Source organism: Schistocerca piceifrons, chromosome 1 (genome assembly GCF_021461385.2).
Source record: "Schistocerca piceifrons isolate TAMUIC-IGC-003096 chromosome 1, iqSchPice1.1, whole genome shotgun sequence".
In the NCBI taxonomy this organism is placed as follows: domain Eukaryota; kingdom Metazoa; phylum Arthropoda; class Insecta; order Orthoptera; family Acrididae; genus Schistocerca; species Schistocerca piceifrons.
Genome location: NC_060138.1, coordinates 318440212 through 318512300, shown reverse-complemented (window position 1 = coordinate 318512300; position 72089 = coordinate 318440212). Strand labels below are relative to the sequence as shown.

Genomic DNA, 72089 nt, shown 5'->3' with positions numbered 1-72089 from the left:
TGTCGTGGGGATGTTACCCATTTCTCTATAAAATGTTTCCTGAGCGTTGGATTAGAAGGAGCGGTCCCATCACCTGGCACCCTCGGTCTCCCAATTTCACTCCTGTGAATTTTAGTGGGTGGGGGTTTATCAAGGACATTACTAACAGAACCAAGGTTAGAGAACTGGTAGATTTGAGACAACGCCGCAGTGGAAGCTATAATCCCTGGCATGTTTATAAACATGTGGCGAGAAGTGGAATACCGTTTCGCTATCCGTAGAGCTACAAACGGTGTCTCCATTGAGCTGTACCAACACGAATAAAACCGTTTGCCTTCCTGTGTACAGTTTGGGACAAATTAAGTTGTAAACCTTAATAGCTACTGAAATATGAACAAATGTTTCTGTGTGTCTCTAGCCCGGGCATCCTATACAAAAATGACACATTCCTTTATGACAGCTGACACGTGCGGAGACTCCTATCTCTTTGACGAAGGATTACATCAGACAATTTGCGGAGACAGGTTTGAGCGGAAAAGTTGCCTGTGGAGAATTACCTCTTTATCTAGAATCTGTAAGCCTTGTTGAAGGTCGGATCCTGCAGAAAAGCAGCTGAGAATTCCTCTATCCCTTCTAATTACTTGGCGTTTCCTTGTGCTAGCGCACACGCCGAAAGACAAAAGTAGCTTAAGGCACGCTATTCTCACAACTCCTGGAAGGCATAAGAGCAGCTCTTTCTTCCGCCAGACACTAACGTTTTCCCGTCTCTCTCGAAACATGAAAATTAATGTATCGTACACAAGAACTGGTGGCTTTCTCATGCAAATATAACTTGTACTATCCCGGTATGCACTCATCGCTCATCTGCTTCGGTTTCCGCAATAAATTCGTGCAACGCAAGCAGCTGTGTCGTCTTAGACGGTGCCTAAACCAATTCTGCGTTCCGCCTTTGTGGGACCATTCACTCCTGTCTGTAATTATGAAACTGATATTTTCAATGTATGCAGTGATTATTCTTTTCCAGTCCCTGTAGATATACAGCGTCCTACGGACGCTACGTTGCACATTGCACGATATTAACTTCTTATTTAATATTTTCATGAATACTCACTTACCTCATATTTCAGTTGAAGTAAGGAAGGCAGATCGGCAAGCCCACTATAATTCCTCGAAATCTACTGAGTGCTTCATACCTCCTGTACACATATCCGCTATTGTACTCCCCATAAACAGGAATCGTCACCAACTATTTACAGTATATGATCAAGTTTGCTACTCTCCTGAAGGATGTACTCCCTTTCGTGATTCATTATCACACTGCATTTTTCAAAGAGCTTGCTCAGTGACGGACAAGTGCGTAAAGATAAAATTTATATATATGTAATGGACAATATTTTTAAAAGTAGCGTCTTTCTCGAAGATAGGAAGTATTCTAATAATTTACAAAAAAATATATTGGAATTCAAACGAACAAATGTAAAATATGCCGGAATATATTTCACAAATGAATTTCATTAGTACAAATCGTTCAAATCGCGTGTAATCCGTGGTGTAATATTTGCTAGAATCGCAGAGATGGGTTAGTGCACATCTTTGGTTCGCTCTTTCAACTTGCCTGTGCGAAACGAAACAATGTTAGAACACCAACTGCGAATCAAACAATAGAAACATAAATCTTAATTGTTTCAAACTTTATACGGATGATAAGAAATTACTGAAATGTAAGTTATGCGAGAAAACGATAATATAACCTTCTAATTCAATAGAAGTTTCATCGTTTAGGTTCTGGCCTACGTGAATTTCAAAACGGTGCCGTCAGTTAACAAACGTCTCACTAAAAGGAATGTACACGGTTTCGTCTGTTATTTATTCGTGTGTTCGTGGGCGTTCTGTAGAAGTTTTTTTTTGTCTACAACTGACTAAACATGCTAACAACGCTCTCCCGGTTGGCTCATTCAATTTACGAGGTGTTGGACGTGTTTTAGGTAGCGCATGAAAAATAAGTAAAAGATAGATTGCTACTCACCGTAAAGATGTCACCTCGAGTTGCAGACAGGCACAAAGAAAAGACACTTAGACATTGCTTTCAGCAGAGGCCTTCTTCAGTAAAGGAAACATAAACATTCATTCACACAAGAGGAACGTCTTTGACGCCTACAGATAGAGACAGTGAATGATTACAATTCGAAATCAAGCTGAACTAAAAACAATCAGGCGTGACTAGGTGTATGGTGTTCTGGTAGGTACCTGAAACTGATACCAGTACTCATAACGTTCATTAAAAATCTGTACGCTTCGATTTAACAGGCAAGGTACAGCACGTAAATCGAGAACCACACAATTAAATGGAAAGTACCGATTGTAGATAAAAGTGCCCATGCTTCCTACAACACTGAAGAAATTTACTAGTAGCTGATCATTACTAATCTTGCCAATTTGGCACCATAAAATGTTCTGGGAACGTAGTCCCTTTGACAGCTTTTGTACACATCGCCAAGTAAAGAAGACTCCAGCCATAGCACCTGTGGCAAAATTTTTAGTATTTGAATAAACTTGTTTTCTAAAACGAATAATTTTTATTCGTAAAATTTACGTTGCTTTGAAATATTGCGTTATAATATAAAATGGGAAAAGCGATAAGTGCTATTTTAATAACTGCCGAGAACCGAGCAACAAACATACGGCATATGAACTGGTTACAGCGCTGCTTTAGACAATAATGTATCCCTTTACCATAAGATGATACGCGTGTACATGCGGTGTTAAGACTTCACTCTTATGGTCTATATGCTAATTTTTAACTGCCGTAATCGAAGCCGTATTACAGTATGGCACCTTCCCCTAGTCTATAAGTATTTTACGAAGTGCGGTATCAATGAAGTACAATGCACCATCTGATTTAAAAGATTAAAAATTGGAGGACCCACAACAAACTTGAGACATAATATGAGGAGAAAGCTTAGCAATTCATTCATAGTTAACGATAAAAATGGAAAGCAGCAGATCTGCTTGCTGTGCCTATATTATATGCCTTTATCTGTTTGTAGACCTTGAAAACGGAAAAAATTAGCACGAAAAATAGAGTTCTTCAACCTCAGTTTTCACCATTTAGCACTGATTGTTCATAAGGCCCAAATAGTTGTATGATCCTCGGTTACCATATAATTCATGAGCAGAGTTTCAAAAAATTAGAATCAATATGAGAATACTGCAGTTTCTTGTAGTATTCAAACAATTTTACGAGAAAAGCAAACTGGAATTTTTTCGACCGGAAATGTCGAAGAGCAAAGGCGGAAGTGCCGTCGGAACGAAACAAAATTTCGATGTAGACCTCCACGCGCTGTATGTCACAGGTCAGCCGGATCGTCTGAAATCAAAATAACGTTGATGTTAGCGAAGTATATAAGATTCTTTAGGAGTTGTACCTCGCTTAATTTATTTGGACCATAGGAAACAAAATGGCGGCCATTTGAAAAAAATCGGTTTTTTTTTCATCGATTTTTCGACTTCGTCGGCCAAGTAAAAATATTTATAGTTAATGGGTCGGAATAAAAGTGGTACAACTAGACAATTTAGTTAGCTTCGTCAGAAACAAAGAATCATGCCAATCAGTTGAGTAGATTTGAAGTTACCATACCGCGCGATAAAAAAAGTTATTTCGAGAAAAACGCGGTTGAAGTTTTGAATGTATAGAAATGCAATAGTATGCAACTTACGTTCAATCTGCTATTCCGGATCCATAAACTAGTCCTCTCTATTCCTCACAGAGGGCATTCTGCTGGATCTGGGTCATCCTGCGCTGCACCAGAGCCGTTCGTACGGCCGGTGACAAGCGGTTTTCGGCCTCTTGAATCCGACGGTCGTCCGAATGCTTGGTGAACTGCGTCGATTAGAGTCCCAGGATGACATCCATCGTTGTCATGGTTTTCAGAATTGCTGAATACCCTTCGTTGAAGCTGCTCACTGCCAGGAAAGTCACAGTCTACACAGTCTTCGCACCAGAATGCAAATGCTTGGGAGCTAACTTCCAAACACACGCGTTCAAACTTTCATTTGAATTTTGTGTGTTTCCTCCCAAGCACCGGTACAATAACTCGTCCTCCGAAAGAAGAAGTGAAAAAAAACTGGTGCGCGACAAACGCAGATTTCAGGCAGGTGCATTTTTTTTGTTCATCCGTGAATAAAAAACATTTCCGTTCCGTATTCGGTGGATTCTAAACACTTTTATGGATCCAAAAACGAAATTAAAAAAAAAATCGATTTTCTGAACCAAAAGAGAGTAAACCTCCCCTTAAACTGAAGTTGGAAAAAAAAAGATTTAACCAAAAACCAGTTGTTTCAGCGATAACCGCCATCCCTAGATCAACATTTTAATAGCTCTAGAGAATTTGATCGTCAAAGAGCGGCTACAACTGTGTGTGGCAAACCCGAAGAAACTTGTAGACTGTATTTCGGTGCATTGAAGTCATTACAAACGCTAGAAATGGTATTACACAACATTAAAGTGATTTCTTTTGTGATGTGAGTAATTTTTTGGCCGGTGTCCTCATCAGCCACGTTTTCTCTTACGTATCGCAGGACCGCCGCGGTCGACTTGCCTTCCGCCATCCGCAAATGGGACGGAACCGAGTCTGTGCGCAAGAGGGCGTGCGCGCGGCCGCCTCCCGTCAACTGTGTCGCGCTTTCAATGCTACCATTGTGTTGCATGATTATTGTATGCAAATAGGCGTGACAGACGCTCCGGACGATCTGATACAGGCGCACACACGTGCCCCTGGCGGGCCGCCGCTGATTCCTGCCGGCGCGGCGTCCTTAACCAGATAATTATCAGCACCGCCTGTTGACAGGTACATGCGCTGACGGTGTCAGACTACTGCTCTCTCCTTTACAGCTGTAGCGCGTGTACTAAATACAGCTCATTGTAGTATCACTGCGGTAAAGCGTCTGCGGATTTGCAGTCGGTGACTTGCTTCCGGAAGAAAAGGTTCTGCTCTTCAATATAAGAAACAAAATACGCAATTTTACGAGGAGCGTTTGAAAAGTCTGTGCAAAGTCCGAGAGATGGCGCCACCGGCGGGTATCGAGGTCATGTTTAGTTAGTAGCGTCTTTGGAAAGAACGCACACCAATTTTCAGCCATATTGGTCTATTTCTTTGTGCTTGGCATTCGTGTGAATCAAGGAAGTCGAGTGATTGTAAAAAAATGGACGAAAGAGGAATTCCTTTATGATAGGCAAAACGCACAGGAGACTAAAGAGAAGCTTGATAAACATTACGGTGACTCTGCTCCTTCGATTAGAACAGTTTATAAGTGGTTTCAAAATTTTCGGAGTGGCTATATGGACACAAGTGATGCTGAACGTTCGGGGCGCCCTGTGGAGGTTACGACTCCAGAAATCATTGATAAAATCAATGATATGGTGATGGATGACAGAAAAGTTAAGGTGCGTGAGATTGCTAGGGCTGTGGGCATCTCGAATGAACGGGTGCATAATATTTTGCATAAATATTTTGACATGAGAAAGCTATCCGCAAGATGGATTCCGCGATTGCTCACGCTTGACCAAAAACGGAATCATGTGAAGTGTTGCAAGAATAGTTTGCAGCTGTTCAGGAAGAATCCGCAGGACTTTCTAAGCGTCGTTTCGTCATTGTGGATGAAACATGGATACATTACTATACGCCTGAGACCAAACAACAACTAAACAATGGGTTATCAAGGGAGAATCTGGACCGAAAAAGGCGAAGACCATTCCTTCGGCCGGAAAGGTTATGGCGACTGTCTTTAGGGATTCGCACGGGATGATCCTGATCGGCTATCTGGAAAAGGGTAAAACTATTACAGGTGCATAATATTCAACGTTATTGGACCGTTTGAAAACCGAGCGGCAAGAAAAACTCCCGCTGTAAGACCGCAAAGAAGTCCTTTTCCACGACACTGTACCAGCACACACCTCAGCAGTTGTGGTCGCAAAATATTTGGAAATAGCATTCAAACTGATTTCACATCTCCCCTATTCTCCAGACTTGGCTCCCTCGGACTACTGTTTGTTCCCCAATTTGAAGAAATGGCTTGCGGGACAAAACTTTTATTCAAACGAGGAGGTGATTGCAGGAACTAATAGCTATTTTGCATACTTGGACAATTCGTATTATTGGGAAGGGATCAACAAATTAGAACAGCGTTGGACGAAGTGTATAAGTCTAAAAGGGGACTATGTCGAAAAATGAAAAAGTTTATCCCAAACACGTAAGTAGTTTTTTTTCCCCAGACTTTTCAAACGCCCTCGTAGTTACGAAGGAAATTCTGAGTCGGTGCTAAGAGAGGTAACAAGTGCAAAATACTATCAGAAAGCCACAAAAAAATTATAAATTTTCTCAAGACACGATCGCGAAACTTAGTAAGGTATTTAAACCTAAAAAAAAACAAATTTTCAACTATCACAGTACATAATCTTTGCGTGTCGAAGCTCGTTGGATAGTCTTGTTGACTGTGATGTCAAGTTCCATAACGATAGTAGCAAGAAATGAATTGTTGCATTTTAACCCACTAGAATACCATTTTCCACATACCAGCAATAAAAAATAAGATAGGATTTAGTTTTCTAACAATCATATGCGAGGGGTTTCCCTTAAGAAGTGTTTTCTCTTGCGTTTCGACAGATATCTGCAATTTCGTTTTTGCAGTGTGTAGCTGGAGCCAGCCCAAACAAATACTGCTTATCACTTCTTTCATGCGACGCCGAGTGTCGACGGAAATCGTCGGGTTGTTTCCCATTACAGCCGGCCGCTGTGACCGAACGTTCTAGGCGATTCAGTCCGGAACCGCGTTGCTGCTACGGTCGCAGCTTCGAATCCTGCCTCGGGCATGAATGTGTGTGATGTCCTTAGGTTTAAGTAGTTCTAAGTCTAGGGGACTGATGACCTCAGATGTTAAGTCCCATACTGCTCACAGCCATTAGAGCCATGTTTTTCGCATTACAAGGAAATCTATGTTTAAAGCGGAATTTTACGTGCCCATTCGACAGAGCGGCTCCAAAGAGGTCTAATGTGATATTTGTTTTATCGGTATGTATTAACAGAGACAGTAAAACACGAAGACTAACCAATACTCTAACAGCGACTAAGCAGCAGTCCTGCAAGTTAGTAATAGCGCGGGTTATGACGCACCAGTATGGAGATCTTAGCGACAGGTCACGGACATTCTGGTGGATTCTTGAAGACCTGCAATCTCCGCTTGCGCGTTAGTGGAAGCATAATCAGAAAATGGTTCAAATGGCTCTAAGCACTATGGGACTTAACATCTGAGGTCATCAGTCCCCTAGACTTAGAACTACATAAACCTAACTAACCTAAGGACATCACACACATCCATGCCCGAGGCAGGATTCGAACCTGCGACCGTAGGATCCGCGTGGTTCCTAACTGAAGCGCCCAGAAACGCTCGGTCACAGCGGCCGGCAAGGCATAACCTTGAAAGCCTTACTCACAGTTCTCGAAACTGCCGATCCAGCCCCTCAGCAGGTACACACGGTCGGATTTCTGCGACGGGCCTCGTTCAGCCAAGTCTGTCATTCTTCCTCCAGCCAGTGGCTCACGTACTGCTCCGGCAGAACGGCGCGCTGACGTCGGCTACCCAGCAAACTTTCTCACACGATTTTAAAGGAACTATTTGGTAAAAACTTGGGTTCTGCGTCAGTGCTAGTTTCGTATGTTAGCTTCATGATGAATTGCCCATCATATCGCTAACGGTCATAGTTATTGTGATACTTTAAATATAAGTAACACACTTGGTGAAATACAATAAGTTTGCAATGAAAGTAGAAGTCGCTATGAAATGGCGTTTAGTGCCTGTTAGATCATGTATTGCTGCGTGTGAAATGTAGCTAATATACTGAAATTTTCTTCACATTTGGGAGGAGGTCTCTAGCTATCACCATTCTCGGGAAAATTGCTATTATGCGCACTCATTTTCGATCGTCCGCCCGTTTGGCCGTGCGGTCTAACGCAAGGCTTTCCGGGCGGGACGGAGCGCCGGTCCCCGGCATGAATCCTCCTGGTGGATTTGTGTCGAGGTCCGGTGAACCGGCCAATCTGTGGATGGTTTTTAGGAGGTTTTCCATCTGCCTCGGCAAATGCGGGCTGGTTCCCCTTATTCCGCCTCAGCTAGACTATGTCGGCGATTGCTGCGCAAACAAGTTCTCCACGTACGCGTACACCACCATTACTCTACCACGCAAATATAGGGGCTACACTCGTCTGGGGAGGTCCACCGGGGACCGAATCGCACAATAACCCTGGGTTCGGTGTGGGGCGGCGGAGGGGTGAGGTGGACTGCGGTAGTCGTCGTGGGGTTGCGGACCACTGCGGCTGCGGCGGGGACGGAGCCTCTCCGTCGTTTCTAGGTCCATGGTTAATATAACATAACATAACATTTTCGATCGCGCGTACCAGCTATAAAGCCACGAGGAGCATACATATTTCTTTTCTGAAAAAAAAGTCAGTTTTATTCAGTATTTCAGTACATAATATTATTTCCCACTCTTTTGGCTACAAAATCGTTTTTTTCTTCTATATAATCTCCATTCAGTGCAACGGTCTTACGCCACCTAACTGAGAGGGCCTGTATGACGGTCTAGTACCACTCTGCAGATCGTCTGGTTAACATTTCAAATACATTAGTACTAACTAGAGCAGTATTTGAAATTGTAGTCTGTGGCACCTCACAGTCACACATACGGGTCGCTTGTGCACTCACGTTTACTGACAAGTTTTTGCTTCTCTATTAATTTTCATACACTCCTTGCTTACATGGTATCCAGTGTTACGTGTATACCCTTAATATTTCAAAAGCGTTCGCGTTATCGAAAGGGACTATATTTGACAGATGCAAAAGTGCAAATATTTTTTGTGATCATTTCTTATTACTGGTTTATCTATCGGGATATCGAAGCAACTACTCGTATATTTATGTAGCACTTTGTACCTGTTACATCATGTCTCCATAGCAGGAGATAATAGTACACTGATTATTGATAGAACATAGTCAGTATACATAGAGGCTTAAATTTACTTCGGTTAAATCATGCCTTGGCATAAGCACCACAAAAAATATACTAACATAGACATCACCCGAAAATTTGATTGAGAAACAGGGTGTAATAAATTATTACGTCTTATTACTGTGTACTTTCAGCCAAATGATAATAGAGGCGACATAAACCTCTGATTCACTGGCGTGAAAGCTTGACCAAACAAATTGATCGTTGCCGCTCTTACGGAAAATTGCGATTATAGACGCAAACGCGAGGAGAAACACGCTTTTCGGTTCTGTGGCTCTCCGGTCCGTGATTTCTGCGAGGCCGCCCACGGTCCAACGCTTGTACGCCGTTGCAAAAACCGGGAAAATGGCAGCAGTAGCGAAAACCGCGGAAAGCTTCGGTTGCTAAAACGTGCCTGAAAAATCTCTCGTAGTGTAAGATACATGGCGTCATCTACACTGTCTAACTTCTTGTCGGCTCTGATTATTGGTGCTGACTACTGATGCGATAATCAGAAGTTCGATTCTTGATTGCCAGCTTAGATTTTGTTGTGTTGGACGGGCCCCGTGTAGGACCACGTAAGCATGATGGGAATCTGCCCATTTTAAATAGGCATCGAAATCAGCGTGCAGTCCATAAGTATTCGGACACCTGGCTGAAAATGGCTTACAAGTTAGTGGTGCCCTCCATCGGTAATGCTGGAGTTAAGTATGGTGTTGGCTCAGCCTTAGCCTTGATGGGAGCTTCCTCTCTCGCAGGCATACGTTCAATCAGGTGCTTGAAGGTTTCTTATGGAATGGCAGCCTATTCTTCACGGAGTGCTGCACTGAGGAGAGGTATCGATGTTGATCGATGAGGCCGGGCACGAAGTCGGTGTTCCAAAACATCCCAAAGGTGTTCTATATGATTCAGGTCAGGACTGTGTGCAGGCCACTCCATTACAGGGATGTTATTGTCGTGCAACGACTCCGCCACAGGCCGTACATTATCAACAGGTGCTCGATCGTGTTGAAAGATGCAGTCGCCATCCCCGAATTGCTCTTCAACTGTGGGAAGCAAGAAGATGCTTAAAACATTAATGTAGGCCTGTGCTGTGGTAGTGCCATGCAAAACAACAACGGGTGCAAGGCCCCTCCATGAAAATCCCGACCACACCATAACAACACCGCCTCTGAATTTTACTGTCTTCACTACACGTTCACCGGGCATTCGCCATACCCGCACCATGCCATCGGATCGCCACATTGTGTACCGTGATTCGTCACTCCATACAACGTTTTTCCACTGTTCATTCGTCCAATGTTTACGCTTCTTACACCAAGCGAGGCGTCGTTTGGCATTTACCGGTGTGGTGTGTGGCTTATGAGCAGCCACTCGATCATGAAATCCAAGTTTTCTCACCTCCCGCCTAAGTCATAGTACTTGCAGTGGATCCTAATGCAGTTTGGAGGTCTGGATAGGTGCCTACCTATTACACATTACGATCCTCTTCAACTGTCGCCGGTCTCAGTCAGTCAACAGACGAGGTCGGCCTGTATGCTTTTGTGCTGTACGTGTACCTTCAAGTTTCCACTTCACTATCACATCAGAAACAGTGGACCTAGGGATATTTAGGAGTGTGGAAATCTCGCGTAGAGACGTATGACACAAGTGACACCCAATCACCTGACCACGTTCGAAGCCCGTGTATTCCGCGGAGCGCCCCTTTCTGCTCTCTCACGATGTCTAATGACTACTGAGGTCGCTGATTTGGAGTACCTGGCAGATGGCAGCAATATGCATCTAATATGGAAAACGTTTGTTTTAGGGGTGTCCAGATACTTTTGATCACATGGTGGATGTATAAATGAAGAAAGGGATGGTCAAATGATAGATTATAAAGGAATTCTAATCGGGGAGAGTGAACGATGACTTTTTCCTCTTTATGGAGACGAAACGTTCAGTGACAGTACCAAAGAAGTGCTTCTCCAATGCTTAGTGATATCATTTATGTAAATTGCCTGGTAATTCTTTACGGACTGAGACAATAATATACCAGTTTTCATATACATGTTTTATGTGCGAGTTTGACACATATAATCTTCAGTTAATCGTGATGAAATCATATGGTAATGACGTCTGAAATAAGGGCATTCTAGATGAGAAACTGCTAAAGACATGGCGTGTTGCACATCCACCACACACACACTGCTTGATCAGAAGTATCCGCAAACATATTAGCGGACAACAAAATGCGGTGTGTCCGCTCTTCGCCTTTATGACAGCTTCACCTCTGCTGACACTGTCAGTGAGGTATCTGAATGTCTGTGAAGGAATGACAGCGCATTCGTCCGCAAGAGAGAGGGTAGTGTGCTGCTGGACTCTAGAGTCTGATGCAAAATCGACATTCTAACTCATCCCAAGCGGGCTCGATTACGTACAGATTGGACTCTGGGTAGGGCAGTCGATTTAATGAATTTCATGGTCAGAAACCATTGCCTCGCGCTGCTTTATGGCACGTTTCGGTATTTTGCCAATATAAACAGTTATCCCGTCAGAACTGTTCTCCCTCTGCACACGGTACACATTGGTGTAAATGTTTTCATATGCTTACGCATTTAGCGTTTTCTTAAGCGCAATAACGAGACCACACCCAAACCACGAGAAACACCTCTACACCCTACCAACACCACCTCTCCATACTTCACCGATGGCACTACGCATGATGGCAAGTAACGCTCTCCAGCTGTTCGCCAAACCCAAACCTTTCCATGGGATTCCCATAGGGTGTATCATGAACCATCACTCCCAATCACTCGTTTCCAATCATCCACTGTCCAATGACGTCGCTCATCACACCTTCTCAAGCGTCGCGAAGCACTGACTATAGAAATGTGTGGCTTATTGAGGAGCCGCTCAACGAGTGTATCCCATTCTTTTTAGCTCCATACCCACAGTCACTTTGCTAGCTGGACTGCTAGTAGGACTTCGGAACTCACCAATGATTCCACGGGCAGGTTCCATCGGATTTGTTACAACCACCCTCTCTACATGAAGTTTGGTGTTCAACGCCGAATTGCATATGGGTGTCCTGATACTTTTGATCAGACAGTGCTAGTGACTGCTTCTAAACATAATTAGACTAAAGGAAATGAGAGATCTAATATTTCAAACGGTCCATATTCTCCAGGATAACTATTCTCCTACAAAGCGCAAGATTAGGTTTTAACATTCCAGCGACGGCTACGTCGTTTCTACGGAAACGTGCTCCTGATGATATAGTAAATGGCCCGCGTACTTTTTCAAGGGAACCATCCCGCTGTTTGCTTTAACTGATTTAGGGAAGCTACGGAAAACATAAGTCTGTATATATCCAGATGGAGATTCGTACCGCCTTACTCCTAGATTTGGGTCCAGTATATAATCACTGAGAGTTCAAACTGCGCCTTCATTTGGAGCCAGGACTATTCTCACAAACATTATAGTTTAATAATTGATGGTTTGTCCCAGGAAACAGTGATCGCCGTTGGTATAATGAATGGAAAAAAACACAGTATGGACTATTATTTTTTTATATTAATGATGATCGGTTTCTGACTAGCAGATCACTTTCAGTTCCAGTGCTGCAATGTGCAGTTTGATACCAGTGGGAAGAATGTAACACTCTTTATGTTACATTCTTGCACTAGAACTGAAGATGGGCTGCAAGTCAGATTGAAGCCGGCCACAATCAATTTTAAAAAAGTTGTTCGTACGATGTTTTCTTTATTATTGTTTAATGGTTTAAGAAAACTGACGTACTGGAAGGACATTTGAAGAAGTTAGACACAAGCAGAATCGACGCTAGGTTTGATCGACCAATGCATTTGTGGTAAGTCTCTCGCTTTCTAGTGTCGTTTTGTACATATTTGACCACTAACTGACTACAGAAGGAGGACGTTCTCTGACAATGCACCTTTTGCAGAGAAGAGAGGGAATACCTTTAATATTCGTAAAATTCAGAAGTTCTCTTTTTGTCCTTTGAATGTTATTTTACATCCTGGAGATCGCTTGTTTGTATGACTGTTTTAGTAAACGCTAATTTTTGTGTTATTGTTGCGTAGCCGTCTTGTAAAATGTCGTTCAGTATAAGGGCAGTCAAATGAAAACGAAGCAGATGGAAAAAAGTAAGTCAGGCATGCACCTCCTTTTCCGAAGAAAATCGACAGCCACGAATGTCTTTCTTCGGGGTTCCAAAAATATGCAAATACCTTGGGGAGAGATCTGGACAGATGGATGATCTTTAAGGATTTCCCGGGAAACTTCTGTGACGTAGTTGAAACAAACTTGGCAATACATAAGCGAGCATATCTGTCGAAGACAAATTTTTGGTGCCCTGAGAAAATTCATTCCTAGCCGTCGATTTGCTTCGGACCAAGAGGTGTACTCCAGGGCACAATCATGGTTTTGTAGACAACCGCAAACATTTTTTCATGGAGTCATTCACCGTCTTATAGTGCAGTGGGATAAATGTATTAACATTTGTGGCGATTACTTTTGTAAAAACAAACAGTTTACTTTTTTCATCTGTCTAGTTTTCGTTTGACGCTCCTTGTATATTCTGCCGAATAGTGATATCATCAGCCGGCCGCGGTGACCGATCGGTTCTAGGCGCTTCAGTCTGGAACCGCGCGACTGCTACGGTCGCAGGTTCGAATCCTGCCTCGGGAATGAATGTGTGTGATGCCCTTAGGTTAAGTTCTATGGGACTGATGACCTCAGATGTTAAGTCCCATAGTGCTCAGAGCCATTTGAACCATTTGAATGAGATCGTCTCATCTAACTAAACTTCTAAGAGCCTGAGACATTTCGCTAGCTTGTAAAAATGACGATTAATACCATGATCTAGAAATATATAAAGACAATCGAAGTATAACGTTGCTAAATAAGTGTTAAGAAAGTGTAGATTTTTTAAATTTATTAATGACATCACCCATACAGCTAGCCTCAGAACGATTTTTAGCATTTAAATGTTTAATAGCTTGATCCGTTGAAAATAGTAATCATCCGTTACATTCATTTACCTTGAAATCAAGTCAGTGTTCTAAGAAAATTAAAATACTTTCATTAATATGAAAGGAGGGTTGATAACATAAATTATGCCTATTCATGTGCTATATTATAATGGAAAAAAGTCGTACGTACAAACTGTAGAAAATAAATGTTGTCAGCATTTGTTATTGTTAAGAGATGAATGACTAGATGAAAAAGTTGCCACAGTCAACAGTCGTATACACTGAGAACGAACATAGACCATTCACGATTATAGGAACTCACAAGAGGGTCAACTGTGGTGATATCTCGTCCATCTACTCAAAACTGTATGTTTCTCGCCGTGCTTTTTCTGACCTATCAGACGCTCGCCACCCCTTGACGTTAGATTTGTTGAAGATGAGCAACTTGGCGGACGCGCAGCGAAATCTGTCAGTTAATTTATCCTTACGAGTGTGGTCTTATGCAAGCCTTATTAAAGCTACTGACGATATCTGCTGTAATTGTACGACTGCTGCCGGCGTAGTTGCGAAATGGCGCCTGTGGAAGAAAGGCCACATTCCAAACGGGCTGACGATTCAGCCACGGGTATTGTGTAAAAACCTGTCTACACCACGGCAATGTCATCTGTCGACCGTAGTGTTACAAAAGCAACGGACACTTGTCTTTGGCATTCTCTAGTGAGCAAATTTTGGAGGCACAAATACCGCACAGCATTTCCATGAAAAAGACTTCGAGTTCCAGACACTGGGCTCATGACTGAGAAGTGTGGGGTCGAATATCCTTCCAAACACTCCTATTTAAGTTTTCTGTGGTTTCTCTTAATCCCTTAGGGTGAGTACCAAAAAGATTGGGGACCGTGGATGATTTCATTTTCCTTTCCTGTCTGGCGCCAGCTTGTATTCTCTCTTTAATAGCCTCGATGTTAACGGAACTTAAACTCTAAGGTTACCTCCTCTCTTTCAATAGCTAAACGCATAGTGATGACATTATCAAAAAGTATGATGTCGTAATGACACGCATAATGGAGTCTAGGAAATGCGAATGCGGGACTTAGATGTATAGCAGTGAGTAAAAGTGCTACAGTTCGCCACAATTTCGTCATCTTATCTGTTCATTTTCCCGTTCGTAGTTCTGGGAGTAATTTATCTCCAGAAAGTAACATGCATTTCTTACGTAGGTTTTCATATTTGTCATGGTTTGTCATGCAACAGGAAACGCAGACAGAAATTTGTCTTCTGTCCTGGTGGAGATAAAAAACTATTACTCTTTATCAGAAAAACGTTAAATTGCATAACCAAGGTTTTCATTTGAAGGAAGGGTGATTTAAACAACATCCCGTCGATGACGTGGTCTTTAGAGAAGGAGAACAAGCCTGGACTGGTGAAGGCAGATGGAAGAACTCGGTGATGACCTTTCAAAGGGAGTTGAACCGTTATCGTCCTAAGTACGAGTTTTCGTTCGAAGAAACCGTGACAGCCTACAATGTATTTGCTCATTATTATACGGCTGAACGGGCACTGCGGTCTCACACTATCACAGATAAAATGAATGTATTTGTGTCCTCGGAATCTTTCGCGACAGCATGCCTGATCTGGATTTCAAAGAATATTTTTATAATACTTTTCAATACTCTTTAGCGGAGCATATAGAGACGCTATTTTCGAACATAGATTTATTCATAGAAGAAGAAAGGAACATGGATTAGGGTTTAACTTTAGTTTACCTACATGGCCCGACAGACCAAGGATAGGGAAAGCAATTATCCTGACATTTGGCTCAATATGGACAGGGAAACAACGAATAACATAAATCTGTGTGACATGATAGTGTATACGGAGAAATGTGGGTACTTAGCCTACCTAAACAAGACTTCTCACAAATTTATTCGTGTGTTCTGTTCTTAGACATCGCTTCATTGTCCTGGAGAAAACAAGCCATGTAATTATAGGTGTCTTGCTATTATTCTGACTGAGAAGCATAGCCAGAAATACACCGGGTTTCCACAGGCATGAATTTCTTACACTAGCATCCCCCCTCCCCCCCTCCAATAATCTTACATACAATTTAGCGTTTCCAGACGCCGAAGTTAGAAATGTCTTTCGCCTTTCAAGATGGCGACAAATGAAATTATTCGCACGGGAGTTGCGCAGCTTTCAACAGAAGAGCTTACAGTCACGTTGACGAACAAAAAGCGGGCCCAAAAATGTTGGATATGGAAATGGACGTCTCGTATTAATCATTTGGGAGCATACAATACACTAATAAGGGAGATATCTGCCGAGGACCATGTCTCGTTCGAAAATCATTTTCGATTGATTTCAATCAATTGTGCAATCTTTTTGGGGCGTATTTCTGGCTCTGTACAAAAGTGTGATACACGTATGCCAACTCGCCTTAAATTACGACTAACGTTAAATTTCTGACAACGGTAGTCACTGCAGTATGCGTATTGCATTCCAAAAAGCTTTGTATCTAATTTTTTATATTGCCTACAGTACGCTTAGGGTATACCGGGCGACAACCCGTCTCGTTTTTGTTATCCACAAGGATAGCAGCGCCCCAAGCGGCCAGCAAGCGACACTTCTGAAAGAAAAAAAAAGTGTGTGAATTGCTAAGGGACCAAACTGCTGAGGTCATCGAAATGTTCAAATGTGTGTGAAATCTTATGGGACTTAACTGCTAAGGTCATCATTGACTAAGCTTACACATTACTTAACCTAAATTATCCTAAGGCCAAACACACACACCCACGCCCGAGGGAGGACTCGAACCTCCGCCGGGACCAGCCGCACAGTCCACGACTGCAGCGCCTAAGACCGCTCGGCTAATCCCACGCGGCGCTGGGGTCAAGATCTCTAGACTTACACACTACTTAAACTAACTTATGCTAAGAGCAACACACACACCCATGCCCGAGGGAGGACTCGAACCTTCGGCGGGAGGGGACGCGGCCACTTCGCGTGGCGACGCTTCTGAATTCGATATCGGATGAATGGGAACACTACGGGTTACATTGATTCGTAACACAGTTTTAACAATATGGAGTGTATGTAGGGACATAAAAGTCGGCAATAACTAAAAACTGACTCAATATTTGCCATTAGTCATTTTCCCACTAAGGATCTTGGGAGGTACGAAACGGGGTATATCACGGGACAGTTTGTATACGACTCTCTTCTGACGTACACATAATTACTAAATAATGTCGTTTTCTAACAACAAAAATTGCTATTAAACACCAGGAGACCTGCCCTTTTGCAGAAAGACGTTCGTGTACTACCCAACAACGAGGAATTATGTTCGCTACACTTTCAGCCAAATCAGTGAATGTGGAACCTGTGTGGAATATAATACCACATTATTTTACATACCAAATAAGCCATCACTCCCGTAGCTTAACTGAAGACCACACAGACGTGACAGAAAATAGTCGAAAGCAACAAAACTGTTTTCCAACACAGTAGAAACCAATCCCACAATTGTTACTAAATCTGAGCCATAAACGTCAAGGATTCTCAACACATTCACTTTTGAAGGAAACTTAATTACATGTACAGAAATATTCGTGTCTTAGAAAGGCGAGAGAAGTGAAAAAAGGTTTGAAACATTAGACCCCGCCGGCCGCTGTGGCAGAGCGGTTCTAGGCGCTTCAGTCCTGAACCGCACTGCTGCTGAGGTCGCAGGTTCGAATCCTACCTCGGACATGGATATGTGTGATGTCCTTAGGTTAGTTTAAGTTTAAGTAGTTCTAAGTGTAGGGGACTGATGACCTCAGATGTTAAGTCCTATAGTGCTTGGAGCCATTTCGACCGTTAGACACCATGAAACTTTTTTTAAGTGCCAGGGAAAGTGCCTATCATAATACTCGTAACAACAGAAATATATGTTTCTCAGCCATGAAACAAGTGTTTACATTCTCTTGCTTTCAGCGGAGAAAGCAGCAAATATAAACACATTCGAAAGCATTTCTTCATGAATAAGTTGTTGCTTTTGTCATTGAATCGACGTGATTCACCTGTTTTTACATGTTTTTTCACGATAATTCATAATTGAATCGGTGTGATTCACCTGTTTTTACATGTGTGTCACGATAATTCATGTTCCTCGGTAATTTACTAACACACAGAACGCAAAAATATAACAACTGTTTTGTTAATTAAGTAGAAAATAACTAACAACGAACATTATCCTTACGACGCGTGTGATTATCTGATTTCTCACCGCTTGGAGCGCTAGAGTCGCACTAGCTGTCAAATGGTAACAACTTTCCCACCGGAGAGCGTCGTGACTGTATGTGTAAAGAGTGTGGGATGACAGTGTTTTCAGTATTCGATGTAAACCTCAAAATGATTTTATTGCTTGCTTCGGTAGTTTAGTAAAAAGAGCGAGTCAACAGGCCACATTCTGTTTCGTCTTTCAGTTGGCTGTCCTTTTGTAATCACGGAGTCCACTCTCTGAGGCACAGAACCTTCCATATGTTTTGGGGTGGTCCTCGACGGGCACCAGTAAAAAGACGACGGCGTCCGTAAAGCTGACTGACTGAACCCTCAACCAATGAATTAATCTGAGCGCAGCCTCCGGCTACGGCGCCCACTTAGCAGGCAGCTTATCGCCGACGGATCACGACCGAAATGAATCGGCCGCGCCTTTAATAAAGCGATAAACTCGGAATAGAAAAAACTGGTTTGGACCTCGGTGGCGGCGGCGACCTCGCGCGGCGCTCAGTGCTGCCAAGACAGAAAGTCCGTTTGCGTGGCCACAGGCGGGGGCAACGCGCCCGTTTCCCCACACAGTTACCCAACTAACTCAGCCCGCCACGTCGCTAGGGGACCCGCCAGCTGTTCGTTACACACCGCGACGCCCCGCTCCTCTCACCGCTGGCTGGTGTTGATCTCGCTTTACGAACGGATCTGTGAATCAACTGACCTTAAGTGACCCATGAAAATGTCGAAGTGGGGTATTCTTTCCTATCATTGGCGTAGTGTTACTACTTTTTCTTCAACTAACCGAGTGTAAAGACAGCTTCAGCAATATGCTGTTACGTCTGCGTTCTTATTTGTTCTTGATGTTGTAGTCTTCAGTCTAGTTGGACACATTTCTCCATGACAGTTTATCCTGGCCAAGCCTTTTCATTTCTACGTAGTAGTTTACGTTGAGGTGACCAGAACTCATGGTATAGCGATGTGCACATCTACAGTTAGCAGTAGCATCACGTACACAATATATAAAAGGGCAACGCGTTGACGGAGCTGTTATTTGCACTCAGGTGATTCATGTGGAAACGTTTCCGACCTGATTATGCCGCACGGCAGGAATTAACAAACTTTGAACGCGGGATGGTTAGTTGGAGCTAGACGCATGGGACATTCCATTTCGGAAATCGTTAGGGAATTCAGTATTCCGGGATCCACAATGTTAAGAGTTTACCGAGAATACCAGATTTCAGGCATTACCTATCATCACGAAGAACGTACTCGCCAACGGCCTTCATTTAACGACTGAGGGCAGCGGCGTTTGCGTGGAGTTGTCAGTGCTAACAGACAAGAAAAACTGCTTGACGTAACCGCAGAAATCGATGTGAAACGTACGACGAACGTATCCGTTGGAACAGTGCGACGAAATTCGACGTTAATTGGCTATGGCAGCAGACGACCGACGCGAGTGCCTTTGCTAACAGCACGACATAGCCTGCACCGCGACTCCTGCGCTCGTGACCAGTAGGTTGGATCCTGGACGACTCGACGACCGTGGCCTGATCACATGAGTCCAGATTTTAGTTGTTGGTGAGAGCTGATGGTAGGATTCAAGTGTGGCGCAGACCCCACAAAGCTGTGGACCTAAGTTGTCAACAACGCAGTCTGTAAGCTGGTGATGGTCTGATAATGGTGTGTGCTGTGTTAACATTGAATGGACTGCTACTTGGAGATGGTCTGCAGCCATTCTTGGACTTCACGTTCCCAAAGAAAGATGGAATTTTTACGGATGAAAATGCACCAGGTCACCGAGCCACAGTCGTTACCGATTGATTTGAAGAACGTTCAGGACAATTCAGGCGAATGATTTGGCCACACAGATCAACCGACATGAATCCTATCGAACATGTACGGGGCATAAAGCAGAGGTCAGTTCGTGCACAAAATCCTTTCACCATTATGGACGGCTATAGAGGCAGCATGGCTCAATATTTCTACAGGGGACTTCCAGCGACTTGTTCAGTCCACGCCACGATGAGTTGCTGCCGGGCAAAGGAAGTCCGACACGATATTAGGAGGTATCCCATGACTTTTTTCGCCTCAGTGTTTATTTGAACCTGCTTGCAGCCGTAAAGGCTTTGCTCTGCCGATACCTTTTTTAGCCTCCTCACCGCCCCCTACACACACACTCACACACACACACACACACACACACACACACACACTCACACACATATACGCACACGCACACTCACATGCACACACACACGCACACGCATACGAAACACGAACACGCACACGAAATACGAACACGCTCACGCACACGCACATACACACACACACACAAACACACACACACACACACACACACACACACACACACACACACAGACGCACGCGCGCGCGCGCGTGCGCACACGAAACACGAACACGGAACACGCACACGAACACGCACACGCACACGAACACGAACAAGCACATGCACACACACACGCGCACGAACATGCACACGAAACACGCACACGCACGCGCGCATGCACACACACACACACACACACACACACACACACACACACACACACACACAAACCCACTTCCCTCCATTGCGACGTTGGTAATTCCTTGATGCCTCAGGATGTGCCTGTCCTTTTAGTCAACTCGCGCCATAAATTTGTTTTCCCCTCAATCCCATTCACTATTCCTTCATTACAAAACTGTTGAGGCTTTCTGGACACTTGTTGACGTGTAGTAGTCCCATACCCAGAAAATTAGCGAAGAGAAATCGATGCATAAATGGATGGACGAATTTAAAATAGTAGATTGCTAAACAGCTTTGTCATCAGTGCACTTCCGCTAGATCACGGTCCTGTTATCTAGAAGCGAGCTCTAATGTTGATACTGAATTAGTGTTTCTGTCCTTTGTCTAAACCTCATCGGGCTGTTTCCTGTTCTCCAAAGTGTTGCCCTTTTCTAACTCTCCTCACTGAAGTTTTCAATCAGTTTTCGTATGCACTCCGTTAATGTTTTTATTGACACAATACAGTGACCGTGTGTTTCACTACAGCGAAATTCCAAGTAATCGCGTAACCATTTGCCAGATTGCCACTGTTATCATAGGTAAGAGTCTTCCAAGAATGAAAGCCACTTTATGGATAAATAAAGTTCAAATACCAGTCAGGGAACGAAAGTAGATACCAGTTTTAGAGACAGCACTGTTCAGTTACTGTTAGGTGGAGTGACATTGTTAAAGGAATCATTCCACCGTTTCTATTTTAACCATGCTAAGCTTTGATCGAAGTGGTTCTACGATTATTTGAATTCCGTTTCTTCTGCAAACTTATCCATTATCTTTGGCAGTACGGCATTTCACTCGATTAGGATTTGCTACCTCGAGATGACTGGGTGTGTGTGTTGTCCTCATAATTTTATCATCATTCATGAAAGTGGCAGATTGGACTGAGCAAAGGTTGGGAATTTATACGGGCGTTGATAACCGCGCAGTTGAGCGCCCCACAAACCAAAACATCATCATCATCCATTAGGATTTGTGATCTAACGCATGTCCAGCGAGTTACCAAGCGACACTATAAGGTAAACGTGTGATGTATGAAATATAGCCATTCAGGCATCAGGATTGTTTGTGTCCTACAGTCTACATTTTTTCAAACGGACTAATCTATAGGGTGCATCTCTGCCACAGAATTAGCATTTCAGATTAGCTAGTGGCTACAGTGATATATCTCAGGGACATGTCAACACTAATGTTAGTGGCTTAATTCTTAACAGAAAACTCAGCGGTATACCGCCTTACATCACAATCGTTGCTTTGTGATAACCAAGTACATACGAGATACCAGATTTCTAGGGGACTTCACTGCCGCATGACATCCATGAATTTGTCAATTAGTTTCAGCTTTGGAGACGTAACCAAGGAACAAATATTACGTGTAATTGCGATTGTTATGATCCAGAAGCAGCGTCGTCTTGTACTTTGATGTCACTTCAGCAGTTTACCTATTCTTGTCCGAGCTCGACAGCAGGTTTTAACTCTAACAAGTTATCAACTGCACGGTCCCACTATTAGTATCACTCCCAGTACCAGGAAAACCAGTTTTCAGGGACCTCTGTTACCACAACTTACTTTTGCGTGTCGCAAACCCTAACGAGCGAGTCCACCAAGATATGGTTACTAAAGATGATACTTAAATGGAGAGACCTCCGTGGTTATCGGGTGTGCGATTGCAAGAGAGTGCCCGTACGTGAAAGCCCCCTCTTCAGCCCGAAGGGAAAGTGACTGTACGTGCGGCAATAGCCTGAATATCGCTACGGGTCGTTGTGTAACATGATACTCCTCGCAGCCAAAGCTAAGGAAAACGAACAACCTTGAGGTGTATATAGCTTAATAGGTGACCGGCCTTTCAAAATAACATATTTTCAGCATAATTACTGAACTGTGCACACCAGATCTTCTGGGACTACTCTGATGAACCAGAAAATTGTTCCCACGACCCGCTGCGACACTAAGTGCCATCTGGTGACGTTGCAGACGTTTGATGCGGTAAGGGAAGTTTAAAGGTGGAGCAGAGAAGAAATGGGAATCATTTTAGTTGCGATACGAGCCGCAAATGGAGAAATGTACTAAGATAACCAACACTGAAAACGGCAGATTATTATGTATATGGCCCGGCGACTGGGAACGAGAATCTCGGAAGCAGCCACCCTGGTCGGCTGGCAGATGTTATGACAGAGTACAGTGCTGGTACAGGCACAAGTGTTTCGGAGAAAAACATACAGCGCATAATTTTGAATATGGGGCACCACAGTAGACGACTTCTATGTGCTCCCACGTTGAGCCAACGACTTCGTCAGTTACGGTTGCAGTTGGCGGCGGGATCACCAACATTAGACCGTGGTTGAGAGGAAAAGTGTGTTGCCGGATGAATCACGTTTTCTTGTTACAACAGGCCGGTCGATAGTTGTTCTAAACATGGATCACGCCTCAACACAAAGCGGATGGGAACAATATTCTGGTTTGGCGGACATTCATCTAGACTTCCATGTGACATGTAGTAGTAATCGAAAGAACCATGACGCCTGTGGACTACTTGAATCCCTTTGTGTTTGAGGTCTTCCACAAAGGTGACGTCATCTTCGATCAGTATAACTGTTCGTGTCACAATGCCAGAATCGCCCTACAGTGTTTTAAGGAAGACGATAGTGAACTCACGTTGATGTCTTGCCCGCCAAATTCCTCTGATGTGAACCCGAAGAAACACACCTGAGACGTATCGGCCACCAGCTCCGAGCCCACAAACCACCGGTTGGTAATTTACGGGAATTGCTTGACCTGTGCCTAGACACCTGGTGCCATATGCTTTAGAAAACCTACCTAGGACTTGTCGAATATATGCCGTGCAGAATAGCTGTTCTAGTGCGTTGCAGAGGCGGACCAACGCTATGCTTCGTCAGTGTACGTGAGCTCTGAGAGAGTCCAGAGAATGTGCCAAACTATCTGTGAACTGTTTGTGTTGTTGTTATTTGTATCAAATGCTCTGAGATCGTTTGGTTGTTGTATCGTGTTTGTGCGCAGGAAAACTTGTATCTGTGACGACCCTCAGGATTATTTCCGCTGGGACATGTTCGAAATGAGCATCGTCAGAACAAACAAGAGCATCGACCCAGAAAACAAAAATGTAATTTACTCTACTGGTCTAAGTGAAGGTAGGGTGTAAGCGCCCGAAACGGCTCATTGAGAAAATAAAAATGGCTGACGGAGATAATTGTTTTACGAACAGACTCAGGTTCTGATCTATAGACCGACATGGACTGGTGGAAGTGACGTCATGATGTTGTTGTGGTCTTCAGTTCGAAGACTGGTTTGATGCAGATCCCTTCGCTATTCTGTCCCGTGCAAGCCTCTTCATCTTCGAATAACTACTCAGCCTTCATGCTTCTGAACCCGCTTATTGTATTCATCTCTCTTCGTCTCAATTTTTACTTCCCATATTTTCCTTCAGTACTAAATTGGTGATCACTGGATGTTTCAGAACGTGTCCGATCAACGGATCGCTTCCTTCAGTTCAGTTGTACCACAAATTTCCTTACTGCCCAATAGTGTTCAGGCCCACATCAAAGTTAACATGATCTACCCATCTAATCTTCACAATTCTTTTGTAGCAACACATTTCAAAACCTTCTATCTTCTTGCTGTCTGAACTGTTCATCGTCCACGTCTTACTTCTATCGAAATCAAAACTAATGTTATCTTCGCCGTCTGAAGGTCACATCTTCAGATTTCAAAGTATAAAAATTTTGTGCTGCCCTAGTCTTGCCAGTATTTCGACGTTATTTGTACGGTTTTTTTTCCAACCTCCGGTAAGGGTCGCGAAATAGAAATCACAGTGAAAACGAAAAATGTGTCCAGCTACTTCTGTAATTGTCGCTCCAACTCTGATTCACACAGCGCTGTAGCAACTTTCCAGTACCATCTTCACGGAAGGCAATCGCCTGTGCTTTTCGCCAATTCCCTTCGCTGGTTTGAAGCTTAGTGTTTGTGCCAAAATCAGTCATAGCCAGTTTCTGTTAGCAAAGAAATGAAAATCGGATGGGACCAAGTCGGGCAGTATGGTTGGTGGTCAAACACTTGCCGTCGAAAACGCTTTAGGAGTGTCTTTGTTGCACATACAGTTCGTGGCTGAGGATTGTCGTAAAGACGGACAGGTTATGTGGGCTGCATGAAATCAGGCTGAACCCTACAGGATGCATTTCACACTTGGCGGGAGACACGTTGATCTAGGCACCTTTTTGTGCTCACAGGGTACTGATAACTAACAAGTGCGAAGTGACGCGTTTGACGGACATACTACACTGCGGAATAGAATTAAAGGATAACTTTTTTGGAACCGCATAACTGCCTCTCTTTGAGAGGAAAAAGTTTTAAACTTCGCTGAAAGGTGCCTACGACCTTTGACAGTAATAGTACAAAAAAGTTCACAACTCAGAGGTTGATGTGAGCTGTAAGGTGATTAATGACGTCATATTGGCAGTAAATTTCACCACAATTCTGGCAACGCCCCCGTGAACGTGTCACACGATGAGAATGTCGTCACAGGCCCTCTTACCCATATCTTACTCCTTCTTTTGGCGTCTCTGCGATGGAGGTCAGAATCTCGACACTCAGTGTCTTCCGATGGATGGCCAAGGAAAACGTTTCAGACGCACCACCGCTCAGAACCAACACGAAAAGGCTTCAGGGGGTGACATAAAGTGTGTCACCGATCGATGAAACCACGCCTTTCCCACACATTTCGGGGTCGGAAACGTCAGTTCAGAGCGCTATGACCAAGAGGACACCTTTTGACACTGGTTACGTGTCAGCCCTTGTCTAACAACATTGTGGGGCTGCATCCCCACTGAACATGATCGCATCCCTGTGGAGTGCAGCGCGACCGCAATTTTTGCTGACGTGCCAGGATGAGACCTTTCAAAACCATTCGACGAAATTTGAAGGTGATCAGAAGCAGTAAAGGGTACTTACGCTTTTTCAACCCTCTTGTTTTCCACCTTCTGTTGCCATAACTGGCGGAAGTGGGACACTAACATGTGCGTAAATAAAATGGCAAAGAGTCCTTTCGTTGGGCACGTTAGAAATTTACCTGTCCGAACTTTCGACACGAAACCAGCCTGGCGTCTGCTGTAGTGCCAGACGGTTAGGCAACCTCTTCGACACCGTTGGGTGCGGTTTGCCTAGTACGAGGGTCACTCCAAAAGAATTGCACACAATTTTTTTTTAAATCCATCTTTTATTCTACATGTCTGAAAGTTTTACAGTGTGTAGATACATCCTTTAGGAACAATATTTTCGTTTCTCCACATAATTTCCACCCCTCTCAATTGCCTTACGCCATCTTGGAACCAGCGCCTGTATACCCGCACGGTAAAATACTGGACCAACCTGTTGGAGCAACTGTTTGGCAGCGTGCACAAGGGAGTCGTCATCTTAGAACCTTGTTCCACCAAGAGAGTCTTTCAATTTCCCAAAGAGATGATAGTCACATGGAGCCAGGTCAAGACTGTAAGGCGGGTGTTTCAGTGTTGTCCGTCCGAGTTTTGTGATCGCTTCCATGGTTTTTTGACTGACATGTGGCCGTGCATTGTCGTGCAACAGCAAAACATCCTGCTTTTGCCGATGTGATCGAACACGACTCAGTCGAGCTTGAAGTTTCTTGAGTGTCGTCACATATGCATCAGAATTTATGGTGGTTCCACTTGGCATGATGTCCACAAGCAAGAGTCCTTCGGAATCGAAAAACATCGTAGCCATAACTTTTCCAGCAGAAGGTGTGGTTTTGAGTTTTTTTTTCTCGGGTGAATTTGCATGATGCCTTTCCATTGATTGCCTCTTCGTCTTTGGTGATAAATGATGGAGCCATGTTTCATTACAGGGTCACTATTCTTCCAAGAAATTCATCTCCACAATTCTCGTACTGTTCCAAATGTTCGCTGCATACAGTTTTTCTTGTTTCTTTGTGAGCAACTGTCAACATCCTGGGAGCCCACCTGGCACAAACCTTTTTTAACTCAACAGTTTCAGTAATCTGCAAACACTTCCTTCCCCTATCCCAACGTAGCGTGATTCGTTCACTGTGATGCGTCTGTCAGCAGTCACCAATTCGTTAACTCTCTCCACGTTGTCTGGAGAGTGTGTAGTATGAGGCCTGCCGCTGCGTGGACAATCCTTAATATTGCCGTGCCCGCTTCCATCACGTAAGCTGCTTGCCCACGGACTAACTGTACTGCGATCGACAGCAGCATCTACATACACCTTTTTCAACCTCTTGTGGATGTTTCCCGCTGTCTCGTTTCCACAGCACAGGAATTCTACGACAGGACGTTGCTTCTGAAGAACATCAAGTGTAGCAGACACCTTGAAGACATGCTGTGACGGCGCCACTCACGGGAACATGTTGAACTAAGTTTGAAAAGAAGGGGGAAGGTTGCATCTACTCACTGTAAAACTTTCACACATGCTGAATGAAAACTGTATTTTTACAAAAATGGTGTGCATTTCTTTTGGAGTGACCCTCGTATATTTGCGTAAAGTTCCTTCGGATTTCAACTGTAGTTTTAATTTCGCGACCCATTACCGGTTGAAAAAAAGTAGCCCCTATGTATATTAGGTTTTGGCTCCGGTTGACGTGGTGACGTGACGTGGCGTGTGGTGTTGCAGGCGAGAGGAGGAGTCGCGCGCCGGCGGCGATGCTGGACAGCAGCGGCCTGCTGACGCTGCACTACGGGCGGCACGGTGCGGGCGTGCTGGACGAGGTGCGCTCGTGGTGGGACGCGGGCCACGGCGCCGACCTGTCGCTGGTGTGCGACGGCGGGCACGCGCTGCCCGCGCACCGCCTCGTGCTGGCCGCCGCCTCGCCGCTGCTGCGCCGCGCGCTGCGCGACGCGCCGCCGCACTGCCCGGCCGCCGTCTCGCTGCCCGGCGTGCACGCGCGCACCGCCGCCCACCTGCTCACCTTCCTCTACACCGGGGAGGCCTGCGTGCAGGTTCGTACCAGCCTCACCAATTGCTGTCTGGCCTGTGAGAGAACAAGTCGCAGTCGCGGGAGTTCCATACGTTTCCGTCCTAGGCCCAACACTTTCCTCGAGATATCAGTGACCTTCCGATTTGCAAGTGACAAAGCCGTTAATTAGTTACTTATTAGCATATCCCGTGACTCATAGTAGCTTTCTCTCGCAATGATGCAGAACTATTCGGTTCACAATTCTAACACATTTTCTCTGTGAAAATGATAGCAACACACTACAGACTAACTTGCAAACTAATTGACGGAGTTGTCTCATTTTTGGTGAAAGTATAGCTTAAAGTCCAACTTAAAGATATCACTGTAGGTGTTCTACATGATCACCATTAACATCCACACACAAACGATGCCACCGAACTGCAGCACTAACTTCTGACTGCAACGTGTTCAGTCGGATATTTGCACATGAATGTACGATGGATTCTCGAATTTCATCCAATGTGCGTGGCTTTTGTCGATAAACGACGTCCTTTAGTGTTCCCCGCAGTTGAAAGTCCAGAGGAGTTAGGTCTGGGGAACGTGGTGGATATTCCACAGCACCTCTACGGCCTATCCCTAACACGATTTTGGTAGTGGGCTGGGGCACCATCTTGTTAAAGTAAACTCTTCCGTCTCCATGCAAGTCTTGGATGGTAGGTAAAATGGATGTCTGAAGCTTTTGAAGGTACACCTCACCAGTAACTGTGCTGTCAAAGAAGAATGGCCCAATCAAGCCCCGGTAAAACAACCCACACCACACATTTACTCCTGGCAAATTCACGGCTTTGCCTACATGGACGTTCGGATTTTCGGCGGCCCAGTAGATGCAATTGTGGCGATTTACTGTACCACTGAGTTTGAACTGTGACTCATCAGACCACACAATCATCTCTGCAAACTCTTCATCGTTGCGCACCATGTTAGTAAACCACCCGCAGTACTCCACTCTACGATCTGTGTCGTCCTCGTTCGTTGCCTGTAGCAATCGTGGAATGTAGCACTTCCACTTTGCTGTATTCAAAATTCGCCGAACACTTGAGCGACTCACTCCAGTTTCACGGGCACACTGTCTCACAGACTTCTGTGGTGAGCGAGTGAATTGTTGTAACACACGACAGGAGTTAGCGGGACTTGTTACTGTTACAGGTCGTCCAGATCGTTGTTTGTGTGCATCTTTAACACCGCCTTCGGCTTCAAATTTGTCTCGAATGCGACGAATCGTTAAACGTGTCGGTGGCTCTGTTTGATACTCATTTCGCCATTGCCGTTGAACCTCATTAATGTTTTCGTACTTATAATACCACTTCAAAACTGACTTCCTTTCGTCGAATGTAAGCCCTGCGCCAGCCATGTTTACTCGAGTAACTAGGTGCAACTAAGAACAAAACACTTTCTGGCGACTGTCATCTGACAAAACAAAACAACACAATACAACGCTTGTGTGGCGATTGCCGGAACTACAAACTATTACACTACCAAAGATGAAACAGTTCCGTCAATTAGTTCGCCAGTTATGGACTTTTAAACAGTGGATACATTTTTTTGGACCCCTCTGTATATACCTGAATGTCTTTTACATCAATGATTATGTCATTTTAGTTATTTTTGTAGAGCGATTTCCGTACCAGACTTACTACTACTACTACTACTGCTGCTGCCGCTAATACTTTTTTTTTTTGGTCATCAGTCTACTGACTGGTTTGATGCGGCCCGCCACAAATTCCTTTCCTGTGCCAACCTCTTCATCTCAGAGTAGCACTTGCAACCTACGTCCTCAATTATTTGCTTGACGTATTCCAATCTCTGTCTTCCTCTACAGTTTTTACCCTCTACAGCTCCCTCTAGTACCATGGAAGTCATTCCCTCATGTCTTAGCAGATGTCCTATCATCCTGTCCCTTCTCCTTATCAGTGTTTTCCACATATTCCTTTCCTCTCCGATTCTGCGTAGAACCTCCTCATTCCTTACCTTATCAGTCCACCCAATTTTCAACATTCGTCTATAGCACCACATCTCAAATGCTTCGATTCTCTTCTGTTCCGGTTTTCCCACAGTCCATGTTTCACTACCATACAATGCTGTACTCCAGACGTACATCCTCAGAAATTTCTTCCTCAAATTAAGGCCGGTATTTGATATTAGTAGACTTCTCTTGGCCAGAAATGCCTTTTTTGCCATAGCGAGTCTGCTTTTGATGTCCTCCTTGCTCCGTCCGTCATTGGTTATTTTACTGCTTAGGTAGCATAATTCCTTAACTTCATTGACTTCGTGACCATCAATCCTGATGTTAAGTTTCTCGCTGTTCTCATTTCTACTACCTCTCATTACCTTCGTCTTTCTCCGATTTACTCTCAAACCATACTGTGTACTCATTAGACTGTTCATTCCGTTCAGCAGATCATTTAATTCTTCTTCACTTTCACTCAGGACAGCAATGTCGTCAGCGAATCGTATCATTGATATCCTTTCACCTTGTATTTTAATTCCACTCCTGAACCTTTCTTTTATTTCCATCATTGCTTCCTCGATGTACATATTGAAGAGTAGGGGCGAAAGGCTACAGCCTTGTCTTACACCCTTCTTAATACGAACACTTCGTTCTTGATCGTCCACTCTTATTATTCTCTCTTGGTTGTTGTACATATTGTATATAACCCGTCTCTCCCTATAGCTTACCCCAACTTTTTTCAGAATCTCGAACAGCTTGCATCATTTTATATTGTCGAACGTTTTTTCCAGGTCGACAAATCCTATGAAAGTGTCTTGATTTTTCTTTAGCCTTGCTTCCATTATTAGCCGTAACGTCAGAATTGCCTCTCTCGTCCCTTTACTTTTCCTAAAGCCAAACTGATCGTCACCTATCGCATTCTCAATTTTCTTTTCCATTCTTCTGTATATTATTCTTGTAAGCAGCTTCGATGCATGAGCTGTTAAGCTGATTGTGCGATAATTCTCGCACTTGTCAGCTCTTGCCGTCTTCGGAATTGTGTGGATGATGCTTCTCCGAAAGTCAGATGGTATGTCACCAGACTCATATTCTACACACCAACGTGAATAGTCGTTTTGTTGCCACTTCCCCCAATGATTTTAGAAATTCTGATGGAATGTTATCTATCCCTCCTGCCTTATTTGACCGTAAGTCCTCCAAAGCTCTTTTAAATTCCGATTCTAATACTGGATCCCCTATCTCTTCTAAATCGACTCCTGTTTCTTCTTCTATCACGTCAGACAAATCTTCACCCTCATAGAGGCTTTCAATGTATTCTTTCCACCTATCTGCTCTCTCCTCTGCATTTAACAGTGGAATTCCCGTTGCACTCTTAATGTTACCACCGTTGCTTTTAATGTCACCAAAGGTTGTTTTGACTTTCCTGTATGCTGAGTCTGTCCTTCCGACAATCATATCTTTTTCGATGTTTTCACATTTTTCCTGCAGCCATTTCGTCTTAGCTTCCCTGCACTTCCTATTTATTTCATTCCTTAGCGACTTGTATTTCTGTATTCTTGATTTTCCCGGAACATGTTTGTACTTCCTCCTTTCATCAATCAACTGAAGTATATCTTCTGTTACCCATGGTTTCTTCGCAGCTACCTTCTTTGTACCTACGTTTTCCTTCCCAACTTCTGCGATGGCCCTTTTTAGAGATGTCCATTCCTCTTCAACTGTACTGCCTACTGCGCTATTCCTTATTGCTGTATCTATAGCGTTAGAGAACTTCAAACGTATCTCGTCATTCCTTAGTACTTCCGTATCCCACTTCTTTGCGTATTGATTCTTCCTGACTAATGTCTTGAACTTCAGCCTACTCTTCATCACTACTATATTGTGATCTGAGTCTATATCTGTTCCTGGGTACGCCTTACAATCCAGTATCTGATTTCGGAATCTCTGTGTGACCATGATGTAATCTAATTGAAATCTTCCCGTATCTCCCGGCCTTTTCCAAGTATACCTCCTCCTCTTGTGATTCTTGAACAGAGTATTCGCTATTACTAGCTGAAACTTGTTACAGAACTCAATTAGTCTTGCTCCTCTTTCATTCCTTGTCCCAAGCCCATATTCTCCTGTATCCTTTTCTTCTACTCCTTCCCCTACAACTGCATTCCAGTCGCCCATGACTATTAGATTTTCGTCCCCCTTTACATACTGCATTACCCTTTCAATATCTTCATACACTTTCTCTATCTGTTCATCTTCAGCTTGTGACGTCGGCATGTATACCTGAACTATCGTTGTCGGTGTTGGTCTGCTGTCGATTCTGATTAGAACAACCCGGTCACTGAGCTGTTCACAGTAACACATCCTCTGCCCTACCTTCCTATTCATAACGAATCCTACACCTGTTATACCATTTACTGCTGCTGTTGATATTACCCGATACTCATCTGACCAGAAATCCTTGTCTTCCTTCCACTTCACTTCACTGACCCCTACCATATCTAGATTGAGCCTTTGCATTTCCCTTTTCAGATTTTCTAGTTTCCCTACCACGTTCAAGCTTCTGACATTCCACGCCCCGACTCGTAGAACGTTATCCTTTCGTAGATTATTCAATCTTTTTCTCATGGTAACCTCCCCCCCCCCCCCCCGGAGATCCGAATGGGGGACTATTCCGGAATCTTTTGCCAATGGAGAGATCATCATGACACTTCTTCAATTACAGGCCACGTGTCCTGTGGATACACGTTACGTGTCTTTGATGCAGTGGTTTCCATTGCCTTCTGCATCCTCATGTCGTTGATCATTGCTGATTCTTCCGCCTTTAGGGGCAATTTCCCACCCCTAGGACAAGAGAGTACCCTGAACCTCTATCCGCTCCTCCGCCCTCTTTGACAAGGCCGTTGACAAATGAGGCTGACTTCTTATGCCGGAAGTCTTCGGCCGCCAATGCTGATTATTTATCAAAATTTCGGCAGTGGCGGGGATCTAACCCTGGACCGAAGACGTTTTGATTATGAATCAAAGACGCTACCCCTAGACCACGGGTACTACAGTACCGTTACGGCACTTCATCTGCTTTCTAATATAGGGAGGGCTGCACGGCTAATGGAATTCCACAAGTTTCTATACTACGTCGAATACTTTTTCCCATACTTCAGTGACTTTCCAGTTTCCAAGTAATATAGCCCTTACTTAGTTATTGTCATATTCAGTAGATCAAAGTCCATGAATCCATGTAATGTCCCAGGCGTCAGAATACTGCACACCTTTCTGCACAAATGTGAAGGGTGTGCGATCCAAATGCAGATTGGATTTCCGGTTACCTAACTGAGTGAAAGCTGCTAATTCTTCGGAATTAGATTATGTTGTTAACAATAAATGGCATTAAAGGAAATAAATCTTGAGATGCCAGTCTCAGAATTCCCAGACCTCAGCAGGGGTCGCCAAGAGGTCCGCGAATTTACACCAAATATTACTCGAACTGCCCGTTCCTGAGCCAAAAATACCCTTTGTGGAGGGGAAGAGTTACCTCAGAGTAAATGCCGTATGTGATAACCAATGAAAATGAACAAAGTTGACTAATTTTCATGTTGAACCATCGCCTTCTGCAGGTACTGCTCTAATGAGAAACAAAGCAGAATTCAGTTTTTGTACAAAATCCCGAACATAGTCTTCCCGTGTCAGTTTGCTATCTACGTGAACACCTAGAAATTTGAATTATTCAGATTTACAAATTATATGCCCATTTTGTGTAATCACAATGTCAGTTTTAGTCAGATTGTGTTTAGAAACTGTGAAATCGAAGTCTCACTGTAATTTCACATAAATTTATTTTCCGGAAGCCATGAAGTTATGTCTTGAAAAGCAGTATTTGATACTTCATCTATGTTGCACTCAACTTCCTTCATTATTAAGCCAGTGTCATCAGCAAACAGAAATATTTTAGAGTCATCAGTCATATTCGATGGTATGTCATACTGCGATCTACATACACCTGAACTACTTTATTGAGTTATAAAATCTGAACTAGTAATGACTCACATTTCCAATTTTTGGAGATTATAATAAACAATTGGGAGATTACTTATCTACTACTGTACTCGTTTCACCGTATTCCGCGACGTCCCGTTAATTGTATTCTCGCCAATGTTGGCTATTTCGTGTGTTCTGACCACACGGAGTTCTGCAGTGTTGTCCGTGGTGTATTCTTGTACACTCGGCTTTTAAGGTACCTCGACGAGGTAAAAATCCGGTGGGGGTGGGGGGAGGGGGAGGCGAGCGGGGGTGTAGGTCATGTGTTTAGGGGGAAGCCACAAATCTTTTGAGATTATTCGGTCATGAAAGAAACTGGCTACAGTTGCATGGAGGCGTTAGGCGTGTGACACGTGGAAATAACTTTTTGTGAGCTGGTCGGTCGTCATCCAGCTGCTCCACAAATGTATTGAAGATTCCCGCGTGAAATGAAATCTCTACGGCTGTGTCGAAGAAAGTGGGGCCAACAATCCTGGAAGCTGACATCGCGCACTACACTTCAACCTTTTCCTCATGCGATGGTATTTCGTGGATGATATGGGGGTTTGCACCAGCTCAGTATCTGCTGTTTTGTGTGTTGGTGTAACGTGACAGGTGGAACCATGCCTCATCTGTAAACCAGGTTATGGAGAGGATGTCTGAACATTGAATAAGAAACCCCTGAAACCATCGACAGTGACGCATTCTTTTCTCATGATCTACACTCCTGGAAATGGAAAAAAGAACACATTGACACCGGTGTGTCAGACCCACCATACTTGCTCCGGACACTGCGAGAGGGCTGTACAAGCAATGATCACACGCACGGCACAGCGGACACGCCAGGAACCGCGGTGTTGGCCGTCGAATGGCGCTAGCTGCGCAGCATTTGTGCACCGCCGCCGTCAGTGTCAGCCAGTTTGCCGTGGCATACGGAGCTCCATCGCAGTCTTTGACACTGGTAGCATGCCGCGACAGCGTGGACGTGAACCGTATGTGCAGTTGACGGACTTTGAGCGAGGGCGTATAGTGGGCATGCGGGAGGCCGGGTGGACGTACCGCCGAATTGCTCAACACGTGGGGCGTGAGGTCTCCACAGTACATCGATGTTGTCGCCAGTGGTCGGCGGAAGGTGCACGTGCCCGTCGACCTGGGACCGGACCGCAGCGACGCACGGATGCACGCCAAGACCGTAGGATCCTACGCAGTGCCGTAGGGGACCGCACCGCCACTTCCCAGCAAATTAGGGACACTGTTGCTCCTGGGGTATCGGCGAAAACCATTCGCAACCGTCTCCATGAAGCTGGGCTACGGTCCCGCACACCGTTAGGCCGTCTTCCGCTCACGCCCCAACATCGTGCAGCCCGCCTCCAGTGGTGTCGCGACAGGCGTGAATGGAGGGACGAATGGAGACGTGTCGTCTTCAGCGATGAGAGTCGCTTCTGCCTTGGTGCCAATGATGGTCGTATGCGTGTTTGGCGCCGTGCAGGTGAGCGCCACAATCAGGACTGCATACGACCGAGGCACACAGGGCCAACACCCGGCATCATGGTGTGGGGAGCGATCTCCTACACTGGCCGTACACCACTGGTGATCGTCGAGGGGACACTGAATAGTGCACGGTACATCCAAACCGTCATCGAACCCATCGTTCTACCATTCCTAGACCGGCAAGGGAACTTGCTGTTCCAACAGGACAATGCACGTCCGCATGTATCCCGTGTCACCCAACGTGCTCTAGAAGGTGTAAGTCAAGTACCCTGGCCAGCAAGATCTCCGGATCTGTCCCCCATTGAGCATGTTTGGGACTGGATGAAGCGTCGTCTCACGCGGTCTGCACGTCCAGCACGAACGCTGGTCCAACTGAGGCGCCAGGTGGAAATGGCATGGCAAGCCGTTCCACAGGACTACATCCAGCATCTCTACGATCGTCTCCATGGGAGAATAGCAGCCTGCATTGCTGCGAAAGGTGGATATACACTGTACTAGTGCCGACATTGTGCATGCTCTGTTGCCTGTGTCTATGTGCCTGTGGTTCTGTCAGTGTGATCATGTGATGTATCTGACCCCAGGAATGTGTCAATAAAGTTTCCCCTTCCTGGGACAATGAATTCACGGTGTTCGTATTTCAATTTCCAGGAGTGTATTTCTTACAATGCTTGCATCATGTACACGCAGTATGGTCGCAGTGCCGATTTCTTCGCAGCTCCCTGACATGTGCCATATGAAATGCCTGTCTCCTGGCGCAACTGACGCAAGGGTTTCTTTGGAGAGTTCTCCAAGCTCCTTCGAACATTATCAATAACCTCTGCGCTCAGTGGAATGACAACTGCCAATTACAGAATTCGAATAAGAGGCAAGAAATGGTGGTGGCTTCTCTTCACCAACTTGGTAGGCAGTGTAATTGTGAACTCATACCAAGCGAGGTGGTGCAGTGGTTAGCACACTGGACTAGCATTCGGGAGGACGACAGTTCAATCCCCATCCTGATTTCGGTTTTCCGTGATTTCCCTAAATCGCTTCAGGCAAATGCCGGGATGGTTCCTTTGAGAGGGAACAGCCGACTTCCTTCCCCATCCTTCCCTAATCCGATGAGACCGATGACCTCGCAGTTCGGTCTCCTCCCCCCAAATCAACCCCTCTGGACGAGTTCTGAGTTCTGTGAATTCATGGAAAATATACAATCTTGCAAATGAAGGAAATTCGATCATACTTACGCATGCCCCTAACGAAATCAGAAGATACTGGAGTCGAGAATTAAGGAAAGAGAAAAACTGCAACCCCTCAGGACACAGGAAAATGCACTTACGGACGTCTCTCCAAATGATCTCTTTCGAAAGAAATACGCTATGACGATGTAGGCCACGTAATAATAGAGGAGGAAGACAAAGCAAGAATAAGATGTAGGTTTTGTAAAAGTACAACAATTTCCAGATGCAAAAAATGTAATGTGCATCTCCATTCAAACTGTTTTCAAACATTTCATAAGAGAACGAAATAAGACTCCTTATAGTCCCAAAGTTGCGTAAATACAACATTTCGCTGTACCTTAATTAGGACCTGTATATTTTTTTGTATATTTATGTCTATATTAGTGTACAATTGGATCAAATAAACATTATTTTCAAATTTTTTCATTATTCTAATGCTTGGTCCTTAATGGGTTAGGTAGGTTATTAATCATATGTAATTTACTGAAATTGCGTTAAAAATGGTGGACCTGCCTTAAATGTACCCAAAAGTATTTCGTTGTTTGGATAAACTTCTCATAACTCACACTTTGAAGCAGCCTTAAAAATATCCAAATAGGAAACTGTCAATGCTCTTCATCGTCCACTACACCGTAGTGAAGTGACAGGGCGAGTTCGGTCGTTGAACAAGAGCTAATTGTATAGGCGGTAGCTGTGTTCACCAAGTGCATCGTTGCCGCACAAATTACGTTAGCGATAGACGTCTCTTCGGTAGTAGGCATTTCTCTCTGACGCTACTTGGACGAAATGACACTGTGACAACAGTGTGCGTATAGGGTCGGTTCGATGGAAAGCCATCTTCTTGTAGAGAGCAGATAGGATCACGATGGGTAAGAGAACCGACGTAACCTCTCGCAATTAACTCTCAAAAAGTCTTATTTTTGACTTCTTCGTCCAGTTTTTGCACCTCTTCTGTGCCCCCTTTTGGCGGTGGCCTGTCCCGCTACGCATTCGATACGCTCTTGACTAGCATTGGTCTCTCCACTGATTTCATAGTAAGAAAAGAAAAGAACGAGCAACGCAAACCCAAAACAGTAGTATTGATAGCGGCTGCAGCGGAATTGCTTGCTTAGGATGCCAGTGTGGTTAAACGTGATGTTCAGGCCCGGTCTTAAGCGGTAAATTACGTAGCACTACCCACCTGAAACTGTCCACAGCTATAGTGTTCGAAAATACCTTTGCGACGATGAATATGGAACACAGTGCACTATAAGACAAAAAAAAAACGACATATCACGAAGGAATTATCCGAAGGGAACGGAGATTGGCTGATGTGATGTACATCTGCCGACAAACAAGTAATTACAGTTTCAAAAAAAAAGATTGGAAGATTAATTCAAGAGACGAAATTACACAAATTGAGGAAGTCAGTACGCTTTAATCCAGCTCTGGATCTTGTTGTTGTTGCGGTCTTCAGTCCAGAGAGTGGTTTGATGCAGCTCTCCGTGATACTCTATCCTGTGCAAGCTTCATCATTCCCAGTACGTACTGCAACCTACATCCTTATGAATCTGTTTAGTGTATTCATCTCTTGGTTTTTCCTTGTCATTGCCAGTCTACATTTTATATCCTCTCTACTTCGACCATCATGGGTTACTTTGCTCCCCAAACAGCAAAACACATTTACCACTTTAAGCATCTCCTTTCCTAATCTAATTCCCGCAGCATCACCCGATTTAATTCGATTACATTCCATTATCCTCGTTTTTCTTTTGTTGATTTTCATCTTATATCCTTCTTTCAAGACACTGTCCACTCCGTTCAGCTGCTCTTCCAGGTCCTATGCTGTCTCTGACAGAATTACAATGTCATCGGCGAACCTCAAAGTTTTTATTTCTTCTCCATGGATTTTAATTCCTACTCCGAATTTTTCTTTTGTTTCCTTTACTGCTTGCTCAATATACAGATTAAATAACATCGGGGAGAGGCTACAACCCTGTCTCACTCTCTTCCCAACCACTGCTTCCCTTTCATGTCCCTCGACTCTTATAACTGCCATCTGGTTTCTGTACAAATTGTAAATAGCCTTTCGCTCCCTGTATTTACCTCTGCCACCTTCAGAATTTGAAAGAGAGTATTCCAGTCAACATTGTCAAAAGCTTTCTCTAAGTCTACAAATGCTAGAAGCGTAGGTTTGCCTTTCCTTAATCTATCTTCTAAGATAAGTCGTAGGGTCAGTATTGCCTCACGTGTTCCAACATTTCTACGGAATCCAAAGTGATCTTTCCCTAGGTCGGCTTCTACCAGTTTTTCCATTCGTCGGTAAAGAATTCGTGTTAGTATTTTGCAGCCGTGGCTTATTAAACTGATCGTTCGGTAATTTTCACATCTGTTAACAACTGCTTTCTTTGGTATTGGAATTATTATATTCTTCTTGAAGTCTAAGGGTATTTCGCCTGTCTCATACATCTTGCTCACTAGATGGTAGAGTTTTGTTAGGCCTGGCTGTCCCACGGCTGTCAGTAGTCTAATGGAATGTTGTCTACTCCAGGGGCCTTGTTTCGACTTAGACCTGGATCTTATACAAGCAATTATTCGGAGTAGTATTGATTTATACAGTATTGAATATCCTCCTTAGTGATATTGTGCCAAATTCTGTCCAATTGTCGCCTTAGTTTGTCAAAATCCCGAGCTGATTGGAGGGCTCCGCCCATAACGCTACAATCGTTGTCAATTGGGGAGCGATCCGACTACCATGCTGGCAAAGATAGGACTTGGCTAACACGACGGCAAGTAATAAAAAGTAGGAACTCTCGCCACGTGCGGGTGGGTATTAACTTTCTGAAAGGTGAGCCCAGGAAGGCTTGCCATGAAGGCCAGCAAAATGGGCCGTAGAATATCTCGACGTACCGTTGTGCTGTAAGGGTTCCTCGGATGACAATCAAATACGTCCACCTATGAAATGAAATGGCACCCCAGACCACCATTCCTGGTTACCGCACCGTATGGCGGGCTACAGTCAGATTTGTATCCCACAACAGTCGGGAGCGTCAGCGTCTCTGGACACGTCTTCAAGCCTGTAATCGCCCCCCCCCCCCCCTCCCCGACAGCTGTGGGAAGCCAACCTGACTGTCGACTGCCGTACTGCCCGCCAACCAAGATTGATGGTTTGGAGTGCCATTTTCTTTTTTATCGCAGGACCCTTTGGTTTTCATCTGCAGCGCCTGTACAACACAGCGGTATGTTGACGATATTCTATGACCCGTTTTGTTGCTCTTGAAGACAAGCCATCCTGGGCTTACATTTCAGCAAGATAATTCCAGACTGCACACGGCCAGAGTTTCTACTGCTTGTCTTGAAGCTTGCCGAGTCCTAGCTAGACCAGCATGGTCGCCGGATCTCTCCTCCCAATCGAGAACGTTTGGAGCATTATCGGTAGTGCATTTCAACTACCTCGGGATTTTGACGATGTAACGCGCCATTTGGACCGAATTTGGCACAAAAGGACATACAGCAACTCTATCACTGATGCTAGGACGACTAGCTGGTTGTGTAAGGGCCAGGGGTGTACCTACGCTTACTGACTTTCTCAATTTGTGTAGCTCTTTCTCTTGAATAAATCATTCCTGTTTTCTGAAATTATAATCATTTGTTTGTCTGTACATTTACCTGACACCTATCTGCTTCCATCCCATCAGGATAATTCCTTCATAGTGCATCGATATTTTTCTTTCTTTTCTCTTTTTTTTTCTTTTTTTTTAAAGTGTGTTTACGCCCAGACCCGACTCATTCTATACCTCGATATTGTCTCTGTTTCAGGCGGGTGACATTGCCAGCCTTCAGGAACTAATTACCTTACTCGAAATAAAATCGGACTTCGTCCACGAAGAAAAAAAGGCGGAAGAAGATGGCGCCAGAATCGAGGAAGCCGGCTGCTCCTCCGCTACTCGGAGGCGGACGTCGGGCTCGAGTCCAGCCCCTGCGGCCGCACCTGCGGTCGCTGACTCCCCCCAGGGAAGTCCCGACAGCGACGCGGGGGTGGCGACGGCGGCCGTCACGGCGGAGGCGGCAGCGGCGCCGCCGCCGCCTCCACTCCTCCCTGCTACCGAGAGCGGGCCGCAGCTCCCCGGCGCTGCGCAGGTAGCCATAAAGCAGGAGCTGCACTCGGACACGGACGCGGAGGAGGATGCCAACGCGGAAGACGCCGATGCCGAGGGAGATGGCGAGGACTCGGCGCCGCAGGCGGGCAGCGGCGGGCGCACCGACAGCGAGGACGAGAGTCGCGAGGGGTACGGCGTAGGCGGGGGCGGCGCGACGCCGACACCCCCCGCGGGCGGCATCCCGCAGCGGCGCCGCAGCTCGCTCAACCCCGTCAACCTGTCGCTGGCCGACGCCGAGCGCGCACATTCGCGCAGCCCACTGCGCGACTCCAGGTCCTCCGAGTCGGCACCAGACGCGGACAGGGACCCCGGCGAGGGCGAAGGCGAGGGCGACAGCCGTGGGACTGACGAAGCGGACAGCAGGGACGGCGTGCCAGAGGTTAGCTGCGGTGCCGACCGGAATATCGCATTATTTCGCCAGTTCCTTTTATTCCCATCTCTTTCCACATTTCATCTACTACCGCAGCTGGTATAACATGTCTTTGTATAAGTCCCTGCTCTGCATTACTGCAACAACTTAGGGGAATGCAGCCAGATAGCACCCTCGACACTCTCCAGTATTTCCACAAATAAAAAGCTCATCATTATCCAGGCAAAAGGAAACAAAAGATTACTGTGCACAGCAACTGAAAATCTCATTGAGCTGAGCTACAGAAACCAGGAAACCAAAAGAGAAGATATACAGAAAAATACCCCCCACCCCTCTACACACACAAATGTAAAGAAGTACCATACAAATAATGTTAACCAACAACAGGTGAGCCAGTAGCATCTGTCTCTCTGTTGTTAAATGTCAATGAGCTAGTACTGCAGAGAGGCAGTTTCTAAATGCTGCATTTGTCTCCAAATCAAGGGAACTCTCCCAAAAATACTGCTCGAAATGTGGATACTGAGTCATTTTGAAGTATTTATAATGATGGCATTGAGATCTATCAAATTCTTCGTATTTATTTTCTACACATTCAAAATACACTGTCCAGTCACATTAATGTGACTATCTGTCAGAAGCCTGAATAACTGCCATTTGCAGCAAGGACCACTGTGAGACATGCAGGGAGAGAGTCAGTGAGTTCTGGAAGGCAGTCACAGGGATATCAGTGCTGTGGCCAGCTGTCCCACAAATTCTCAATTGCCCAAATCATCACCAAACCCCCACCACATTTCATTCTTGGAATATAAACTCAGTCAGAATTTGGAAACAATGTGAAACAGGATTCATCTAACCAAATGACATTCTTCGCATGCAGCATAGTCCAGGTTTTACGGCCCTGGCACCAAATTTTCCTGTTACGATCAGTTCCATTACTGATGAAGGGTTTTGTAACTCCAGCTCACCCCACAGCTTCTTGTTGTGGAGTTCCCTCAATCAGCTCCAACATAATGCACTTGCAACTACACAGAACAATGTTCTGACCATGACTGACACTTGCAATATATTGAGGACATTGTACAAATTCCATTCATTGTCAGATATAACAGTGTCATCTGCAGCCTTGGCAAGCATATGTATTTATATCCAAGCATGCATTTCACATGGTGTTTCCAGAGCTTTGTCCAATCCCTGTATTTTGGTATCAGAATGATCCACAAACATCCATGAAACTTGAACTTTCATGTTTGAGCTAATGACTACAGACTTGCAGACCTTCGGTATTGTGTATTTTAGACTTTGATTTCAAAAGTTTTCTGATTTCATATTGTGTTGCTGTTTGTGGTACCTTCATATGCATTTTTGCGAATAGGCGTTTGATCAGGCTAAGGACTGGTGGTAGTGGAGTCCTTGGGGCAGCTCAGATACATTACGTTTTGAGTCATTACCTTGCTGGAAGATCAGAAGGCCTTTGGGATCTGATTCCTGAAAATTCTTCCACAAACAGCCCTACAATATACCCATATGGATTTGTGCATTCATTTCATTTCATATGACAACCAAGGATCAGATGTTGGAGCAGTGTATGTAATGCTGAAACACTGTGGCTTCTATTGGCATCATACATCATACATCATAGAGGTCTCTTTCTGTCTATCTCTCTAGCTCTTCTTCAATTTCATTAATTCTGGAGGACAGGATATTTTAATGAGAGTCCAGCCAGTAACGAAACATATAACTGTGCAATTGTAATTACTATTGTGTTGGTTTTTCTACATGATAAACAATCCACATGCTCACTGTTATTCTTTACTTCAGTTATAGATGACTGACCTACCTACAAAAATGTGGACTACCATTAATGCACACAATAGTTGATTTTAGGTCACAGTGATCTGCTGCAACTGTGACAAGCCCCAATAAAATAATGAAGCAATAAAAGGCAAACAGGTGGTCTACTGGCACTAAATACTGTATATTACCTGCTTATAAATTCAGTCACAGCATTCATGTGTCCATATTCTAAGGACACTGCACATTTCCAAGTAGTTCCACGTAGCCTTTGTAGGACCTTATTTATTTGTCATGAATATAGGCCCCAAACTTTGAAACTAAAATATAGGTGTACCTTAAGTTTTACTGTAACTATTGCCCTACAATAGTACAATAACTATGTATATGACTTTTTTTATGTTTTTCCATAATCACCCTCATAAGAAGTTGTACTAAGGCCTCAGTCCTTTATTAAATGTTACAGTCGTTTATATCCTGAGATATTCATGAAGAAATGCATTAACAATAATTATTTTTATTATTTTATTAATTCACCAGATGTTTTTCATCAATTCACTGTTTTTAGCATGGAATTCACTGACTTTGGCACCTTTCGTTCAGTACTCATGTCGGGGAGTCCCAAATTTTAGGTTCTACATCCATTTCCTCTGGATCTTTTTGGATGTTCATGGACCACAGTAGCATTACTTTACATCAAGTTAATACTTGTTTCATAGATCATGAATAAAACATTTTGTAATGATGTAATGTGGAACATGTCAGTTTAAAATAAACTTTCTTCACTTCTTAATATCTAAAAGTTTGTCTACTGAGTAGAAGGAGCTGTGATTCAGAAATTCTTTTACTTTGTTTTTAAATGTCGGTTAGCTATCTGCCAGACTTTTAATGCTAGTTGGAAAATGACCAAAGATGTTTGTGGCAGCATAATTCACCCTGTTCTGTGCCAAAGTCAGGTTTAACCCAGAATAGTGAAGATCATGATTTCTTCTACTGTTGGAGCTATGTACTTTGCTATTATTTTTGAACTGGGAAGAGCTATTAATAACAAATTTCATAAGTGAATATACATATTGCAAAGATACTGTGAATATCACTAGTTCCTTAAATAAATGTCTTTAAGTGATCTTGGGTGGGCCCCAGCTATTATTCTGCTTATACATGTTTGCGCAATAAATACCTTTTTTGTTAATAATGATTACCCCAAAATGCCATGTGAAAGCAGTGATTGAAAATAGGCATAGTAGGCTAATTTGCTGATAAGTTTATCACCAAAATTTGCAGTAACCCCAATAGCATACGTAGCTGAACCTAACCATTTCAGCAGATTATCAATGTTCCTTCCAACATCAATGCTCACACCCAGAAATTTTGAACATTCCACCTCAGCAACAGGCTTCTGTTCACATTCTATATTTATCAATGTCGTTATGACATTTACTGCACAGAATTATACGTACTGTGTTTTTTCAAAATTTAGTGACATTCCATTTGCAGAGAAGCACTTAATAATTTTCTGAAACACATTATTTACAATTTCCTCAGCTGATTCTTGTTTCTTGGGTCTGATTACTACACTTGTATCATCAGCAAAAGAACCAGCTTTACATGTTGATGATTATAGAGTGGCAAGTCATTAACCCTTTAACTGCTCTGGACGTGTTAACGCGCACGCCTTTGTGCCTGCTTCTGTGTGCTCTGTTTGCATGTTAACACGTCTAGAGCAGTTAAAGGGTTAATATTTGTTAGGAACAATAAGGGACCCAAAGCAGAACCATGTGGGACACCATTCTTGTTACCTCCCCAGTTAGAGGAGTGTGCTGATTTTAGAAAGCCATCTGTACTGTTAATTTAAACCTTCTAGATTCTTCCAGTTAAATGTGAATTACATCATTTGTGTGTTCCCCCCCCCCCCCCCCCCCCCCTAATACCACATTACTTAAACTTATCTAGAAGAATTTCATGATTCACACAGCCTTTGAGAGATCATAAAATATCCCAATGTGATGTTCAATTATTCAGAGCATTTAATACAAGGTATGTTTTTTTAAGTAAGCTCCATTTTGTTGTTGACACTAGTAGTTCTTGCGCATAGCACAACAAGCATGTGCATCGTGTACCAGCATGCCTCGGGAACAATTGTGCTCAGTTTCAGCGCTGTAGCTGATCTGTACGGTTCTGTTCTGTACTTTCAAAATGTTTAAGACTATCAACTCGCCTGCTGCGTGTGAGGTATGCTCAGTGATACTGTTTTTGTCAGCAAGAAATTCATCAACAGATCTGCAAAGTGTACGGTGATACTGTTATGAATGAAAGCAAAGTGCGTAAGTGGGTATGAAAATTCAAAGATGGCCGTGACAATGTCCTTGATGAGGACCGCACCAATCACCCTTCTTTGATTACAGACAATTTGGTGGCTTCAGTTGAAGCAAGGCTTCATGAGAACAGGCACTTCACAATAACAGGTCTCTCAAACAAATTTCGTGACATGTTGAGATCAGTGCTTTACAATATTGTTTCTGAACAACTAAAGTTTAGGAAACTGTGCTCCCATTGGGTCCCAAAACTCCTAACAGAGGACCACAAAAACCAAAGATTTGAGTGTGCGATGAAGTTCTTGACTCATTATCACTAAGAAGGTGACAGCATCTTGAGTCAGATTGTAACTGGAGACAAAACATGGGTTTTGCATACCACGCCTTACTCGAATCAACAGAGCTTGGAATGGAGACACACACACTTGCCTGTAAAGGTGAAGGCCAAACAGACCCTGTCCCAGCACAAAATCATGGCGTCGGTGTTTTGGGATAGGCGTGGTGTCGACTTCATGCAACGAGGAACCACTATCAATGCAGAAGCATACTGTCAAACCCTGAGAAAGCTAAGCAGAGCGGTTCAAAACAAAAGATGCGGCATGCTGTCAAAGGGAATTGTCCTTCTCCATGACAATGCAAGACCTCACACTGCAGGTCAGACCCACGATTTATTGAACAGTTTTAGCTGGGAAGTTTTAGACCACCCATGTACAGTCCTGATTTTGCAGTGAGCGATTACCATCTGTTCCTCCACTTCAAACAACACCTCAGTGGCAGCTGTTGCAATGATGACAACGACGTGGACATGGCAGTGAACTCTTGGTTATTGGAGCAGGTGGCAAGTTTTTTTGATGAGGGTATTTTAAAATTCGTTGAGATGTATGATACATGTTTGAACAAACTTGGCAACTATGTCGAAAAATAGAGTGAAGTATGTACTTTCTGAAAATAAATTTACTTTTTTGAAATAACCTTTTGTTGTGTACTTATCTTCAAATGTACCTTACTTAAAACACACACCTTGTATTTGATCAGTGAAAGCATATATGGTGTTTTCGGTTAAAAAGTCTTTTTGAAAACCAAACGGATATTTTGTTAGTACTTGGTTTTTACAAATATGTGATGCTACTCTTGAATACATTCCTTTTTTAAGAAGTTTGGACAAAACTGTCAGAAGTGGTGTTGGGCAGTTGCTCTTGATTTTGTCAAATATGTTGACAATACATTTCACCCATTTGCAACCATTCATTCTGCTTATGTGCTCACAAAATTGAAGTTACTATTTGTGCGTCATGTCTGTGCATTTTTCTGTTTAAGAATACTTTTGTTGTTTTAACGTTTTATGTTAGTCCCATTTTTAACTATTTGAACCAATTACATTGCGAAAGATCTTTCCATCTTTTCTTCCTTATTCTCCTGAAACATCTGTCCAATATGTAAAAACACTCAAATGCATATAGACACAATGCTTTTATTACAGAATTATAATGATTAATTTGAGTATTTATGGAAGACACCTTTTGTAAACTGTTTTGTCTGTCTTGCAGAACTATTTCCATTTCTCTGGCATTTATTTTCAAGGTTTCTTTATCTGGCCCATACTCTGTAATCCATTCACTCAAATATTTAAAGCTATCCAATACTTTAATGTCATGAGTCTGGTGTTTAATGTTGATATTTGACTATATCCATGTTTTTTTTTTAAATATTTTCAAGCCAGTTTGCTCTGCTACTTCTTTCAGCATAGTAATTTCTTCAGTTACTGTTTCAAAATCTTCTTTCATTATGACTATGTTATCTACAAAAACTAAATTGTTTATTTTCACCCCACTCTTTTTGATCTTAACCTCTAAAGGTTCAAAAAAAGTCCAAGATTTTGATTCCATGTAACTTTTTGTATCCTTTGCCTCAATACACAGTTGAAAGAGAGTGATGGGAGCCCATTTCCCTGTGAAATTGCTGTTGTAATTTCAAAGGATTTAGAGAGACACTTAACATTTCATTTGAAAGATTGTGTGTGTCACAGCTGTTCAATAATCCTTATTAGATTTTCATCAACTCCTATTTCTGCCAGTATGTTAAGTAATGTAACAGCGTCAATGATGTTTTATGTCTTTCTAAAAGCTATGAACATTGATATGTATTGTCCTCCTCTGGGCAAAACAAAACTGGCCAGGAAATTATCTACACTAAAATTGGCATGGATTGAACCTTGTTAATGTACATCATGAAAATGTTGGAAATGGCGACCATTGGCATTGGTTCGGTGCTGCACTCAATTTTCAGATTGAGATACACGCATAGCAGCTCTGCCTGAGGGGTAGCAGCAACAGCATTTTCAGTGTTCTGATGTAGCTCTGCCAGTCTGTGAGGGTTACTTCAGCACATATGACCCTTCAACTTGCCTCATTAGTAAATTACACAGGGCGAAAGTTCAGATGATTAAGGTGGTCAGGAAATTGCACTGCCTCTGCTGATTCTCTTCTTCTCACCCAACATCACATGCACTCATGACAAGGTTATCTAGGCAATGCATGCTGTTGCTCCACTTTGCTGAAATTTTCCATAGTCATTTGTCTCTCGTGATGGGACTCTCATTTGTAATGAACAGTTTCTGGACATACCAGGTAGCATTAACAGTTTGGTAATCCATTGTGTTACAATGCAGACGTCAGACATTATGCAGTAAACAACAATGGCCCTTCCAAGTACTGATGGGGATTTTTCTTTTCCAAATAAGTCAATATTTACAATGAGAACTCCAAAAGTGCACACATTTATACTACAGTAAAGGCACCAGAACAGTCCAGCATCTCACATGTAGCAAACATCATTCCAAAAATGTTGGGCTACGTGAAAAACAAACTTAATAATGGAAATTATTTCCAGAAATACATCATGCAGTAAATAAAAAAGGAAAATTGATATTGATAGCAGAGTTTTTTGTTAGAAACAAAACCGTCACATCTGTTCTATTGGTGACAAACCATTTTAGAATCCTATTTGATATCTTTCCAGTTTACACTTGACTTGTTGTTATACTTGTTTTTAAATGAGTCATGATACGATCTTGTAGGTTAATAGGCCATTACTACTACTATTATTTGTATTATTATTACCATTATATTATGTGCAGCTTATATTTTTCTCCCAAGTTCTATGCCGAAACTACCCTAACAGCTAAATAAAGGAGTTCCTTTCCTCTGCAGATGCCGTGCAAGAGACGCCCGAGCAGCGCCCCAGCCCAGCCACAGGAGAACTCCCGAGACAGATTGAATGAAAGTGAGATACGTCAGCAGACAGTCCAACACACGATCCTGCACCACCACCACCAACACCACCACCACCAACAGCCGCAGCACCATCAGGACTACAAGAGGCAGCTGCTGGTGGCGGCGCAGCGTGTCAAACGGAAGCAGATGTTTGGGGACGTGTATAGTGACCCGGATGTGGATGTCAGGGTGGCAGCCGACGATGATGCGCCACTCATCCGCACATCACCTGAGAACTATGTGGTGACCCCTCACCGCAAGCGCCGGCCAGGTTTTCACAACTCGCCAGCGCAGAACCCACCCTTCGTGCCGCTGTGCCCATCCTACCTGGATGACGTGCCACACCACAGGCACCTGCACAGCAGCCCCAGCCCACGCCTGCTGCCAGCACACCCACCCCCACCGCCACCCTATCTACCTGCTCCACCCCCGACAGCTGTCGCTGCTCCCGATCGCTCATCTCCGGGGCCTGATGACAAGTATCACCACCACCAGCAGCAACATCATCACCACCACCACCAGCAGCGGCACCATCACCACCATCATCACACCCACCAGCAGGCAGCACCACCACCACAGCCGCCTCCACCCCCTGGTGGAGGGCAGCAGCCACTGGATCTGGTGCCACGTGGGGAGGTCCCGCACTGGAGCTCGTGGTCTCTGGTAGCCGCAGGTGCGGGCACCGCGGCAACAGCAGCAGTAGACGATGGGAGTGGCACACCTGGAGGTGGCACCGCAGGTTTTGTGTCTGCACTGGCGGCAGCAGCAGCTCGCTCTGCCGGAGGTGGCTGTGGTACTGGTGCTGGCACTGGGGCTACAGCAGACAGTGAGTCAGGCACCACGGCATCTGCCGCAGCAGCCGATGTCAAGCCTGTGGTTGCATCCAACAACAAAGTGGTTGCTGTGCGTGAGTACCGCTGCCAGTACTGTGGCAAGCAGTTTGGTATGAGCTGGAACCTAAAGACGCATTTGCGAGTGCACACTGGAGAGAAGCCGTTCGCTTGTCGTCTGTGTGTTGCTATGTTCAAGCAGAAGGCTCACCTCCTCAAGCATTTGTGTTCTGTGCATAGGAATGTCATCAACGAAGGTGGTGAAGGACGCTTCAGCTGCTGTTTCTGCCAGATGTCATTTGAAACACTACAAGAGCTCATACGACACTTGTCAGGACCGCACAATAACTTGCTGTTGAGCAAAAACCTCCATGGATAGGATGTGTCGCATCCTGTGCTCCACTAGTCACCATTTGTGGTGGGCTACTGCTTCTTATGTTCAGAGTGATATGATACAGGGTAAATTAATAAGCAGTGCGGAGCAAATTCCAACTGTTTTCATACTTACCTGTGAATGTACCACATTTCCCTGAAAATTACTGCTTTCACAGTTGAAGCTGCAGTTTTGTAAACACGTTTTTGTCACTTAGATTACTTTCTGGTGAGTTTATGAGAGGGAACCTGAGAATTAAGGGAAAACAAACTGAAAAAAATAGTAAACAGGGACAATGGTTCTTATAATCATTTATTTAAAAATATTGATGCCTGTCTTGAAGACAACTGCTAATTATGAGTGATTTATTTTTCTTCTTAAAAATGATAAATTAGCACCAACTTGCTAACCAAATTTATGCAGTAGAAATTTAAAGAACAGATTAAGGAGTAAGGGTACGAACCTCCAATTTCCCAAAATCAAATTCATGTAGGAGAGTGGCAGGAGGACTTTGGAGCCCCTTAATTTCTAAAATTGCTTGTCTCTTGAAATACTCACTGTACCAGATTTACAAATATTGATTTGTAATATTTATTTGCGTTTTTCTTCTATGGGACCAAAACCATTTTAGCTTTGGGGTGAACTAATTGAAGCATTAGGGTACAGGATCCCAATGCAGTCTATTCAGGCACGCATTCACATGAGATAGCAGGACTGTATTCATAGAAGCCTATGTTTTTCTCAGTGTTCCATTAGTGATATGGCAAAGATGGCAGGACTCCAAACAAATGCATTTGATAAATTAGCGTAGATTTTGCACTGATTGTGCATCATAAATTACATGGCTCACATGAAAAGTATTGATAGGAAAAGTAAAGCAACAAGCTTTGTTTATTTCTTCATGTTGCCAATAGCTAAAGCCAGAAAACTGTAAGTTGTTGAGAACCTACACAACCACATATAAAACAAGGTAGTTCCTTATATTATATAGTCAACTTTATAATGCATGAAGAATCAACAATAAAATCACATTTTGCCTCTCTGTTTGTCACTATGGACTACAATAACACATAGGCTATAAGCAAAAGTTGCATAGCAAATGAAATTCAAGGATTTGAATAACAGCTGTTTCTCATGAGATTGGGGCCTCAGATCTTACAATGTGATGCATGTTACATGACACTCAAAATCTGATCAGCAGCTACTGCTTGAAATGATAACATATTGTTTATGGTTTTGTACCTGTTTAGTAAATGAGAAGTGCCTTGTGATACTTCAGTTTCTCCCAGCATACTTCATGATGAAAGAGTTCACCCCTGAACTCTTTCATCGAGAAGTGCCTTAATTCTAAATGTAATGTTCCATACTATTAGATGTATGTATATGCGCAGTGTATTACTATGATGGCTGTGTTGAATACCTCAGTAGTTTCCAAAACCAATATTTTATTCTGTATCATATAGGACTGAATTCAGAAAGCACAGGATGCGATTATTAATATAAATTTGTGCCCTAGAGCCCCTAAGGAACAATAGAAGATGTTGTTTGAATTGTGCATAGTGTCACACTCAAAGGAAATATTTTGTAGCGTTCAGTACCCCGTACTGATAATTTATACCTCATTTTCAGTCTACAAGAACTTGTATTTCACCCAATGAATAATTTATATCATGTGAATAGACAGTACAACATGATTTGAACTCAGAGAAAGAGTGAATTATCTTGTTAAATTGTTAAGAAAATGTTGTTATGTTAGACGTTCTAATGTTTTTCTTGTGGGATTATTTTAGAAACATTGCTTTCTTAGGAGAATAGTGACATAAAGGTAAAGACTGCATGCAGCTTAGCCTCTAGAGGTAACTCATTTAGCTTTGTAGCACCAATAGACTAATAATATTTAAAGTGTGTTGATCAAGGATACATCGCAAATGATGGCTACCACACTTTTACATGGCCAGATTTTAAAGTTTCATCTAAAAAATTAGTTTTAAACTGAGTTTTCATTTCTTTTTCTTTCTTTATTTTTGTCGTTTTGCCAGTACTGTGAATAATAGCATATACTTTTTAGCTGTGTACGTAATAGTAACATGAGAGCACTCTTGTGTACATCATTTTCTCTTGACAACCTATTGTGTTCAGCTGAATCTGCACTTAAACTATCACTGCCATTTCTACCAGAAGATAAACTTGACAGGTTTTCTCACTCTTAAATAGTCTTAGCAAACAATAATTTATGAAATTGTAGATGAAAAAAATGATTTCATACTTCAGAATAGTGTACTGTTTCTCTTATTGTTCTAATTTTTCTTGGTGAAGGTTAGTGAATAAGGTACAAGTGATGAACTATTTATAATGTATTCTTGAAATAATGAGTGCAAAATAAGTGGCCTTTACCATAAAAAATATTTTTAAGAAAAATATTTTTAGACTCGCTGTTAAAATAATTACCTAAATCAGAAATGGTAAAGTGCCTTCAAGTAGCGAATGAAACAAAAACTGTCATAAATTATTACAGGTGAAATTTATGATTTAAAAATTTTTGTTTGAAGATGCTGATAATGTGAATGAGTATTATTGATTGACAAAGTATTCTTTTTTTAAAAAAAGCAAGTGAATTTTTCTTCTGATACAAAACAAAGAAAGAAATGCTGCCATGAAACAACAAACTTTAAAAAATCAGGTTTTTAAACTTAAATTTTTATTTTTAGTGGATCAAAAAATTCAATGTCAACTCTCTATTTTTTATTTGCTACTGTTGAGTGATAATTCACCATCACATTACATGGAAGGCAGCTTAATGTAATGTCAAACTGGCTTCAGTTTCATGTTCACCCACAGCCTCCCTACAATATAAATTTTTCAAAACACCTGACTTTTTTTGCATAGGTATTCTTTTGGTTCAACATCAATAATTATATTACAAGCTTTCTGCTTCTTGGTGTTTTTGTGGCAGCATTCTGTTTCTATCTCTGTTTTTTTTAGTTTTTCCTGAATGTTAATGCTGTAAATAAAACTTACATGATGTCACTTAGGAGTAATGTAGTAGCAAGTCATTGTCAACAGGTAGTTTGCAACTTCATTTCAGCCTTGCCATGAAAGCTGTTTTGCTTTTCAAAGAAATTAATTTCCTTCTTTGAACCTGAAAACTAAGGAAACATTCTGTTTAACTTAAAGTGAGACCAGTTTCTAGAGAAATAGTTTTCGTAATTGAGAACTTGTTGATTTTCCTTTCACTTTGTTCTTATTTTAGGTAGTGTGGAATCAAAGAACAGAAAACTCCCACCGATTGGATTCCATTACTACTGCATATGCATAACAGTGCAGCAAGGCTAATCTGATCTCTTCTGTTATTTGCAGTTGATGTACTGAGGAAATAATGAATTGGCAATGTTCCAAAATTATTATTACTGTTATTATTTAAATCTGGATAGCTGTAGGGGGTCAGGCTCTCTCATAATTAAAGATTTAATTGATTCAGCAACATTTTTACCTGTTGACATCAATATTGACAAACATGTTTGGACCAACCCTGATCATGTGGCTGGTGCAAAACATATCATGTTACAAATGTATATTTCATTTGCACCAAAGATTTTAGTTTTAATAAAGTTATTGTAAAATGTACATATTTTTACAGTGGACTATCTGCACAAATTGCAATTAATAAAAAAAATAAATAAACATTCCGAACTTAATGCAGAGAATAAGGTGACATTTTACTGAAGCTGTTTCTTATGCAGCAGTGAATTAGAACAGATACCCTGAAAATTTTTAGCTGGTACACTGACAGATTCTCTGATACTGAAACAACCAGATGCTTACAGTAATTCACAGGATACACTTCCTCTCTCAGAAGAAATAAACAATCTCTTTTTTCCTTTATTGCTCACTATTTCAACAGTGTGAATTGCAAAATCTTTAAGGATCAACTCATCTTACAAACTGAGAATTGATGGTCTTTTCTTTTCTTTTACATTCTTTAATGTAACTTATATTAGGTGCTGAGTAGTATGCAACATGTTTTGAAAGTCAAGGAGCCATGCAGTTTTTGTACCTGCAGAGATAATGTAAGCACTACTTTCAGTGGTTTCATTATGCTGTACCTTGATGACTCGATAATGAATGTTATGAAGAATTCTTTAAACTTGTGACATTAAACAGAGTTATTCAGGATTTTATCTCTTGAAAAAAATCTGTTGCATTATGACAGACCACATAGTTTACCTAGTGGGTAAACTGGTTCTAAGATGACAGAATCATAAATCTGTTCTGTTCAACTATTGCAGATTGGAGTCCATTTGTTACATTAAGAGGAAGTATTTTAAGCAGAATCCGAGTCCGGGTCTTTTATGTAGTTTCTCCTACTGGCGTACAAATGCAATGAAATTCTGCAAAGCTGTTGCTGGTTGCCTTTATTTTCCAAGTAAGTCACAGAACAGGAAGCAGAAATATTCTGAAATAGGGAGGAGCTGTATTAATGGTGCCAATTATTGGTTGATGAAGATGGAAAGTAATATTGTCTCTGTTCGTTTGTTCAGTCATTCATTCATATGCCTTGTTCTGTAAATCCCATCCTGTAGGAAAGCCTTCAGGGCTATAGAATGAGTGAAATCTTACATTAATAAGCAGAAGCAACCACAGAATCACAGAATGCTAGTTCTGTAGGTATCATATGTGTGAATTTGTGACCCTGACAGAGAGAGAGAGAGAGAGAGAGAGAGACAGAGAGAGAGAGAGAGAGAGAGAGAGAGAGAGAGAGAGAGAGAGAGAGAGAGATCACATCATTAATACAAAATTCAAGGCAATTTTTTTTATTTGTGAAATTTTTGGAGTCTTACATGATCTCAGTATAAGTTTGAGAAAATATTGGGGATTCATTTTGAAACTGTTTAGTGATTCCCAATAATTATATAATTTTTTTCATTACTACTTCTGTGGCCTCTTCATGTCCCACTCTATTTCTGAGAGTATGTTGCTTTATTAGTGCAGTTGCCCATGTGCCTAATAAACAAAATCAAATTTTCCATCATTCAGCAACCTTTTATTTTGGAACATAAACAGCTTACCATACTATCTGTCATGAATCATGTATGGAAGATATGATCAATAGTTATCACAATGAAAAAGATGCAGGTATTTCAAATTGGCATTTATTGTTTGCTTCAAAGTGTACAGAAGTTTAAATAAATGGAGAAAGTGGATATATTTCTTGTTGCACACGATTCACTCTATTTTTTGCTTTATTCTTGTACCCACCTGCCTTCATAATATAGTGGTGGAATTTTTTAAAAGTTTCTCATTCCTGACCACTTAGCATTATGCAGAACATCCAGTGAATCTCTGGAAAATAATAAACTTGGAAAAAAATAATTCAGTCACCAAGGAGGATACATTTTTCTGCTTTAAGGGAAACGATGAGTAGGCCTGCTTGGAACTAAAAGAATGAATGAAATGAAAATTTTGTTGTTTGATATTTTGCTTTGTCATTGGCTTACTTTATATATAACACCATCAGGGGTTAAGTGTTGTGAGGTGAGCTGGCACTTAAATACACTTCTGAATGTTCATGAAATAAGCTAGTGATGATGATCTGATTGCATTAGTACTGTATACATATTTGAAATGATAGTTGTAATATCAGAAATTATCTTTTAATGAACTGTTTCCATCATCCTGAAATAATGACAGAAACAAAGAAGGCAAAATTTATTTTTATTACAACAATTAAAGCAGTCTTTTATAAGACATTTTTATAATATGTTACAAATGAGAAATGTTCCATATCAGCAATCAGTTTCATGACTGAGGTAAAAAATTAAATGGATCTATTTTTTGTAAGTATAAAAAAACAGTAAAATTTGAACTTTATCCTGAATAAGACAACTTAAGCAGTAAAGATTTTTGTGTTTCACAGTACAACTTAAAGCAGTGATTAATATTTATTTAATGTATATCTAATGCTTAGTGTTATACTTTTGGTTGTAAATAAATTCCAAGAACATGTTCTCTTTGTAAATATTGTATGTACAGGATGATGAATGTAAAATAAAACAGAAGCTGTTGCACTTTGAGCTGCTTTTAATTACAGTAACTTTTGTTTCCTTTGTGAGACCTCATGACATATAATTATCACAGTTCAAGTTATTAAATAGCCCCTGACAGCTGCAGTGAAATTTTTATTGTCTACAGTTGCTATCTTAGTCCATGATTGAACCAACACATTTAAAACATTATTTTACTACATTTAAATGCTACTCTCTTTATTGTCTCCTCTGTGGTCTGTAACTGAAGATATCATCACTTTTATCAAAGCACAGTTACATTTTGAATTACTGTCATACACCTTGGACCCTAAACCATTGCTTTCTAGCCAAGTGATTTGTTCTAAATGTCATTATAGGCATCATAGAATCAAATATGAGGCTGCCCAATACTGCAAGCAGTGTATACCAACGCTGCTGATGGGTCTATCAGCCCATTTGTTAGATGACAACTGACCACATTCTACTCTAAACATTTTGCTTGCCATTGAAGGAAGGTTACACATATTCAGTGATATGATCGTTATTTAGTCTGACATCCCATATGTGGGGTATCTGGCCAGGACTTTTGGAACAATGTTTGATAATAGAAGCAACATAGAAAGAGAAGCATGTACAAGGTTTCATACATCAGTTTGGTGCATCCTTTTTGTAGCTTCACTGCAACCACTTACTTCTTTTATATATCTGGAAGTAATGCTCACATCTGAAAGGAAAACAAAATGACTAACCCCAAAGGCAATATTTAACATAGATGTTTGTGTACAGTGAATAAATCTATGTTATGAAGCATTTAAAAGAGGTAATAAATGAGAAATTTATATAAAAATGTTTATATATGTGAAGCAGAATGCAGAACAGGACACATGAGAAATCAAAATAAATACCTTGTGTCAGTACAAATGGAAAGAAGTAATGAAGGAGTATACCTACAACTGCATGTAAAATGAAGCCAAGTTTTTCCTTCAAACCCCACAGACACCAAAATTCAGCCACTGGTAGGAAATAAGATTGATATTATATAAATGGAATGACAATTTATTACTGAATTTGTTTCAAATATGCATTATAAAGGTGTGAGTTTTTTAACTTGTGATGCCTGCAATGAATAAGAACTATAATAACTTTCAAAAAGTACTATACTGACTTACTTCAAAGTTCTTGACCAATTTATTTCAAATTTCTACATTCAGATGAAACTACAAAGAAAATTGATGAAAAATTAAATGCCTAACAAAGAAAATATATCTTGCTAAAGTGAATGTGCTTCCTACTGTGAGAATAAAATACAGTGGCAATATCTTTCTTAGAGATAGTACCATCAGACATCACTAGAGTGTGGGATGAGCAAAACATCAAGAATTTGTCAGAAAAATGCAAACTCTTATTTGTTCATTAGTTACCATTGTTAAATATGACATATACCCTAGAAGACAATAGTCCATGTTTCACAGTTTCTTTTATTACTAAAATCCACAGTGACATACATGGCAGATATTAAACACCTCAGGCAACGCTGGGCACTGACGCTAAAACAAAGTAAGCTCTCACAACCCAGAGATTAGTTTGAACACAAGACTCTGGTTTTCCTAGTAAGCAGGTTTGATCACCAAGGTGCTTTACTGGCAATGTGCCTATTGCAGGTGCCTTGCCAAACTTGACCTGTAAAATGGAAGAACAGTTATAGGGGTATCTACAGATAAAATACATATCATGAATAAAAAGATGGCATACTGATTTGGTTTATTTCAGGTAAGAAGTATCTCATCATGTGTGCAACACAAGTATCACATGTTATTGTTAATTCCATGTTCTAGTCATTGTGCTTTTATGTGAGTGAGTTGTTCCAGTGGATGATACTACTGCCACATACGAAATGACATAATCTTTTGCAAATAAGGCAATAGCACACCTGCATGATAGAGTAAGAAGCTAATCGTGACATTAACACTTGAATATGGTATTTATGTACCAGAATATCTCAATTTTACCCAAGATACATGAACACACATCCCAAAGAACTAAGAAATATCCAGCCAATATTTTTTTGTGTGTTGATTACTTTGATATATATAAAAGATACACATTATATATCTAAAAACAAAGATGATGTGACTTACCAAACAAAAGCGCTGGCAGGTCGATAGACACACAAACAAACACAAACATTCACACAAAATTCAAGCTTTCGCAACAAACTGTTGCCTCATCAGGAAAGAGGGAAGGAGAGGGAAAGATGAAAGGATGTGGGTTTTAAGGGAGAGGGTAAGGAGTCATTCCAATCCCGGGAGCAGAAAGACTTACCTTAGGGGGAAAAAAAGGACGGGTATACACTCGCACACACACACACATATCCATCCACACATATACAGACACAAGCAGACTTGACCACCAGCAAAACTTAATGAAAATACCTGTACTTCATTAAAAATAATTTCGATTCCTCTGCAGCATTTTCTCCATTTTTGGGGAGAGCCACTTCTATGTATAAATTGAAGAAGATGGATGATTTACTGCAACCTTGTCTCAGCCCTTTTGTGATATAAATAGGTTCTGATAATTTTTTACCCTCTTTTACTATAGAGTATTGCAGAGTATAATCTACCCCTCCCTCACATCATTTGTTGAATGCCACTGTCTTTATGGTTAACTATTTTAATAAGTTTGAGGGGAGTAAGATTTACAATCAATTTTTCACTTATCTTCTTTTCTCATATTTGGTTCCATTTCTTCACGTCTAGGGGCTGATTCTTGAAGCTGAAATTTTGGGCATTATAGGTTCTCACAGTTCCAATAGATGTAATAAATGTGAAGTGAGCCTGTGCTGTAATTTACTCAGAATTTTATTCGCTCACATTTTTGTATATCACACTGTCTTTACAACTTCCATATCAACAAAGCTGAAAATTACATTGTTGTTCCCAAAAATAAGAACACATCTGATTACATCAGAGGCATGCCCACTACCACTTCACTCTGCAGTAACAACAACATTCCAAAGAGCTTACAAATTCTCTTGATGAATGCAATTCTATTAATTTACAGATGAATCCAGAAATAAATTTAATAAACAGTGCCAAATTGCATAATCAATAATAGAAATTTTAAGTGTGCCAAATATTTTGTACTTCAATTGTCTCTGGAAAAAAAAAATTTACTGTACATTCAGAGTTCGTACACATAGATTGTAAAACGAAAATAAAGTAATTTCTTTTTATGGATTTTAGCCTGAAATATGCTACATTGTGTACAAAATCATATGAAATTCTTTTAGAAAAACAGCTGAGATATTGTTAACCTTTTAAAAATCCAAAAAAATATTTTTGGTATCGACTACTTCTGTTCAGGAAAAGTAATGCTAGAGGAGGGTGTCCCTTTACAATATCTCCCACACAAAATATGGAAACAATGTGTTTACAATATTTTGTGACTTACTATCAGGTTTGCCAAACAGTGTACAAAATGATGCCAAAAGATGGAATACAGATGTATCGAAGTATCTGACACATAATATATTACAGAAAACTTAAGAAAAATATCTATGTTACAAGCCATAATTTATACACATTCAGATTTATAGAACTGGAACATTCTGACACAAGACAGTTGATAAAAAGTCCAAACTACTACATTAGAGCACTAAACTATAGAAATAAATGCAGAGACAAGGTAACTTACTAGAATTGCAAATTGAAAGTTTACATCCATAAAGTCACATCTTCAAAATCGTCAAAAGAGAAGAGAGAAAAAGTTCAGACCTTAAGTGTACGATGAGTGAGCCAACTCAAAAAACTCACGACAGCTACAGACCAGAAGAATATACTCAATCATGAGGAGAAATATAGCACAAAATTAATCAGATACATAAAACAAAGTATTTAAGGATATGTTGACTCATGGAAGGACAAAATAATGAAAAAATATTTGGATCTAAGCTTACAATGTGGGGACCGACACATGAATCCAAACTTCACCAGTTATATCCATCAAAAAATGTTTAGACACAACAAAATGAATAAAGTTCATAATTACATCAATAAGTCAGTCATATGTAAAGAGTAATTATAAGAAGCATCTGGCCTCAATCAATAGTTGCACACTCTCTTTGAGTACACACACACACAGTTGTGATGACCAGAGGTACCCAAAACAGAGTGAAGCATGAGTTTGCCCACAACTCAAGTTCCTATAAGATACAATATTACAGTACTCAGGATAAATAGAGCTAAACAGTCATAATTAGTTTTGAATAATGATATAATTGCGTAACTTGAGGACCGAAATCAGCGTATGAAATCAGACATGTATACATTTTGTTACATTGTGTATACCAGTAAATGTCTTCCACACTATTTGCTAATTGTTCTCACCAACTAACTAACCTACATATGTAGAGGCCTATAAAATTCATTTCCAATTCATAAAAAAATACATACTGATTTAATGTTACATAATGTATTGGGAAGTCAATCCCCCTAGTTGAAAAAACATACATTTGTGTGGAATAACACTGTCTTTGGCATTCTTGGCTAACAATTTACAAATATCAGTCACAACACTGCTGAAGTTGACAGATGCTTGAGTATATTACCCAGCACCTGCAATCTCTTGTAAGTCATCTGGTCCAGAAGGGTACACTCAAACAGCAGTGTCGGAGTGGATCCACCCACATATTTCAGTTTCTTCCCTAGATTCCTCATGACACAGTGCAACTGATAGGTACTTCCTGTCTAGCATGCACATCAAATCCTGAAACATTGTCCTGTTATTAAATATGCTGTTTAATTCCTTCCCCAGATGACACGGCATATGCTCTTCCTATTTATATTGCAAAAGCAAGTACATATGATTTACGTCAGATAGGATTAAAAAGTGCTCATGTACGAAATTTTCATAAACAGAGTTAAATGCAATGATAAAATGAACTAATAAGGTGATACACACAGATATATTAAGGTACTATTCGTATTTTTTTTCAGTACAGAATATGAGGACTCAGTCCCAATTTCAAAACCGTAAAAGGATCTAATCATTTAGTCTCAGGGCATATACGTATCAAATTCTAAAGCACAAATATATTATAAAACATAATTATATAGTTGTATGAACCTATAAATATAGTGTATCATAGTTTTGAACTCAGTCAATAGATAAGACAGAACGTTAGAAATCACATCATCTTGCATACTTCTTTCCTGATAAACAAAACATAATTATACAGTCACATGTATCTGCAAACATAGTGTATATTTTCTTCTAGAGTAAGGATCATTATGCACCCATGTTCAAAGGTCATATCTTCTATACTAAACATTAACAGTACTTGACAGTTTACATACTTACTTTTCTTACCAGTAGCTCCTCTTATCTTTACACATATGATGGACATTTCCACAAAATTCAGACTATACTGAATCTTGTCTCTAAATTGTTCAGATATACCACAAATTTGGCTACCTGCATCAATCAAACAGTTACATACCACTGATCGATCTTAATTTTAATGTATGGAAACCCAAAATCTGAATCATCTTCTCTGTTATTAGACACTTCATGCAAAAGATCACTTTCAATTTCATCAAATGTCCACACTTTCTTTACAGGGTTTCATCAGTTATACTGGTATCATAGCATTACTTTGTTTACTCATGTTGCCACATAAAGATTGAACACAACGAATGGATTCCATGGCACAACTAACATCACTTAATACAGATGGAACACAAAATATATTACTGTCAAAATTACACTTGCTACTTCGATCTTCTTTCACTTCATTCCACCAATTTGCATACAAATTCTGACTAACCACAGCTAACTTATTCCAGAATGCCCAATTATCTATGTTATCATCAATCTGATAAAAAAAAAGTTTTCACCTTTATTCTCCAAGCTCACAGATAACTCACCTTTACTATTTGGATCATTACTCTGCATAACGTTAATGAAAAACTGTTTTGACTGGACTGGTATTCCATGACTCTCACTTACATGATCACATACATTACGTACCTTACCTGTAGTATCAACATCATTCACAAATAACTCTGAAACTTGATTATTCTTAAACTTCACAAATACCTGATACTCATTATCATAATCATATTCTTCCAAAATAAATTCATCAACAACATCATTAACAACACAAGTCTCGTCTCCATCAAAGTCACTTATCTCACCTACATCAATTTTCAATAATCCACTAGTCTGACTTACCAACATCAGTTATTTCACAGCTCTCATTCACATCTACATCAAAAATATCACCTACTTCAGACCCAATACAGTCTTCACCTGCTTTACATACATCAATAACACTGTTTTCTGACCAAGAGAAGAAATCATTAGCTCGCACACTACATCATAGTTTTCGCCACTCTCACATTCTGGTTTATGATAAGCACGTACAGTACTATAATGAAGCGTAGTATGCCAAAACTTTTGATAAAAACATAAATGAGAAATCTGATATTCCTTCTGTTCAATTCCAAATACATTAACACTGTTATTATTGTCTAACTGCAAGTGTAACTTGTGGGTCCTGTGCTTGTTGTGTCTCCTCACCCCAAGACTGTGGACCTTCATTGAGGCAAACAGCTGTTTCCCAAGTAGTTATTTCTATGATTGTTTCTTCTATTAACATTTTGATCCTGACAGAGGTTACCATTATCTCTGTTTCTGTAGTTATTCCTGTTGTGATTAATGTCATCCCTTTTGTGGCGGTGTTCGTAGCGACAAACACTTGGCTGTAGAAATGGCTTACGAAGTCACCGCCACACTTTTAATAGCGGGCCGACCGGTCCGCTGGAACAGTAAACAGAAAGATGAAACCCCAAACACTCTGATTAAATAAAAGTCGGTACTTATCTTTATTACTGAAGATACAGAAACACAGTAGTGAACTCGGTGTCTACAGAAATCTGTCTAGTTCGAGTCGGAGCGGCTAGGTCAGCGTCGGCTGACGACAAACAACAACTCTGCTGCGATGAACACCCAACTGACTAGCAAGTACACAATTCGGTGGCGAGTATACAACTGAGCGGCGAATCCAGAACTGTCCTAGCGCTCGCGACTCCAGCGCTTAAGAAGCCAGAAGTCAGCGGTGGCGCGCTCAGACTTGCGGCGATTTGGTGTCTCGCTGGCGCTGCTTATGCGGACGGCGTCCGGACTTTGATGCTGCCAACCTTTTGGCAGCGGGCTCGGGTGGCATTACTGGCTAGGATACAACAATCCCGATTATTATGGTACATACTTTTTCTACTGCTCTATCCAGTCTGTCAACATATTGTAAAAATTCTTCAAGAAAATCATCAGATCCATGTACTAAATCCCACTGTAACCTTTCTTGTAATCTCCTTTTAAGTGCGTTAGTCAATGTCATTTCGTCAAATGGTTTGCCAGGGTGTGTTAATTTTTTAAGTTGATTCTTACAAAACTCTTTCAAATTACCATCCCTATTCCTATAATTAGGATCATTCAAAAATTCACCTTTAATTCTCCCCTGTTCAGCTTCTGACCAAAATTTATTTAAAAAACTTTTATTGAAACTTTGATATGTTTCTTACTGATTTAAATTTAAATTTACCCATGATACAGCTTTGCTTTCAAGACATCTTTTAACAAATTTAATTTTTTGATTGTCATTGATGCCCGAGACAAAACTCTCTCTACAATGATGTAGAAAATCCACTGGATGTAAATTGTGTGACGGAAAACTTTTGATAGGAGTGTTGGACCACACAATACCATTGTTTGAATATAGATTTTTGTGAATATAATTTTCCTGAACTGCTGAAATTTTTTTATCTAAAACATTTACATTAGTTTATGTATTGTTTTCAACATTTAAAATTTTTTGATCTAAATTGGCAATGTTTTGTTCCATTTTTTTCTGCTACGGACTTCTGTTCAACTCTGATGTCATTAATGTTCTTCTATTGTCTTGCCGATTCACTTACTATCTCATTTTCCAAAACAATAACTTTATATTTTTAAAACGTCAACTTTTTCATTTGCACTTTTTAAACACTCTAACAAGCCATTTTTTAGCTCTGAAACTTGATTACTAAGCTGATCCATTTGCTCTTTGAGCCTTTCCATTTTACTATTGTTTTCATTTCTTATTTCAGGTACCTGGTCAATAACTGCACTAAATTTTCTTTTGTTATCTGTGTTCATTTCCTCGCCAAAATTAACTGCAAAATATCAGATTTTACTGTTTCTTTGCCAACTACGATTTCACTCAGTACAGACATGTGCTGGGTGGATCCTACAGTTTTCACTTCTACCTTGCTCCTACCCTCATCTCTATTCATTTTGTTAACAAGCAAAGAAACAAATTAATTTCACAAATAGTTTGTACTTATCTTCCCTTTTCAATGCTCCTGATTGTAGTTGTGAAGTCCTCTTTCATTTGATCTGGTCTGTCATTTGTTGGTAGCACATTTGTTGGTAGCACATTGTCAGTGTTGATGCGACTTTGTTGGGCAGCTCTTGGTCTTCTTTATTCAGGTGATCGGAAATCCATTCAGACACAAACTGCAAATGACACAAATCACTCTCCCTTATTCTGCAACAGACAAAACTTCATTCTGGATGACACCACCAGTTGTAATCTACCCCTCCCTCACATCATTTGTTGAATGTCACTGTCTTTATGGTTAACTCTTTAAATAAGCTTTCAGAGGAGTAAGATTTACAAGACACTTTTTACTTATCTTCTTTTCTCTCCAATTCTTCACGTCTAGGGGCTGATGCTTCAAGCTGAAATTTTTGACATATTAGGTTCTCATGGTTCCAATTGATGTAATAAATTTGAAGTGAGCCTATGCTGCATTTTTAGTTTTACTCAAAAATCGTCTCAAATTTTTCTACATCACTCTGTCTTTACAATTTCCACGTCAACAATGCCAAAAATTACATTGTTCTTCCCAAAAACAAAAACATGTCTGATGACATCAGAGGCATACCCACTACCACTTCACTCTGCTGTAACAACAACATTCCAAAGAGCTTACAAATTCTCTTGACAAATGAATTTCTATTAATTTACAAATGAATCCAGAAATAAACTTAATAAATAGCATCAAATTGCGTAGTTAATAACAGAAATTTGAAGTGTGCCAAATATTTCGTAATTTAAAATATTTCTAAAAAAATAACTGTAGTACATATCACTTGTAAAAATGAAATTAAAGTAATTTCTTTTTATGGTATTTAGCCTGAAATGCACAAAATCATATGAAATTATTTTAGAAATGAAGCTGAGATATTATTAACCTTTACAAAACTAAAAAAAATATTTTTGGTATCAACTGCTTCTGTTGAGGAAAAGAAATGCTAGAGAAGGGTGTCCCTTTACAACAGCATGCAAGGAGTGTGCCCTGATAGAGAGAGTTGACAGAAGATGACAGGAAAACTGCAAACTGTTGTTATTAATTGATCTTTTCATTAGTTAATACTGTAATAGTACACACATCAAAAAAAGTTTTGAATCACCCCAGTTCCCAGAACTCCTGAAGATGGACATTGACTGTGGATATTGTATCACAGACGCAATCCCTTTGACTTTTCAGAGATGTCATTAAACCCAACCAAAGATGTAAACAACCATGCATGAGCAGTGCCTATTACACACATGGGGTCCCACAGCCGATCAGTTCCAGTCATTCCACCAGGAATGAGGTACATGGCTCATATTGTCTGTAGTTCAACCATGCCTAGACGGTCAATACCACAGTACGATCATGACCGCTTTGTTTCTTTGTGCCAGGAAGGGCTCTTAACAAGGGAAGTGTCCAGGCGTCTTGGAGTGAACTAAAGTGATGTTGTTTGGACATGGAGGAGACACAGAGAGACAGGAACTGTCAATGACATGCCTTGCTCAGATAGCCCAAGGGCTACTACTGCAGTAGATGACTGCTACCTATGGATTATGGCTTTGAGGAACCCTAACAGCAACGCCACCATGTGGAATAATGCTCAGGATTGGCATCATGTTCTCTTCACCAATGAGTGTCACATTTGCTTCAACCAGACAGTTGTCAGAAACGTGTTTGGAGGCAACTTGGTCAGGCTGAACACCTTAGGCATACTGTCCAGTGAGTGTAGTGAAGGTGGCGGTTCCCTGCTGTTTTGGGGTGGCATTATGTGGGGCTGACGTTCACTGCTGGTGGTCATGGAAAGTGCCAAAATGGCTGTATGATACATGAATGTCATCCTCCGACCTATATGGATGACATTCGCGCCCCCATCAAACATGCCTGGGATGGATTGAAAAGGGCTGTTTATGGGCAACATGACCTACCAGACACTCTTAGGGATAAAAATTGTTTTGAAAAACACCTTGTCCCTTGTGACACCGTAACCTAGGTTACAAATTAATTGTGTTCGCGACTGAGGGCTGTGTTTTTAAAAAAAAAATTGTATTATACAACAGCTGCTGATTTACAGCCATGTTAAAAACCTTACTCTTAGGGATCTGTGCCGAATTGCCGTTGAGGAGTAGGACAATCTGGACCAACAGTGCCTTGATTAACATGTGGTTAGTATGTCACGATGAATACAGGTGTGCTTCAATGCAAGAGGATGTTCTGCTAGGTATTAGAGGTATTGGTGTGTACAGCAATCTGGACCACCACATCTGAAGGTCTCACTGTATGGTGGTACAAAATGCAGTGAGTGATTTTCATGAGCAATAAAAAGGGCAGAAATGATGTTTATGTTGATGTCTATTCCAATTTTCTGTACACTTTCCTGAACTCTCAGAACTGAGGTGATGAAAAACTTTTTTTGATGTATGTCGTAGTACTAGTAGTAGTAATAGTAATAATAATAGTTGTTGTTGTTTAAGTCATCATCATTACTCATCTGGACTGATGACATTACACTGACTTGAATGTACATAGATTTTCAGCTAATAAATATGTTGTTTTCATCTGCAATGGTTCCACATTTCTAGTTTTCCATGTACTTGACAGACATTCTGCTTCCATGGCACCAGCAGCTGCCGTAAGTGTGGGTCATTCCTGTTTCATGTATACTACTGGATGTCACTCCCAGAATTACTGAAAGATTCCATGAAACAAAATGAAGTCTGTTGTAGGGCACTGCATTAATTGAAATCTTTGCTTCACAATCTGACTCCTGTTTGCATATCACATACTACAAAAAGTGTTCAGTATAAAATTATTGAATTTATCAAAATTCCCTTTAAATATGTTTACACATGGACACTGCAATATTTATTACACTGAGAAGTGAGCTTGTCAATTAATTTGATTTTATGATGAATTAAAATACATTTGATACATCAACTATGTGGTTAACATTTAACATTATGCAATATTTAATAACAACTAATAATATTACTTGAAAATGTTGAGGAAATGTTCCACAGGAAATTAATGAAATTCATTTCAGTAATTATGACAGAAAGTAGTACCTTAAGGAAAATGTCGTGAATGTGACAAACAATGTTTTATTAATATGTAGTCATTATTTTCCTTTACATTCTTGGTCTAAGGAACCTACATTCAGTTCAGGGGATTCAGTGTTTTAAACAGGTTAATGTGATTTATCTTACAACCCTTATGGCACAATGCCCTGTTTATCACAGAGAAAAGACAGATACTCTGTAATCACTTGAGTGTTCAAAATTGCAGTCCATGCTAGATCATTGTAAATTATAGAACACACCTGAAGAATGATCCTATAGTCCAGGGCACAATAAATCCATCAAAATCTGTTGAACAACAATCCAAAATGTTGACATTAGTGGCCAGGCTCATACAACAGCCCTCTGGTGCCTCTTACTGGATGGCAGGGGACTCATTGATAACAAACATGGCAGCATATTGATGTCACTCCCTCTTAATCCATGTAGTGCCAGAAGTGTCCTTGTGGGTATCATGATTGCTGTATCAATCAGGATAAGGTATGGGTGGACAAGCCAGTTAAGGATGTGAAACTTCTTAAGAGATTAAAACTGTGTGCTGGACCGAGACTCAAACTTGAGACCCTTGCCTTTCATGGGCAAGTGCTGTACCACCTGAGCTACCCAAGCACAACTCAAAACCAATCCTCACAGCTTTACTTCTGCCAGTACCTTATCTTCTATCTACTAAACTTCACAGAAGCTCTTATGCAAAACTTGCAAGACTGGCACTCCTGGAAGAAAGTATATTGTGGAGACATGGGTTAGTCACAGCCTAGAGGATGTGTCCAGAATGAAATTTTTACTCTGCAATGGAGTATGCATGCTGTGAAACTTCGTGGCACACTCCACTGAAGGGCGTAAATTTCATTCTGGAAACATCCCCAAGGGTGTGGCTAAGACATGTCCCTGGAATATCCTTTCTTTTAGGAGTGCTTGTCCTGCAAGTTTTGCAGGAGAGTTTCTGTGAAGTCTGGCAGGTAGAAGATGAGGTACTGGTGGACATAAGGCTGTTAGGGTGGGTCAGGAGTCATGCTGGGGTATCTCAGATGGTAGAGCACTTGAGCCTGAAAGGCAACGGTCCCAAGTTTGAGTGTTAATCTGCCAAGAAGTTTCATATCACTGCATACTCTGCTGTAGAGTGGAAATTTCATTCCAACTAAATATCTGCTATCTAACTTGATGTCTGGTGTCACTGTGTTGGGGGTGGGGACATGGGTCTGTGGTGGTGATGTGGGTCTGTCCCTGGCAATTCTGATGATGCCTGTCATATGTCCTGTGCCACATGAGTAGTGAGAGCAATATTTGGGATGACATGGGCATGTTGTAGGTCTAAGGAAGTCCCAGGGGGTCAGGTGTTGGTGGTCATGCAGCAGTTCTGCTGGAGTATGCCCCTGTATCAGTGTGGTCCAGTAGGTCAGGAATTATGTCAGGACCTCAGCCTTGGGTGCAGCTGACAGAATCTTCCATGTGTGCATCTTAAGGTGCAGGTGAATCACTTTTCTTGTGGATAACTAAATAACAATATAGTCTGCTTCCCAGGATAGCAGCTTTCTTCTTCAGTCTTGCAAGGTGTTCTGGCATGTCCAGTTCCTTTACACATCCAGGCAATGTGTGCAATAGGACTCCTAAGCTTAAATGATTATAGTGTAACATGTCATTGTCTTTGAAATGGTTTGGTCATTCTCTGTGTCTTTCAGGTGTAAGTTGTTGTTGTTGGGAACCACATTGTCAGTAAGCCATGTTCTGCAATTGATTTAACTGGTGTTGTGCTATCATTTTGTATTTGAAAACATAAAAATCAAAACACTGTGTCAAATGGTACCACTGTCAGGAGCATTATGCCATTCTGAGATCAGTAATCCTGAAATACAATGGATGAAAATTGAGGGCCATTGGCTAATACAGTTTTTGGGGGCTCCTTCAATCATAAAAATTTTCTGCAAGGGACTCATTGTCTTCACTGCTGTGCTCTTGACATTTGAACTACATACGAAAATTTGGAAAGAGACTCTGTGATGATGAACCACATCTCTCTCAGGAAGGGCCCAGGGAAGACCACATGGATGTACTCCCTTTGGCATTGTGGTCTTGGTCAAATGTCCTACCTAAATTCTGTTCCTTGTCTGCCAATCTATGACACATCAAAATCATCTTGGTCTGTGATGTGTCTCAACATGGCATTGGGGTCATTCTTTCTCACAAAAGTGATGATAAGCATGAACTATCAACCACATACACACCTAAAATGCTCACTTCAGTCAGATCAATTACTCACATACTGAAAAAGAAGCACTGGCTATCATATTTGACATCCAAAAATTCCACACAATTTCACCTCATAACGGACAATAAACCATCAATTTCCTTGTTCAGTCCCAAGAACCACCTTCCAGAAAAAAAACAGAACAATATGTACTAAGCTCAGCCTTCTTCCTTACCAATTACAATTGTTCAGTTCTCTACCAGCTGGCAGGATGACATGCTAATGTCGATACCTTGCCCATACTAACTTTGGGACCGCAGCCCAGATCTGACTCTTGGGAAACATTGAGCTTCCAAAGAGATGACACCTTGCAAAACTTCCCACAGGAATTTCCTGTGATTATATCTGTAAATGTGAATGATATAGTTGAGGACCTCATCTTCAAACAAGTTATTAAATATACCCACCAAGGTTGACTGGAACATGTCCCAGTTCACTTTGTACATATTTTTCTCTAAAAAGCAGGATCCATATATATAGAGAGTATTAATGCTAACATCAGATGATGATGCCTGTGGGTGGACATTCCACTTCCACTGTGTCACAGTGCCCTAAACTTCTTGATGGAGTGAGGTGGTGCAGTGGTCAGTGCACTGGACTAGCTTTCAGGAGGATGGAAGTTCAAATCTGTCTCTGGCCATCCAGATTGCATAATTATTTATTTTTCCAAGAAATGACTGAATGTCTTTTAGGTTTGTAGACACCTGGATTTTTCCTGTGGCTCCCACATATTGTTGAGTTAAACAAAGACCTTCCTGACTCAGTATGTGGCCTAAGTACTCCACTTGTTCTTCAAAGATTTCATACTTTTCTTAGGGTGCACTTTAGACCATTTTGTTTCAGTGTCTGGAAGAGTAGATTTAAGTTGGCAAGATGTTGTTTTCTTGTAGCACCACTTACCAAGATATCATCCTAATAACTGACTGGTTTCAGAAAATTTGAATCAGATTCTCCGAAAAACAATGGAAAATTACTGCTGCACTAACAATTCCTAATGCAGTTGTTGTATCCGTGCAAACCAAATGGAGAGGTTGATGACCATGAGTTGGCAGGACTGTTTGTCTAACAGTAGTTGTAAGTAGCTTTGGATACATTAATTTTGGAGAAGTATTGTTCACCTGATAATTTGACACAAACTCTTCTGGTCTTGGAATGGTATAGATGTCAATCTCTGATTGTGCATTTATCATTACTATATAGTTGCCACAAACACACAAGGAGCCATTTCCTTCTCATAAAACTTTCAGTGCTGTTGCTCCTTGACAGTGTGGTGAGTGTGAAGATGTCTTGTTGCACCAAATGATCTAATTCAGACTTCAGGTCGTCCTGCAAAGCTACAGGCACTTGTCTAGCTCTAACATAGTGAGCTGCTAAAGAAGACTTTAGCTGAATGTGAGCCACATAATTATTTGCACACACTAAACCTGGTTGAAAGTAAGTCTAAAAATTCAGTGAATCAAGGTTATCAAATGGTACAACTGCTGATAAAATGTTGACTCATGAATTACCTTACAACCAAAGATGTAGAAGCATTCACCTCAAAAATGTTTTGTGCTTGATGTGATGAAACATCTAATAAAGTTATCAGATGGCTCACTTTTTTGTATAATGCCATTACTGGGCATTTACTATGCAAAGATACAATGAGGTGACAAAAGTCACAGGACAGCAATATGCACATATGCCAATGGTGGTAGTGTTGTGTACATGAGGTATGAAAGAATAGCGCATTAGCAGAGCTGACATTTGTGTTCAGGTGATTCATGTGTAAACGTTTCTGATGTGATTCTGGCCACATGATGAGAATTAACAGACTTTTGATGTGGAATGGCAGTTGGAGCTAGAGGCATGTGACATTCCATTTCGGAAATTGTTCAGTAATTCAATATTCTGAGATCAAGCATGCTGAGAAAACTGCATTTCAGGCATTACCTCTCGCCATGGGCAACACAGTGGTTTACAGCCTTCACTTAATAACCGAGAGCAGCAGCATTTGCGTAGAGTTGTTAGTGCTAACAAACAAGCAACACTGCATAAAATAATCACAAAAATCAATGTGGGATGTACAATGAACATATCCATTAGAACAGTGCAGCAAAATTTGGCGTTAATGGCAGCAGATGACCAATGCGAGTGCCTTTGCTAACAGCATGACATCTCCCGCAGTGCCTCTCCTGGCCTTGTGACCAGATCAGTTGGACACCAGATGGCTGAAAAACTGTGGTTTTGTGAGATGAGTCATGATTTCAGTTGGTAAGAGCTGATGGTAAGGTTTGATTTAAGCACATCATCCAACAGCAGCAACACTTTCGCAATTATGGGCAGCTATAGAGGCAGCATGGACTACGCTTGGCAAAAGGAGATCTGACATGATATTCAGAGGTGTCCCATGACTTTTGACACCTCACAGCAGGATTTTAACCTTGGTGATGACAGATGCACAGCATTAGAGGCCACAGCTGTGCTTCGAAGGAATAGGACTGCAGAGGACAGGAACCCTAAGTATAGCCTTGAGCACAGAATTGCATAAACAGGCTGCTGTGAAGCCTAGAATGAGTGAGTCTAACAAGGATCAATAAACCACACCTGTGCCAGAACACAAGCAGGCTTAACAAAATCCCTGGAGTGCAAATAAATTCCAATAAATGCAAGCTCAAGTCACAGCCGAGATTAGGCTCCCAGTACTTTATACAGTTTCTTATGGAGTAACACTCAAAATTTAATGGTCTTCTAATAAGTTAGCAGAAAATTTAAGACACCACTTATAGTTGGCTTATGGAAATATCAGAATTAAACA

At 41.6% G+C, this 72089-nt stretch overlaps 1 protein-coding gene across 1 annotated transcript; it reads left to right on the top strand.

Annotated features, from left to right (window-relative positions):
• Window positions 1-27483: 27483 nt before the first annotated feature.
• On the top strand, window positions 27484-52114 carry LOC124717034 (transcription factor Ken-like). Its single transcript, XM_047243733.1, has 4 exons — window positions 27484-27780; window positions 40260-40478; window positions 40581-40979; window positions 48286-52114. Exons 1-4 carry the CDS (start codon window positions 27484-27486, stop codon window positions 49555-49557), a joined length of 2187 nt encoding a protein of 728 aa, XP_047099689.1. The 3' UTR covers window positions 49558-52114.
• Window positions 52115-72089: the final 19975 nt, after the last annotated feature.

Bases quoted from the DNA above. Each gene is read 5' to 3' on its own strand.
- LOC124717034 (XM_047243733.1), top strand. From the start codon at position 27,484: ATGCTGGACAGCAGCGGCCTGCTGACGCTGCACTACGGGCGGCACGGT. The intron at 40,479-40,580 runs GTGGCGACGGCG...GGCGCTGCGCAG, and splicing joins GTCCCGACAGCGACGCGGGG to GTAGCCATAAAGCAGGAGCT. The intron at 40,980-48,285 runs GTTAGCTGCGGT...TTTCCTCTGCAG, and splicing joins GCAGGGACGGCGTGCCAGAG to ATGCCGTGCAAGAGACGCCC.